Source organism: Balaenoptera physalus (assembly GCF_965194825.1).
Source record: "Balaenoptera physalus genome assembly, chromosome: 11".
Classification (NCBI taxonomy): domain Eukaryota; kingdom Metazoa; phylum Chordata; class Mammalia; order Artiodactyla; family Balaenopteridae; genus Balaenoptera; species Balaenoptera physalus.
In genome coordinates, this window is record NC_138896.1 from 2081598 (window position 1) to 2142545 (window position 60948).

Genomic DNA, 60948 nt, shown 5'->3' on the forward strand with positions numbered 1-60948 from the left:
CAGCAATTTTACAGAAGTTCTCCAGACCCGACTGTGATTACGTGTCAAGTCAGAATGAGAATTTAGGTTGTTCCTGTATCCCGCACCAGCCTGATCCCACAGCAGCCCAGAGACTATGTCCTCCAGCGAGCCGGAAGGAACCCAAATTGGGATCCATGGATGCACTTCAGGGGAGCATGCACACACCCCTGATATTATTGTTATTATTAATTATATTACATATTAATTATATATATCATATTGATCATATATTAATTATATTAATGTTGTACAGATGGCAATGTTCCAGGACACTTTCACCAGATCGTCAAAGAAACCTGAAACAGAAAGACACTAAGGACCACTTCCCTAAAGTATGATCCACTACTTCCTTTGTACATAAGGTCACATAACCTTTCAGAGCAATGAAATATATTCCCCCTAAATAATTCCAGAAGATGTAAGGTCCCGTTTGTGTTGTGTTCTTCTTTCACTATGCATAATCACACACAAAAAATGACCCATTTTTCAAAAAGTTCACTTAGCTGCATTTCAGTTTTAAGTACACTTTTAGCCAAAATTGAAAATAAAACAAGGTTGAAATCCTTGGCCTTTTTGTGAAACAGAATTGTAGTCTTACCTTCCTCATCAGAGATGCAATTTTGCTATATAATACATTGAGGTTCTGGTCCAGAGAACGTAACTTGTGACTTGATTTCTCCTGTGACACTGGGAAATGCCTTTTCCTCCACAGCTCAGTTTTCCACCCAAGGCTGCCCTTTCTTCACCACGGTGCCCCTCCTGCCACCTGCAGGCCCCACTGGCTCTCATGAGCTGGTGTGAAGCTGTGAAAAGATCAGCCCTATGGAATCACAGGAAAAAACGTACCTGGTTCTTCCTGTGTGACGGGCACACACCTCTGGGCCATCTGGGCAGCCGTGTCTCCTTTTGTTCCCAGGAAGGCCACGGCCAGGGCAGAGGAGAGATTCAGGGGCAGGGAAAACAAGTTTCCTGAGTTGTCCTCTCTGCCCAGCATTCTTCAGAAACTGATGGCAAAAGTGCCACTCGCCTGCCACATAGGCAAGTCAGTGATCCCGAGGACCATCAGGGAAGGTCTGGAGCCATGCCTTGCTGTGGTCACCTGGCCATCAGCACCCCTGCCAGTGGACACTGGGTGTGGTCAGCAGAATAAGGGCCCCTCAAAGATGTCCACGTCCTGATCCCCCAAACCTGTGACTGGGTCACCTTACGTGGCAAGAGGGGCTTTGCGGATGTGGTCAAGTCAAGGATCTGGAGAGGGGGAGATGGTCCTGCATTGTCTGGGGGGCTTGATATAGTCACGGAGTCCTTATGAGAGAGAAGCAGGAGGGTCAGAGGCAGAGAAGGAGATGTGAGGACAGAAGGAAAGGTCAGAGTGACGTGAGTAAATCAAGCAGCCGCTAAAAGCCGGCAAAGGCAATGAAATGGGTTCGCCTCCCCTGGAGCCTCCAGAAGGAGGCTGTTGTGAATGTCTGAGCTCCAGGATTGTAAGATAATACACTTCGGTGGTTTTCAGCCAGGAAGTCTGCAGTAATTTGTTACAGGAAACTAATATACCTGTTCATTCACGAGCAGCCAATCCTAGCAGCCTGGGCTCATGACTGGTGACCCTGGGCAACAGGACACCTGTGGACTGGAGACCCCCTTCCCTTTACAGCACTCCTCTGTGCCGGCGCCGTACATGCTCACCTCTTGGACCCCTACTAGCACATACCGGGGGTGGTGCAGGGGTGACCCTGCTTTAGCTACAGGGAGATGTCACTGATGAAGCTGCCGTGTGATTCCAGAGCCCAAACCATGACATAAAACCCACGAGTGGCTGGCTCGCCTTCACTTTGGTGTCTAGATTATCATCATCAACAGTGTTCTACAAATAAAGAGTATAGCTCTCTGCAAATAAAAACTACATTTCGATCCCCATGTCATCAGCTGGGCAGATTTCACCAAACCTGGAGGGTAGGCTTGAGCCAGTCCAACCTAAAATGGGGCTACAAGGAAAAGACAAACTTTACTTTGAATCTGGGGGACCCCGAAGAGACATACGTTTTTTACTCGAGTGGCTGAAACTGGGCTGGGTGGCCTCGGGGGGCGCCTGGCAGGGATGACAAAAGCCAAGCTCGAATCTGCAGCCCTGGGGAGGGCGCTTCCTCTAGAGGTGCTGATTGGGGTCCAGCCGCCTGCACTCTCCTGGCAGCTCTGATGCATGCGCCCAGGTAAGAAGCAGCAGGACCCATCCGTATGTACCCTGGAGAATAGGAAAAGGGGAGAAGGTGCCCCGAAAGAAGCTTTGTTACTAACTCAAAAGTTATTACAGTTTACTCTTGGTTATTATAAGCTTAGCAAATTACATAAGTCCAGCACTAATGTTTACTTCTGTTAAGCCTTACTTAATAAGAGTAAGGTGGTTTTTTGACTGGGCTACAACTCGATAAAATATTGAATTTCATCAATGCACTCCTGTTTCCGTGAGTCACCTTGCTTTTGAGGACGTTTTGGGAAAGGAAGAGACAAACCGTCCATAATCCCATAAACCTACAAGCTATTTTTCTCTATTATTTTATCCTTTTTTATATGCAGATACATATTTTTAGCTCATAGCTTTAAAGCCAGGTAAGAAATATATGTTCCAGTTTGGGAATTTAGAAGATAAGCAAAACAAAGTTACCGGAAACTCCACCCAGAGATAAGGATCATCATACACAGATTCATTTATTTTTTATTTTTTTAGATTGTGGTAAAATACACATAACAAAATTTATCATCTTAACCATCTCAAGTATACAGTTGAGACACTGTAGCATTAAGTACATTCACGCTGTTGTGCAACCATCACCTCCAACCTCTCCAGAACTCTTTCCATCCCGCAAAACTTAAAATCTGTCCCCATTACAAACTAACTCCCGGGACTTCTCTGGTGGTGCAGTGGTTGAGAGTCCGCCTGCCAATGCAGGGGACGTGGGTTCAAGCCCTGGTCAGGGAAGATCCCACATGCCGCAGAGCAACTAAGCCCGTGCGCCACAACTACTGAGCCTGCGCTCTAGAGCCCACGAGCCACTACTACTGAGCCTGCGCACCACAACTACTGAAGCCCACGCGCCTGGAGCCCGTGCTCTGCAACAAGAGAAGCCAGCGCAATGAGAAGCCCGCGCGCTGCAATGAAGAGTAGCCCCCGCTCGCCGCAACTAGAGAAAGCCCGTGCAGAGCAACGAAGACCCAATGCAGCCAAAAATAAATAAATAAATTTATTTTTTAAAAAAACTTACTCCCCATTTCCCTTTCCCCAGCCCCTGGAAACCAGCCTTGACTTTGTGTCTCTGGATTGACTACTCTACATACTAACAGAAGTGGAATCACACAGTATTTGTCCTTTTGTGACCGGCTTATCTCACTGAGCATCATGTCCTCAAGGTTCCTCCACGTTACAGCCGGTGTCAGATTTACCTTCCTTTTCTTAAGGCTGAATGAGCTTCCACTGTATGTGTAGGCTACATTTTGTTTACACATTCATCCTTTGAGGGACACATGGGTTGCTTCCACCTCTTGGCTGTTGCGACTAATGCTGCTATGAACACGGGTGCACAGATATCTCTTTAAGACCCTGCTTTTAATTCTTCTGGGAACATACCCAGAAGTGGAATTGTGGCTCACACGGCACTTCTGTGTTTAGTTTTTGGGGAACTGCCATCCTGTTACAGATTCATTTTCATAAGCAGATGGCTCATCTGATCTTCCTTCTGGTTTCCCAGTGGACAGCACGGCGCTTGGCACTGCAGTTTAGGAGCCGCTCCTTTAAGCCTGGGGAGGGCCTCCTGCATCTCTGGGGGCGGCATGGGAGGAAAGCAGAGCTGGACGGGTACGACTGTTTCCACCAGAGCCTCTCCGCTGTTCAATGTTTTATTTTAAGCTTCCTCCTAAAATAGTTTGAGAGGGAGTGTCTCACATTAGAAAAATAAAGTGTAAAGGCCACTCTCTAAACACATAACAGCAGCCCAAACCAGTGCAAATTGTTTTAAGTTTTACAAAAGTGTGTGTAAATGTCAACCAAGAGAGCACAAGGGCGGCGCTCTCTGCACGGCTGTGCCCGCCAGGAATCGGTCCGTTCCTCGCTGCCCTCGGGTCGCTAAGCCTCTCTGGAGCCCCTGGCTGCTCGGGGTGAGCGGGGACTGTACGGGGGTGGGGAGAGGGTGCTGCAGCAACTGGAAGGCTGGCCTGAGGGCCCTGGGAACTCCCACCCCGCCGTACACTGGAAGACACTTCAGGAAATAAAGGGCTGGGGCCAGAGAGGCAGAGTCAAATTGGAAGCACTGGGCCCACCAGCTGTGCGACATCAACTAAAGAGACCCAAAGCGGGAGAGGATTCAGTAAAATAGAGATGACAGAGACACAAACAGAATGTGCATTGACCTACCTGAGCGTAGGCGCCTTGCCACCTGGATGAGGCAGGCACAGACCTGGGCCGGTGTGTGCGTGCGTGTGCCCGTGTGTGCGCATATGTGCGCGTGCGTGTGAGATCGTCCTGTCCGACAGGTAAAGGGCTGAACTGCACGATCCCGTCCATCTCAGCTTCACGTTTTAACTGCTGTCAGTCCCTCGTGGTTCTCCACGTCTGGTCTCTCCTTGCCTTTCTCTTCCTTCATCTCACGTCCTCGCCTCCATCCTTTCCAGCATCCGGGTGCTGGTCAGTAGCGGGGACGACACACAGGCGTGCACACACGCACACACACACACACACACACACACACACACACACACACACACACACACACACACACACACACACACACGTATGCCTCTGGGGTGCGTCCAGGTCGCACGAATGTCAGCAGGGCTGGAGGAGGTGACAGAATGACCCTCTTCCCCCCCGTCCCATTTGTACAGTAAAGCTTTCGAGAGGGTTGGAAGTGTAAACAACACGAGCTGCCCCAAGAAATCTGAAAAGGCATTCATTTCAACAGAGCAGAAAACAGGACCCACGGGTGGCAGGCCAGAGCGCTGCCGTGTCATAAACACGCTGTGCCACTAAATAGAACTGGCATCATTTGCAGCAACACAGATGGACGCAGAGATGATCACACTAAGTGACGTAACTCTGACAGAGAAGAACGAGTATCATATGCTATCACTTGAGGAACGGAATATTTCCTGCCATAGCAGTAAACAAGCAATGTCACAGTCATCAGCAAATGCAGCCACCCCAGGCGGTGAGCTGGCGGGCCCTGAGGAAACTCCGGATATGAAAACACAGGACCCTGGCCCCAGACAGCTGAGGTGCAGATCAAAGGAATGATTTCAGTGAGCCCAGACGCTTGCATCTTTCCATACGTGGAAAAACGCTACATTCCTTACCTTGGGATAGCTGGTTTTCTTTAATTTACAATAATATTCTGACGTTCAGAGTACCTTCCCTTCGTTGCAAAACGTCTGTATAACCTGACTCCCCCTCCCACCCGCCACTGCCTCCTCCGAGCAGTTCTCCCAGGGTTACTTGAGATGCTGGCTCCCGGGCTTAAGTCCTAAACATTTCCGCCCAATAAAACATAACTCTCAACTGTTAGGTTGTGCGTGTTTTTTCAGTTGACACACTTACATGTGGAATCTAAAAAAGGACACAAACTTAGTTACAAAAGAGAAACAGACTCACAGACGTAGAATACAAACTTATGGGGAAGTTTGAATAAAGGGCACATGTAGAATTCTCCTTACATGTTTAAGGGGAAGAAAATGAAAACTAGAGGCCACAGGTCCTGACCTGGAGCTCAGACCCCAGGTGAGGCCAGGTAGGTGAGTACAAGCTGCCAGGGAGCCAGGACTCTGCGTCTTCGGGAAGAACAAGCCCGGGGTGGCCAGAAGGGAGTCTGCATGGCTTCCTGCAAGGGATGTGCTGACGCCAGCGCGGCCCCTTGATCGGCCACCTGGAAGGCCAGGCAGAGTTTAAACCAAGTTGGAGGTGAGCACTTTGGAGTTCTAGGAAGAGCAGCTGGGAGCCTGTCTGCAGACCAGTGCTGGGGCCTAGGGACCGCGGGCTGCAGGGAGAAGGGTGCAAACAAAGAGCAGAGAGCTTGCTCACCACCAGGTCTACAGGGGTTAAATCATCAGACACTGCACCCCCCGCCGACCCACCAGCGTGCACCCTGAGAGGGGCTCAGGAGGAAAACGGGGTGGGCACTCCGTGCTTTGGAAAACTGGCCCCCTGGATAGACACATACCTCAGGAAGAATTGTAATGACCCCAGACTCCTGCACCTTCCCACACAGAGAAAAGCACTGAAATCACTAACTCGAGATATCTGTTCTTTGTGACTTGCTAATCCTTTACCAAGATGTGTGCTTGCTGCATGCATTCCCTGTAGCCAAACATTGTCTACAAACCATCTCCTCCCCTCCCTCTTCAGAAAAATTCCCTCGAAGCTTCTGAGAGGCGGTCTCCCAAGCTACAGTCCTCAGTAAGGTCCCTGAATGGAACTAAACACTAATAACAAACTATCAGAAAGAGAAAGTAAGAAAACAGTCCCATTTACAATTGCATCAAAAAGAATAAAATACCTAGGAATAAATGTCACCAAAGAGGTGAAAGACCTGTACACTGAAAACTATAACTGATGAAAGAAACTGAAGAAGACACATAAATGAAAACATATTCTACACTCATGGATTGGAAGAATTAATATTGTTAAAATGTCCACACTACCCACAGCAATCTAGAGATTCAGTGCAATCCCTATCAAAATCCCAATGGCATTTTTTCCCAGAAAAAGAAAAAACAATCCTAAATTTGTATGGAACCACAAAAGACACTGAATAGTCAAACAAATCCTGAGAAAGAACAGAGCCGGAGTCATCACACTTTCTGATTTCAAGCTATATTACAAAGCTGTGGTAATCAAAACTGTATAACATTGGCATAAAAGCAGACACATAGATCAATGGACAGAATAGAGAGCCCAGGAATAAACCCACACATATATGGTTCCCTTACAACAAAGGAGCCAAGAATATACAATAGGGAAAGGATAGTCTCTTTAATAAGTGGTGTTGGAGAAACTGGACCACTACCTTACACCATACCCAGAAATTAACTTAAAATGGATTAAAGGCTTGAACCTAAGACCTGAAATTGTAAAACTCCTAGAAGAAAACATACGTGGTAGGCTCCTTGACATTGGTCTTGGCAATGATTTTTTGGAACTGACACCAAAAGCAAAGGCAACAAAAGCCAAAAATAAACAAGTGGGACTACATCAAACTAAAAAGTTTCCATACAGCAAAAGAAACCACCAGCAAAATGAAAAGACAACCTATGGAATGGAAGAAAAATATTTGAAAATCACATATTTCATAAGGGGTTAATATTCAAAATGTATGAAGAACTTACACAACTCAGTTGCAAAAAAGAAAAATAATACAAACAGTCTGATTAAGAAATGGGCAGAGGATCTCAATAGACATTTTTCCAAAGAAGACACGCAGATGGTCAATAGGTACATGGAAAGGTGCTCAGCATCACGACTCATCGGGGAAATGCAAATCAAAACCACAGTGAGATAGCACCTTGCACCTTTAGAACGGCTATTATCAAAAAGATGAGAAATAACAAGTATTGGCAAGGATATAGGGAAAAGGGAATCATTGTGCACTGTTGGTGGGAATGTAAATTGGTGCAGCCACTATAGAAAACAGTATGGAGGTTCCTCAAAAAAATTAAAAATAGAACTACCATACGACCCAGCAATTTCACTTCTGGGTATTTATCTGAAGGAAAGGAAATTACTGCCTCAAAAAGATATCTGCACCCTTATCTTCATTGCAGCATTTTTTATAATAGCCAAGACATGGAAACAAGATGGATGAATGGATAAAGAAAATGTGGTATATATATACAATAGAATATTACTTAGCCATAAAAAGAAGGAAATCCTGCTATTTGTGACAAGACAGACTTTGAGAGCATTATGCTAAGTGAAGTAAATTAGACAGAGAAAGACAAATAATGTATGATCTCACTTACGTGTGGAATCTAAAATAACAAAAAGAAAGAACACCAAGCTCCTGGATACACAGACAGATTGATGGTTACCGGAAGTGGGGAAGGGGTGCAGCAAAGTGGGTGAATGGGGTTTAAAAGTACATCTCTCAATGGCCATCATCAAAAAGTCTATAAGGAATAAATGCTGGAGAGGGTGTGGCGAAAAGGGAACCCTCCTGCCCTGTTGGTGGGAATGTAAATTGGTGTAGCCACTATGGAAAACAGTGTGAAGTTTCCTCAAAAAGTTGTTTAGATTTTTTTGCAGCTTTTCTACTCACCCAGGACCCAAGAGGATTTTGGATCACTGCTCACAACGGTCCCAACAGCCATATCCTCAGTCCTGTCACTGTGGACAGGCCTTTAGAAACCCCAGTGAGGAAGGGAGTCCAGCTGGGCACAGACCCCAGAGCCCCCTGCAGGTGCACCCAAACCCCAGCTCCTGTGCCCACCCTTCCTGGGACTCCCCATCCCCTCCCTGTTCCCCGTCCCCACCTGGCAGGGATGCCCTAGGCAAGTCCTGGGGCCCCGGCCCCGTGCTGCCCACTAGTCAGTGTGAGATTAGGGTCATCTTGTGCACAAGCTCCCCTCCTCCATCCCCTCCCACCCAGGCTCTGGCGTCCAGCCACTGCCTACAGGCCCTGGGCCTCCACGAATCCCCTGCCTGGACCCCTCTGTGACCGTGGTCCTGTGGCCCCTCTGAAAGAAGGCCAGATTTGGAGTTGTCAGTACTGGCCTGAGACCTTGGTTCTACCTCTTTGCCAGCTGCAGGAATTTGTTCAAGTTACTTGACCCCCCACCCCCGGACCTCAGATCCCCCAGGGCTTACTCCTTGCTGAGGATTAAGTAAAATCATCAATGCAAAGCAGGTGCTCAGTAAACATTTGTAAAGGGGTGAGACCAACTCTTTCCCAGACTTAAATCCTGGGAGGATTTTATTTTGTAGGTCCTTACAAGAAACATTGCACAACGTAATGGAACTGTCTTCTAGTGGAATTTCATAAAAGATGTGGGAGCATTATTCACGTGGCTGTGCCTTTTACTAAAATCATATGCTGGGGGATAACTTTTCAAAGGCCATTTGACCGACAGAGAAAGTGGAACAACTCAGTGGGACCCAAGAGCCCCTTCGAGCAGCATCACATGGTTTATGCCACGTGTGTTAGGACTTCACCTGGCAGAGGTCTACCTGTATTTTAGGCCTGCCACAGACGGGACCACTGCGTTCGTTTTCACAACTTCCTGCTGATGGGCCTGAGGGCTCTCATCCAGGGAAAGGAAGGACAGATGCCTCGAAACATGGATGGTCAGAGCACCACGCTACACGCCACAGGTATAAACAGAGCTGTGCGGGGCAAGGAGATGGCGCTGACGACACGGCCCTTCCCCTTCTCACCCACCCCACTCATAATGGCAACGTCTCCTCAGTCTGTCTCTCCCCACAGCTAAGTCGCTGGCTTGGGCTCAACAGGGAAAGCAGACCAGAGGCAGAATGAAAACATGCATCGCATCGTTATGTTAAAGGGAGCCCAGCTCCTAATGACGGCAATTAGGTCAGCGGAGGAGGTCTGGTGGCTGGCCTGGAACACGGCACAGCTCTCCAGCTGACCCTCACATCAGCTGAGAACCGGGCTCACGTCTCCAGCAGGTAACACAAGCGGCTGCAGAAACCTTAGCCTCCTACTTAACTCTAGTACTTGCAGCAGGACAGAAAGTCACCCGGCGTGGTCTTAAACTCTTCCGTTACTGTGAACAGTACCTGTCTGCTCGTCTCTGACCCCTGGTGGCAATTAAACATTTTCAGGGAAAGTGGGTGGTTGTGCATTTGAAGAGGTCAGTGACCGCAGACCCCTCTAAATGCAGACACAGCGGGAAATGGGACTGATTTCTCACGGGGCTGGGTCACTGGCTCTCCCCACCTCTATGCTGGTTTCTGGAGGGCTCACAACACGTTCTGGAACAGAACTCCCGCTGAGGGTCTCTGCGGCCTGCTCCCCGTGGCTGCCGTAGCCTCTGCTTCTCTCTGTTCTCTCACCAACAGGGGCCGCGGAGCAGAGGAGAGAGGAAGCACCTGCTCTCCCTGAGGGCCCGGACGGTGAGGGCGGAGGGGCGCCCCTCAGAGCAGGGGCACTTGCCGAGCGTGACCACCCTCCCCCGAATGGCAACTGCAGGCCCTAGGGGGCTCGGGACATGCGAACACACAGACACACAGGCGTTCTCGATCAGCCCCTTTATTTCTGGACTGTCGCCAAGGCCACTTTGGGTCGCAGGCACATCACGGAGTACCGGGGAAAGCGGGCTAGCAGGACCCAGCGGGGCTGCCTGCGACCGCCGCCTCCTCACGGGGAGCTGAGCCGGCCGCAGAACAGAAGTGCTTGGGTCTTGCTGTGCTGGATAAAGAAGAGGAAAGGGTGGTCGGCACAGAACCTGGGGGTGATCCTGGCGCAGCGCAACATCAGGACTGCGGCGGAGGCGGCGGCCGCCTCCGTGCCCTCCTCGTCAACCTCCACAAAGGCCTTGTGCGCGACCCGGGACAGGCACAGGTCCCCCCGGGACGACATCGCGGAGAAGTCCGCCCTGCCGTTCTCGAAGGCGTCGGTCACACCCAGGGTGCGGAGGACACCCTCCATGTCGTAGCTCTCCCCCAGCTTAAACTTGGGCAGGGACACCTCCACCTCCTCCTCCTCCATCAGGTCCGGCCTCGTCCACTCGACGAATTTCTCATAAGTCAGTTCCTTTTCCACCTAGAAGAGGCGAGTAGAGGAGCTTCGGGTCCAGAGCAACGCTGCCCAGTGGGACCGTCTGCCATGGCCCGCACGCGCCGCGCCGCGCCGTGGGTTCGAGGGGGTGGCCGGGGGAGTCGTGCCGGCTTCAGAAAGGGTTCCCGCTGGGAGGTGGGGAGCCTGCCGGGCGGGGATTCAGACGTGACCCCCCTTCGCCCCACGGCGCGATTACCGCTTAGTTACCGTTTTCAAATCGGTCTTCCCATCAGGAAGCATGATGATCATATTGAGCTCTCCGCCGACGTAGGGAAGCACCAGAATCTGCGTGAATATCTCTCCGATGTAGGTTATTTTAAAGGTGGATTTCTTAAACATCATTTGCACAGGCTTCTCCACATTCTGTAAAGGAAATGGATAAACATGAAGTTGAAACAAGACACTGGACGAGTCAGCAGAGCCGGCCACTCTGGGCCCCAGAAACACTCTGTTGGCTTCCACACACCACACCAGTGCCCTCTCTTTTGCCAGCTCACCTTCACTGCTTCCGCCTCCAAACCCTGGGGCACCCAGGCCTCAGGCCTCATGCTGCTTTTCTGCTGGTGAGCTCAGTCCCGTGACTTTAAATAGAATTCCCACATTTCTATTCCTGGCCGGGACCTCCACCCCATACTCCAGATGCATACATTTTACTGCCTACTCAACACCTGCATTTGGACATAACAGAAACCTCCAGTGTCACCTCTCACACCGGTTCCCCGTGTTCCCCTCCACGGCTGCTCCATCTATAATTGTCCCCATCTCGGTTGATGGCAACACCATTCATCCCAGGGTCAAAAACCCTGGAGTGTCCTCGACCCCTGTCCTTCACACCCCACATGTGACTCATTACAAACCATGCTGGCTCCACTTTTAAGACACAAAGCTTGTGCTTCCCACCCCCACTGCTGTCAGCCCAGCCCCGGTCATCGTGACAACTCCCAAGTGACCTCCCTGGTCCTGCATTTGCACAGGGGCCAGAGGGGTCCCAGGAGATCGGTGCACAGCTCTCTGTGAGAGCTCAGAGGAGGGGTACAGAAACCGGGCTGGGGGCACTGCTAGGGAGGCTTCCAGACACCGCTGGAGAGGAAAGGGGGATATACAGGTACTGACAGAATGAAGACAGAGACATGGGTAGGATCCAGGGCCACGAAGAGCTTCACGTGCCATAGTCTGGAGTTTGAACTTGATCTCAAAAGTTCTGGGAAGCCAGGAAGGACTCTAAGCCTGAGAGCTACACCGTGGGATGTGCGATACAGACAGAACGCCCAGCGGCAGCATGGACCACATTTGATGACACAGCAGAGGAGGGGCAGGGCGAGAAGGCGGCCCCAGGTTTGCTGGGAGACCGGATGCTGGGCTGCCTAAGGCCACACGAAGCGTCAGTTACTTGAGGTCAGCCTTCTCGCACGTTCTATAAACCAGTGTGAACACAGGGACTGTTTCCAAGAACTGCCTCTGTTGTTGCGAAATACCCATATTCACCTTGCTGACTTTGAACGGCCTTTCCTTGGTGTGCTGTTTGTTAAACTGATTCTCCCAGTTTCCTTTGAAGTAGATGGCGTTCACGAGAACCAGACAAGTCATGGAGTCCACTGAATCTGGAGACAGCAGGTCTATAATTTTTCCTGAAAAGAATTAAAGAACCAGTTAGCTAAAGGGCTTCCTGACGGAGGCATCGGGACGAGATTCACTGGGCCGTCTTCTTGAAGGGTCAAGTGCACAGACGAAGGGGCTCGCCGTCCCCCAAACAACCATGTACAGGGAGACTGGCCCCTAAAACAAAGGCAGCGACAAAAACTTCTAAAGCTCTGGTCAGAAAAACACCATCAGTTGAATAAAACATAAAAATGAACAAAGTAATATGTTATGTGCAGGATAATTCACAGTGAGAGAGAAAGGAATGTTTGATGTCTACGCTTCAGGGGATTGTCCTGAAGGTGAGAGGTTGTAGCCTGTGTGGAGAACATTTAAATTAAGAACCGCAGGTGGATGAGGACCTAACCAAGTGTCCTGCGATGACGCTCAGTAACCCGCAGAGCACAAGCGGAGCCGGACAGGCAGGCAGCTGGAGACCAGCACCCAAATTTTTCTTTACCCTATTTGTGAAAAGAAAGATTATATTAACATTAACAACGACAACAAAAAAATTAAAGTGAAGATTGTTCTGGAAGAGGTGCACCAAACATTGATGAGGACAAGGAAAAAGCTAGAGAAAATAATTATACACTGATTGTATTTCAAAAGTAGATTTTTAAAGTTTAGAGTTATTCAGAGAAAAAAATCATTCCTGTTTACATTTGATGGTCTTGTGAAGGAACTGACAATAAGATTCATTAAAATACTATGAAAACACCTCCTGTACAGCACAGGGAACTCTACTGAATACTCTGTAATGACCTATATGGGAAAAGAATCTAAAAAAGAGTGGATCTATGTATAGGTATAACTGATTCGCTTTGCTGTACACCTGAAACTACCACCACACTGTAAATCAACTGTACTCCAATAAAATTAATTAGAAAATACCATGAAAGCAGAAATAACAACGTATCTTCACCTTCTGTCCTTTGGGCTACCCAGGTGTTTATGTGTTTCCTGGATTCCTCCGCAGCGCTGATAAAGTCGAGCTCTTCCATCTCTGCTTCGTAGAATTTGCGGCAGGAATCTTTGAAAGACTAGGAGACACAGAGCAACGTAATTGCATGGCTACAAAAACAGTCAACGCCAAGAGCTTACTTCCTCACCACACCAAGTCAGAACGTCGATAATTTTATGGTTTACATATGTAATGTACAAATGAGTGCGAGGAATTAACCTTAAGTCCTTTCTCAGTTTTCAGCTACATTTAATAACAAACACAAACTAAGAAAAATCATGGTCTGGATGTCAATAAATGCCATGGACTGCTTGGTCCTTCGTGGGAGTCGCCGCACCAGCGAGGTCAGGACGCTGGCAGCAGCTGCAGGGCCACGGCCGTGCCCAGTGGGCTCCTACCACGGTGAGGGCCACTGCTCCCTCGGTGTTTCAGAACCGCCGGCCGTGAACCAGGGCCCGTTGTCCCACGTTAACACGGGAAACCCGCGCCCCACGCCACCGCTTCCTCAGTGCTCGTGGTGAGGCGCTAAATCCACACCGTTCAGAAGGGTGCCACCTGCGGCTACGGGCACTTGAACTGCAGCTGGTGCCACTGGGGGACTGAATACGTCACTTCACCTGCGTTGAATTAACGACACTGGGACATAAGTAGCTGCGTGTCCAGTGGCTGCCATCGCGGACGGCAGTGCATGGGGTCCTGCGTCACCCCACCCGTGTGCGTCTCAGCCCGCAGGCCCTCTGCTGCACCACAAGGCCCCCCTGCCACCTCCCCGCCACCTCGGCCTCTACCTTCTTAGTAAAAGCAGCAAGTATGACTTACTGGGAGGAAATCATAAGTCTTCTCTCCAAAGAGCTTGTTGGCAGTTCTGAGCAAGTACTGTGTGCCGGTCCTGTTAACTTCGGTGAGAAGGTTCTGGAAATCCTGGTGGATGTCTCCACCTCCGCCGCTGCTTCTGCTTAGAGAAAGTGCCTGAAATCAAAAACAGATAAAAACGCACAACTTCAGTGTGCCCTGACTACAGGAAACGGATACAACACCAGAGTCACCTAAGGACCACGCTGGTCCTCACTGCAGCTTAAAACGAGGTTCACCCGGTTAGAGACAAAACGCCTCTCGGAAGCCCCCAGCCTCCCTCCCGCAGGGAGCCCGAGCAGGGACGGCAGGAGCAGAAACGGCCCTTTGCAAGCCCAGCTCCGTGCGCCCACCCCTTGTGGTCCGTCTGCAGACCAGGCTGCCCGCCAGGCCTCCCGTCTCCGCACGCACAGGCCGCGTGCTCGGGTCTGGGCTGGCCCTGGGACGTGTGCTGACCAGCGGAACACAGGAGAGGTGACTGTTCCAGGCCTGGGCCGAAAACGGCCCCGGCAGCTCCATGTTCGCTGTCTCGCCCCCCGGCCCTCACGGTCTAACAAAGTCCCCGCTATCCCGCTGGGGGCCTCGCAGACAGCCCTGGGGAGCCGACACTGCTCGGGGAGAGCTCCTTGTGGGAGGACGGAGGCCCCAGCCAACAGCCAGCACCAAGGCCCTTCCCAGATCACGAGTGAGCCCAGCGGGCACCATGGGGCCAGGCCAGAGGCTGAAAAGCTACCATCGTCATTCCCAGCCACTCAGCTGCGGGGCGGGTTGTTTTGCAGCCATAGAAGGTCCAGGCAGCCGTCCAGGCGTGGTTCTGCTGTAACACAAAGCTAGAACGTGGGCGCTGGCTTTGGACCCAGCAGCTGGCCGAGGCTGGAAGGACAGTGCGGAAACCACTGCCACCTGCAGCGGCAGGAAGGCTGGCCCTCTCCCCGGGGAATCGTGTATCTGGCTAAGGACATGCCCGGGAAGAACGCGGCATCGGTAGCCACCTGGGAGAGGGAGAGCTGAGGGAAGAGAAAGATGAGCTGGAGAGGGAGCTATTGCATTGTCAAGCAGAACTTAAAGGAAATATTTGCAACCCAGGACTTGCTGGGTGGAAAGTGAAAATGTTTCTCACTCCCAGCCTCTCCAGCTGGCAAATTATTCTGAAAGTAAGTGACGGCCTCAGGGCAAAGGTCAAACTCAAAGCACAGGCCTCCAGGGCAGGATCAGGACACTTTGTTAAACCTTGGATATTGAGGCAGGGCCCCGAGACCCTCTCAGCCAGACAAAGGGCTTCAGGACATTGTCCCCCAGCCCAGCGGAGCCCTGCCTCACGAGCCTGTGCCCACGCCCCTGCTCAGGGAAGCAGAATTTAAGCCGCTATTAGAAACCCCCACGGTTCAGAAGCAGCCTCGATCCCAGACCCCCAGCCTGCAGAGCCGTGAGGAAGGAAACTGCTGCTGCTTGGGCCACTCAGCCTGGACTCGTCAGCCCGAGCACACTGACCTCCCCACGGCACAGTGTGACCCCTCCCTGTCTCTCCAGGGTGTGCCAGGAGTGGGGCGGCAGATAATCGGCCTCTTTAGTTCACAGAGCTCTGCACCCGGGAGCCTCAACAGCCCTGTTCCTCCTGGACTTGGAGCCCAAGCCCGGCCCCAGGAAGGGACGAGACCCTGGGGCCTTGGGAGGGCTGTGAATGCGTGGCGGGGCCAGAGGACAGACTACGGCTGCCATCGGTGGCCCCAGGAGCTGGACCTTCGTGCCCTGCGCAGCCCGCCTCGGGCTGGTCCGGGCGTCACTGCAGGGCTGGCCTCGCCAGCTGGGCTTTGGCCAGCACGTCAGAGCAGAGGCTGGAGGAGCACTTGCTCATTCATGTCCTCCTGGAAGCCAGGTGCTGAGCTGTCAGGAAGGCCCGGCCACCTGCCAGAGAGACATGGTGTGGGAGGCCCAGGGGACGGGGCAGCACAGAGGGAGTTATGTGTCAAGAGCAAGGCCTTTGGGATTTGAAACATGGAGGACCAGCTCAACTGAGAAAGTAACAGCATTTACCATCGCCCAGAACTGGTTTCACGTACGTACCTGGGACATCTGGGCCGCGGTGTTTCCCTTTGCCCCCATGAAGACCATGGCCAGAGCAGAGGAGATGCTTATGGGTGAGATAAACACATTTTTCGAATTGTCTTCACCCAGATGTTTCAAAAGGGTCAAGGCAAAGGTGCCGTTTGCTTCCGACAGAGCATCCATGGTGGCGAGTCTGAAACGATGGATTTAAAATCAGCGTCGCATAAATTTAGGCTACACGTTGGCCGCGTCTCACTCTGCTGTTAAAAGTTACCACTGACACTTTGGTTCAGCGAGCAAATAGGTACAGGCGTAAAACTCGATTTCTTTTGCGGGGGCTCTCAGAATTATTTTGTGGGTTTCTAACGTTTAGTGAACACAGTTGAACAGTGACGCTGGTAACACAGAGAGAGAGTGGGAGGACCCACATCCTGGGTACTTGCTGGCGGTGGAATCGGGGAAGGAGCTGTTGGCTTTTGCTTTCATTTCTGTATTGTTTGGTGTGTTTAAGGGCCTATATGTATTATTTTATAATTTAAAAATCATTCAAAATGATAAATCCAACCACACAGTTACACAAGAAAAGACGGTTGAATGTTTTTGTAATGTGGGAGCAAAGCCCTCATTTTGGATAACCTGAAGCCTTAAGGTAAAAGACAAATCAAATCACATACAAAGAGGCATGAAAGCCTTAAAAACAAACACCTCTGACGTCCAGTTCTCTTTCTATGAGACCTCAGCTTGTGCCAAAGCCCAAATCGAAGGCCCTGTCCCCAGGCCCCTGCTGCCCCCAGGCCCAGGCCCTCCTCGAAGGCCCTGTCCCCAGGCCCCTGCTGCCCCCAGGCCCAGGCCCTCCTCGCCCGGTTCTGGACGAGGGCACTTGGGGACCATGCAGGAAGCACAGCCTCCAGCGTCCCCGATGCAGGCAGACGTCAGGACTCAGACCCACCCGCCCCCACCGCACAGGTCATCCTCTGGCCTGGGGACAGGGCCACCAAGACGGCCAGTCCCCCAGGAGAGGCTGCAGCCCCATGGCCCTCCACGAACTGAGTAAGGACAGGGGTGTAGGGCCCTGTGTGTGTTAGGTCTGCTGCAAGGTCACCTGGCCAAGGAGATGTCCCACGAGCCCCCTCCCCACCCATCCAAGATTCTATTTTGCCATCTGCACGCATTTCCCCCTCAGATGTTGAAGGAGTGTTGATTCAAATGGAAATGCCAACCTAAGAGACGCCATTAATAAAAGCACCCTGTCTCTGGTAACGTCCAGCAAATTTGTTTCAGGCTCTGACCTTTCTGTCACTGATCTCAAAAAGCACACCTGCCCTCATCCCCCCCCACCCCCAGGAAAGCACTGGCCTGGCCAGCCCACGGTATCTACTGGGGCCGCAGAGAAATCAGTGTACTTCTGTGTATTGTGTGAAGGGAATTAGAGCTGAAAGATCAATAGTTCAACAGAAAGCAGCTTTGGTCTTAAATACTAAACTGGGAAAAACGAAGCAGGAGACTCAGAGGAAAAGGTGCGGAGACCAGGTTCACAGTCCCAGCTCTGGCACCCTGAGTCAGTTACTTGATTTCTGCTCCCTGCATGAGGAAGGGGGTATACCAGATAATCTGTGCTCTGATGGGGTTCGGGGCAGGCCACCCCAAAATACTGAAACAGGACTGAAACTCTGTTGTGCCTTTTTAAAGCTCATCTTATTTGCCTCATCTGAGCTTATTAACAGATTCGTGATTTTTTACAAACAAGATATTTCAATTAGTGGATGTCTGTTTTCTTCTTGGTGCTCAAATCGTCACAACTAGGGGCTAGTGGGCTTCTCTTTAATCTACTCTATTTTGAGATGTTGATCTCCAACACCCTCCCTTTACAGCAACAACAAGGTCTTACATCCATTGTGAATTTTTTTCCCAGTCCAAAGATACCAAGTTTCAGCACCTCTCTTAGCTTCATGGAAAAGTTGTAAAGCACAAAACCGAATCCTTGACTCCTCAAGGAGCGCGTGAGTCTTGGTGCTGCTGTGGCGAAGCTGGGCAGATGTTTCCTTCCAAGCCCCTCACACACTGCGCTGCGAAGGGGAGACACCACGTCAAGTTTTCATCCGCCACCCCACCCCCGACTTTCCTCAAACACAGCTGAACTCAGAGATGCCCATCCGCGCTGCAGTGGTCCCAGCCTCCTCTTCGCTTATACCGATGTGTGGATCCCACTGTCTGCCAGCCACGCCATCCGCATGGTTCCACTCTGGACTCACTGCTCTTCAGCTTGGGCACTGCTGACCCCCCAGACACTCCTTTGGGCCCAATGTCTTCCTGCTTCATGGTTTACTCCCTTCTTTGATGAAGCGAATCGTCCAATAGCTTTCTAAGACAGAATACACATTTTGACTTCTTGCATGTCTGAAAATGTCTTTATTCTACCATCCCATACGATTGACCGTTTGGCAGCCTCCGGGATGGGCTGCATGTCACTTTACCTCTTGAGGTGCTGGCTGGTCGCTTCCCAGCCTTCAGCTCTCCTGCTGGGAAGTCTGAAGATATTCGGACCCCAGCTCCATCCCTCCTCCCGGCTTCCCGGTCTTTGGAAGCTCTCGTGAAATCTGATCCTTATCCTTGATATTCTGAATGTCACCCATGATGATTTGTCTGTCCTTCAGATGGGCCCCGTTTACTCATTTTGCCGTGCACTTGGTGGGCCCTTTCAATCTAGCAAATCAAGAAAATTTCCCTTTCTCTCTGGGAACTGAACTTTTTTTTTTTTCCCCATTTTTTGACCACACCGTGAGGCATGTGGGATCTCAGTTCCCCAACCAGGGATCGAACCCGGGCCCCCTGCATTGGAAGCACAGAGCCTTAATCACTGGACCGCCAGGGAAGTCCCTCTCTGGGAACTTTTAAGGCACTTGTCCGTTCCCTGCAGACTGACTCTGTTCTCTTTTTCTGGGCCTCCTACCTGCACGAGTGGCAAGCACAGAAGCGGATATCTGTCTTGCACTTGGGACTGCACGGTCTCTGCTCTCTACATGCGGTAGAGAGCTCTGCTCTCATCTGCCCCCCTCTCTTGCATTTTCCATCACAATGACGTTTTGTTCCATTTTCTGGAAGATACTCATGACTTTCTCTTGCAATCTTTCTGATTTTTTCCAGTCTCAGCCATTATAGCCTTAATTCCTAAACACTCCTTGTTCCCTGCTGTTCCTTCTTTACTGCCTCCCCCCGCCCCGCCACCCCCCCCTTCCCCGGTTCCCTGGAGAACGTCAACCACAGTCTGTGGTGTTGTCTTCTGCTCCCTGTATCGTCTCTCTTCTCCTGGGGTCTTCTGTTATTGTGCTGGTGTTTATATTATTTGGGTCTCTTTCATACACAGGCTTTCCACAAATGCTTGACGATCCTGGGATGTCAGTCATATTTAAGAGGGAAAAACAAAACGAGGTTGGAAACCGCTTACATGGCAGGATGTGTGTGATCAAGGGGTCAGTAGCCTTCTTCTACTGAGCAACCACGTCTGGCTGCAGGCAGGGTAGGGCCTGGGGGGTTCCTACGGGATCCGTAATCCCCTCCTCTCAGTCCAATGCCTGGGGGTCCCTGAGTTTGCGCATCAGATCCTGCAGGAGTGAGACCTGATCTCCTACTGGGTTCTGGGTAAGGCAGGGAGGGTGGCTGTTCGCTGCAGAGTAGATGGCCTGTGGGGGTCACATCAGTCTGTGGACACGCTTTCTACCCAGGCCCCGTTTGCAGCCCTGCACTTCACCCCCGCCTTTGCTGGCGCCTGGGCCCCTTCTGGTCTGTTTCCCCTCCTCGGCACTCAGCCCCTCCCCTGGTCACTTCCCTCCTCCAAAACCTCTGACCTCTCTTGTCCACTCGTTGTCTCCTCTCTCCCTTCTCTGTCCTTGTGTTTTTGATGCTTCACAAGGCTCCTTCATTGTCATTTTAGCAGGGTTTTATGAAAGGAAGATGCTAAACACATGGTCACAAATCTACAAATTATTTTTGTGAGCAGAGTAAAACATTAAAAACCATTTCTTCGCCCATTACCCAGTTCCTCTGTTAATTGTGAAATAAACGTCCAAACTCCGAGTACCATTTATTAAGATCCTTCTTGTTTGTCCTGAAATGTGAATTTGATAATAACCTGCCACATAATCATAAACTGATTTTCATTATCACTTTGCAATAATATATAAATCTTTAATATTAATCATAAAAAGATTAAAGAGGTCTTAATCCTAAAAAAGAAAGAAAAATAGGACCAAATTCAAACAGTTTACCACGAAGACATTCCAGATATCAAAGAAAATTATAGACAATCTAGTGGGGTTTTTATATTGAGGGATAGCTCTTCTCCATTCAATGCACATACCAGTAACAAGGATATACATTTCACAGGATCACAGAGCAAACACAACACTTATCAACAGCTTTCCAAGCCCCTACTTTTTTAGCTCCCGTGGATAAGACAGCCAAAAGTGTCCTTCATATACACACATGCACACACACACTTGCAAAATTCATCATATATTTCAAAATTATTTACAGCTTCAATAACAATATGCCTTTTAAAATATATTTAATCATGAACATAAAAACCAGTATTAAGGTTTCGTTAATGAACAATGTCATATGTGTGTGTGTGTGTGTATAAAACAAGTCTAACAAATCTACCTTTGGCACCATTTTTTCCCTGTAGCACCATCAGTAACCTTCCGCAGTTAATGTGCATAATTAGTTTAATTCAACTGATCAAGTCTTAATAATTTTTTAAGATGTCACTATTTAATTGTGCTTCTTGTCTTCTTGGATTAGGATGCCTTAGTTTCCTAGAGGATTTAGTATTAAAGATTGGTTTAATGGAGATCTGGGCTCCTGCTTTGTCCCCACCTGGTCTCTGGGGCAGTGTGTGTGTGTGTGTGTGTGTGTGTGTGTGTGTGTGTGTGTGTGTGTGTGTGTGTGTGTGTGTGTGTGTGTGTGTGTGTGTGTGTGTGTGTGTGTGTGTGTGTGTTGTCTAATACGTAAACGGGGTGTGTGTGTGTGTGTGTGTGTGTGTGTTGTCTAATACGTAAACGGGATGATTCCTTCTACTTTATAGGTTTACTGTGAGGATTAGATAAACTAATGCCTGGCACACAGCGGGTATTCAATAAATGGTGGGTAGAACTACACGTTATTTTCTTTCTGCTGATGTCCAGGCCTGATCTCAGGTCCAGCAAGCTTGGCAGTGTAAGGTGTGTGGCCTTCCCTGGGGTCTAATGACAAACACTTAGTGTGATGTAGGCCACTCTTTGTATAAACAGAAAAGAATGGTGATTCCATTCACTCTACGGTTGCTGGTTGGAGTTACCCGCAATAAGCTGAACTGTAACAAAATGCCTTGGATTGGAACTGGCCTCATATACTGCTTTTAAATACTCAGCTTACATGACCAAGTATGACTAAAACTGTGACCCTTCTCTGGGGTGGCCTGAAGCCGGGGATGCAGGCACTCACGAGCGGTGGGGAAGAGCGGGACACACGCAGAACAGAGAAGCACAGCCCTTCCTGCTAATCCCGGGGCACATCTCTGGGCCGCGGCAACGCCGCCGCAGGACCTCAGTCCAGAGGCTACTTTTCACACTCTCCCTCCCCACTCGGCCATAAGGTACACCAACTGGGCCGGGAGGGACCGTGCCTACACTGACCCAGCTTCCCCCGGCACCCGCGTATTCCTGGCGGCACGTGAGGACTAATTTTCCATACTCTCTCCTTCAAAACTGAGCTTTATGGGGGGGAAAAGGGGAAGAAAGCAACTGAAGAGCCAGCCTCATCCAGCACGCGCAACCCCAGGTAAGACTAAAACCTCTCCCCGTCCTCTTAGCCCTGAAGATGCCGAACCCTGCAACACTGTGCCTGCAACGAGTTTACCGAACAACAGACGTGCCAGGATCTGGAATGGTCCTCACGATTATCTTCGCAGGCCTGAGGCCCCCGAAAGCGCCTGAGCGCCGGCCACCCGGTGGGCGGGAGACCGCTGGGCAGCGGGGCCGCCTGGGCACCCACCTGGGCACCCACCCGGGCTTCCCTCGGACCCCAGCCCCACCCACGCCCGGGCTCCCAACGCCCGGCGCCCTGCGGCGCGCGCCCGCGAGGGTCACCTGTGCGCGCGGGGCCCGGAGCGGCCCCCGGGGAGGCTCGGTGCCGCCCCCATGCGAGCGTGGGCGAGACCGAGGGTCCTCCGCGTCCCGGGCGGCGGCGGCGGCCGCCACACTCACCGCGCCGTCACTTCCGCCGGATCCGAAAGGGAACCCCAGCTGGACGCGCGCCCCCGCCCACCCCTCCGGTCCTCAGCGGTCACGACCTGGCCGCCCGCCCGCCTCCCCGCCTCGCGCGCAGGCCCGACGCCGCGGCCCGAGCGCCCTGGACACTCACCGAGCGCGCGGCCGGAGAGGGAGGCGCGGCAGCGGAGGAGACGGCGGCTGCGGGGGTCCCAAGTACCGCGGCCGGGAGGCGGGCGGGGCGGGGCCGCGCGGGGCGGGGCCGCGCCGGAGGGGAGGGGCGGGGCCGAGCGGGAGGGGAGGGGAGGGGCGGGGCCGGGCGGGAGGGGAGGGGAGGGGAGGGGAGGGGAGGGGAGGGGCCGGGCGGGGCCCCAGGGGCGCCAGGTACGCCGCAGCATCCTTTCCGCTCCCAGGGTGGTGACTGCGTACCCGGGGCCGCCTGGGGCGTGGATGGAACGAAGGCCCGGCTCTCCGGAGGCTTTCAGTGGGCCGACCAGCGTGTCGCTGTGTCTTAGTCCAGAAAAGTGTCCCCCCTGGCACGTGGGCTTGAGTCGCACAGCGCAGAGCAGAGCGCGCTCCTCCTGGGTGTGCAGAAGGCCCAGTTATCCGACCCGTGTGAATCGGACTCCAGGGAACCGACAGATCACACAAATGCTATGGAATCCTGGTCTGCCACCTCGGAGCAGTCTTGGAGAACGGAAAGGGCTCGGGTGACTGCAGTGGGGAAAATGCTAGCCTCGTCTTCAAAATGATAAGTTCAATTTTGTACACCTCAGATAGTTTAGTGCCTCTTCTGCCCTTAGCCTAAGCCAGGGGCTCTCGACCTCGACACTATATTTACCTCTGAGCCGGATAAGTCTTTGTTGCAGGAGGGCTGTACTGGTCCCTCTACCCACTAGATGCCAGCAGCAAACCCTGCCATCCCTCCCCCAGAGTGACTGTTTTAATTTTATTTTTGAAGTAGTAAACATTGACGAAGGTTCGAGATATCTCGCTTCTACCCTTATCTTCTCCAGTCCTTATCACCCCAAGTTTATTAGCTCAGCTTTATCCTTCCAGCTTATCTTCTTGCAGAAATAAGCAACATAAATATATTGTGACATGAGAAATAAAATTGAGTCACTATGTCACCGGGTTTTAAATGGAGCTGGAAGGCTATCATGGAGGTGGACTTACGCACGGCCTCACCAGGTAGAACGACAAACCTTTGAACTGGGCGGAACCACAAAAGCTCCAAGGACTCTGCAAGAACACCTTCAACTTGTCACAGTAAGACCTTCCCCTCCCTCTAGTTATGGCCTTAGGGATCAGTCAGGGTCAGCCAAGACTAGTTACTGCCACCATGGGCAGCTGAAATTCTTAGTACGGCAACCCTGCCTTCCGTGCCTTTAAAAGCCCCTTATTCCTTTTACTACTCCGAGTGGGACTCGGTTTGGGTTCCTACCCGAATCTGTGTGCCCCAAATTGCAATACTTTGATCTCAGATTATCACTTTTGGTTTGGTTCTTGCCTCCAAGGTTTCTTCAGGTTAAAAAAAAAAAAAGTATATGTATATATATTCCACTCCTTTCTTACCGAAAGGGTAGCATTCTATCTCTCCATATGTCCATCCGTTATCTGTCGATAGTTCTGCAACTTGCTTTTTTCACTTAACACTAAATTTTGGAGCTCTCTCTAATTTGGCACATAGAGATCATCCTTATTCTTTTTCAAGGCTGCACTGTATTTCATTGTGTGCCACTGATGGCCATTTGGGTTGTTTCCAGTCTTACGTCATTACAAATAACGCTGCCATATAAAACCTAGTGCTGGGCTTCTCAAACTGTAATGCATGTGCAAACGGTCTGAGGGTGTTGTTAAAATGCAGCTTCCACTATTTACAATAGCCAGGACATGGAAGAAACCTAAGTGTCCATCGCCAGATGAATGGATAAAGATGTGGCACATTTATACAATGGAATATTAACCATAAAAAGAAACAAAATTGAGTTACTTGTAGATAATGATGGTAAGAGACTGTCATACAGAGGGAAGTAAGTCAGAAAGAGAAAAACAAATACTGTATGCTAACACGTATATATGGAATCTAAAAAAAAAAATGGTTCTGAAGAACCTAGGGGCAGGACAGGAATAAAGACGCAGACGTAGAGAATGGACTTGAGGACACGGGGAGGGGGAAGGGTAAGCTGGGATGAAGTGAGAGAGTGGCATGGACGTATATACACTACCAAATGTAAAATGGATAAGCTAGTGGGAAGCAGCCGCATAGCACAGGGAGATCAGCTCGGTGCTTTGTGACCACCTAGAGGGGTGGGATAAGGAGGGAGGGAGGGAGACGCAAGAGGGAGGGGATATGGAGATATATGTATATGTATAGCTGATTCGCTTTGTTATACAGCAGCAACTAACACAACAATGTAAAGCAATTACACTCCAATAAAGATGTTAAAAAAAAATGCAGCTTCCAGCTCACTAGATCCTGAGATGCTGCATTTCTAACACGCTCTCTGCTAGCTGATGCTGCTGGGCCACAGACCACACATTCAGTAGCAAGAACTTGGTGTGAATATTGTTTTGTATGATTCCTAGATTCTTAGAAAGGGGATTGCTAGATCAGAAGTTAAATACAGATATATTTTTATTAGTTATTGTCAAATTGGAATTGTTTCCTCTTACCAGCTATATCCAAGTGCTTCTTCACAGACTTACTAACAATGATGCCTGGGTATCTTTGGATTTTTACCAATTTGATAGGTGAGAAATATTGTCTCAGGTAGTTTAATTAGCATTTCCCTTATTGTGAGTGAGGTTGAACATCATATGCTTTTCATATGTTTAAAAGCCATTGCCTCTTTCTGATTTATTTTTTACCCTGTGACCTGCTCATGACTTCTGTTCGTTTTTAAAAATTGTTTGGTCTTTTTCTTCTTGGTTCTTAAGTGCTCTTTATATATTAGCATAATTAGTCTTTGTGATATGTCACACATATTTTCTCCCAGCTTCTCATCTGTCTTCTGACATTGCTCCTGGTGATTTTAGCATATACCTTTTTTATGTAGTCAAATTTAATGATTTTTCCTTTATGGCCTATAGATTTTTGCATCATAATTAGAAGTCTTTCTCCAGATTATAGAGTTCACCAGTGTTTTCTTGCAGTATTTGTATGGTTTTTTGTTGTTTTTGTATTTTTTTTGTTTTTCTGGTTTTTTTTTTTTTTTTACATTTAGACTGCTGATGCATTTAGAGGCGATCCTGGTGTTTGGGAAACGTAGATCCAATTTTTACTCTTTCAAATGGCTTTCCAGTTGTTCCAACTCCATTTGTTACACAGTCTGTATTTTCACTGGTGATTTGACAGGCCACCTTTATTACACACCAAATAGCTGTGTGCACTGTTTCTGGACCCATATCCTGTTTCTGTGTATGCCTGGTTCTGAACGTTATATCCAGCCACACCTGTCACTCTTTCAACTACAGAGCTTTCATGATACGAGTTACCACCTGGTGCGGGGGCAGTCCTCCTCATCGCTCCTCTCTTTCAGGGTTTTCCTGGCTTTCTCTGCTTCTTTACTTTCCCATATAAACTTGAGAGTCAACTTGTCTAACTCTAAAAAAAAAAAAAAGTGTTGGTATATTTGTTAGAATCGTATTGAATTTACCTGTGGTGAATTAACATTGCTTCCTGATTTAGTTGTCCTCTCTGAAGGGGAGCAGAATATGCCACCCCAAAATGTGCCCCTCTGGCATGTGGATTATTTTGAGCAGAAAGCAACCAAGACCCAGCAGACTCAGGAAAACTTTTACCTCTCCCTTAACTGCCTAAAAGAATGTAGATAGGGGGCCTAGCCCAGAAAGAGAGCTGTGACCAGAGATAACTTTTCACCTGAAAGACTTACCTGCACGGCGGGGCAGACATCTGCTCTCCTTACGGTCCAGTGAATGCCCCCGCCCCACCCCATTCCTTAGCTCAGGATGGCATATAAGCCTCAACTGCCTGATTGGCTTTGGGTCTTATATTTTCATGGGACTCCCATACATGAAACTAAATTTGTCTTTCTTCTGTTAATGTGTCTTATGTCAGTTCAACTATTAGAAGCCAAAGAACCCAGACAGGTAGAAGGAAAATTTTGATGCTCCCCTACATAGCCAGGAACATGCTGGATCTTTCTATTTGCTCAAATATTTTTTTTGTTTTTCAGGACTGTTGAAGTTTTCTTCATAGAAGGCTGGCACATTTATTATTTAGTTTATTCCTAGTTATTTTATCTTTAGTTATTTTATCTTTCTGGTGATATTATAAGTAAGCACGTTTTTTCCATTATGTTTTACAACTGGCTTCTGTTTGAATAGGAGAACATTGTTTTTATGTGTTAACTTTATAACTTGCTGCCTTACTGAATTTTCTTACTATTTGGATTAGTTTTTTTTTTTTTAATTGATTCTTTTGAGTCCTTGAGTCCTACAGCTATATTATATCACCTATAAATAGAGATAGTTGTATTTCTTTTTTTTTTTTTTTAATAAATTTATTTATTTATTTATTTTTGGCTGCATTGGGTCTTTGTGCTGCGCGCGGGCTTCTCCTTGTGGTGGCTTCTCTTGTTGCAGAGCACGGGCTCTAGGAGCGTGGGCTTCAGTAGTTGTGGCTCGCTGGCTTCAGTAGTTGTGGTTCATGGGCTCTAGAGCACAGGCTCAGTAGTTGTGGCATATGGGCTTAGTTGCTCTGCGGCATATGGGATCTTCCCGGTCCAGGGATCGAACCCGTGTCCCCTGCATTGGCAGGCGGATTCTTAACCACTGCGCCACCAGGGAAGCCCGAGATAGTTGTATTTCTTCCTCCAATTTTCATGTCTCTGTTTTCTCTTGTTTGATTGCATTGGCTAATACCTCTGATAGAGTAAATTACTTAACCTACCTACATTTTAGTATGTTAATACCTAGAAAATTTTTAAAAAGCACAGGAAACCAGCATGACTCCACAAAAGAACAAGCCATTCCTAACCTCATTTGCTTTTTCTAAAAATAGGTTTACTTGGCAGGGAGACCTAGGCAGGGGTTCTGTAGACCAGTATTCTCTACCACCCTGTCTGGATTCAAATTAGGTTGGAGAACTGTTTCCAAATTATGTAGGCTAATAATTCTAGGCTCAATATCCTTCTAGAAAGATTTCTCTTAGCATAAAGTTGTCGAATGCATATTTATCACATTTTCATAACAATATCTTAACAGGCTTTTAATGAAAAACAGAATCAAACCCCAAAGTAATCAGATATTTAAAAATAAATGATGTGAGTACACAATAGAAGAACTACTCTGATCACAGGTCGTGTGTGACAAAGGCCTGGGTTTCAATTGTCTCTAACCAGGCGTGAAACACCAGCTTGATGTGGTATCACTGGAAATGCTTACGGGATTTCCACCGCCCCCCCCCCTCCATTAGCCACTGGCCACTGATTTACAGAGGGAAGAGGTTGCTGGCATTCTTTAAACAAGACCCCTGGCAAACAGTCTCCAGAGCCTCACGGCTGAAGATCTAAAGGTTATCACTCCACCGTTCCTCAGAGCTCTTCCGTATTTTCCTCCTCTCTTCCTTATTCCTGTTGTTCAGCCATTAACTTGCCGGTGGAGAGTGTCACAGTGTCTCTGGACCACAGGCCATGAGGAGGATGGAAAGGCAAGGAAATCTGCGTCTCACCCGCATCTTCGTTTTCCTCCAGGCTTTTCCGTGTTTGGACCTTCACTCACAGAATGAGCCATGGCGGTTGTCTTGGAAGCAGAGTTTGGGGGGGTCAGTGGTGAGGAAAGAGCACCCCAGCCTGTTTGCAGAAGGACGCACACAGTTATTGCTGTAGTCCAAGTAGGACTTGGTGATTCACTGGTGTCTAATGTTTACAGAACTCACTTCAAATATAGCAATGATGTCAACAAAAATGACTCCAGAGAATGCCTTTTTCTTTCTGATCCCAGCTAATTGGTCCCTGCTGCCAACACTGACAGAACATCTGGCCTTCACTCAGCAATAAAATGGCATTTTCTTTCCCCAAATGTCCCTGGATGGGGAACTGGTTTGAAGTCCATTTCAAAGGACTTCAGTACTCACTGTAAGATAAAAGTAAACAGAGCCTTTCAGGTGTGGATCAAGCAGTCTGCATTTACAGTCAGTCATTTGGAAACAGATGAACAAAATCTTGATCATGGTTTCTAAACACAGCTCATTTTATTTCTGAATTTGGGATTGTTACAGGTCAATGTTTTCTTTCATTGTGTTTTATTTTTGAAAATAATCCTTCTTTCAAATGCTGGAAATAATTTATTGGACAAAACGCTCAAAAAGCGTGTTGCGACCCATATCCAGGTCATTTAACACAAGTCAGTTTTGACATTAGAGCACACGCAGCAACTCACCCACGACCCGACCACAGAGCAGCCAGTAAACATCTCCCTGAGTCAGTGCATTTGTCCTGCTGACATTTCAGCTCCAACACAAAAGGAGGACAGGGCGGTCCTCTCCTAACTGTGGGCCTCTCACTGTGACTTTTGTGTCATTAACACGATCGCGTTCCATGTGCATTTTTCACTATTGTGTGGATTGACTGACTCGCAAAACGTAAAGAGCGTTTCTACTTTATGTGCGTGGTAGGGATGGATTTGGATTGACTTAGCCATGTCTGTTAGAAATCAGATCACAGTGAATGAGCCAAGAAAGTCCGTCTGTAAATAATCAACTGGGGCCTTAGATAAGCAACAAAAACTTACCCTGATGGGTTAAACCATCCATGATTAGGTCAATTGCTTACTAACCCAAGCTAATTAAATGGATATTTACCACAAATCTATAATGCAAAACTCTGAGACTGGTCCAGGGCTAGCTAGAACCTCTGCTATCCAAATGAGGACATAAAATAAGTTCCAGGCAACTATCTACATCTATCCGGTTTCCGTAGAGACAGTGAACACTGCAGTGTTTCCTACAAACAACAGAAGTCATCCAAATGACATAGAGCATATTCTGTTAGCAACCTACGATACTTAAGAGCTCTTCATATCTTTTTTTTATTTTTGGCTGCGTTGGGTCTTCCTTGCTATGCACAGGTTTTCTCTAGTTGCGGCGAGCGGGGGATACTCTTTGTTGAGGTGCTCAGGCTTCTCACTGCGGTGGCTTCTTTTGTTGCGGAGCACGGGCTCTAGGCGTGCGGGCTTCAGTAGTTGTGGCACATGGGCTCAGTAGTTGTGGCATGTGGGATCTTCCTGGACCAGGGCTCAAACCCGTGTCCCCTGCAGTGGCAGGCGGATTCTTAACCACTGTGCCACCAGGGAAGTGCCCAGTGACTTCCTTTTTTTTTCAAACTGGAAACTACCTTTCACATTCAGATGCTTGGACTCATAGCACCTTCATACCCTTGAAGCCCCACTAGGTAGCAGAGCTGGAAAACCCCAAACTCCATCTGTTAGACATTTATTGCACTGAGTACTGTATCAGGTCACAAAGGAGTTGAGGAATAAAACACGTTCCTTTCCCTTCTCGCCATTCAGATCGATGGGAAAGAGAGATTGTGTCTCAGTGTAGGGTGGCGGCTCTGATGGGCACGTACACAGCGTGATGGGAACAGAAGGACGGAGCCAGCGATGATGTTGTGGGGCTTGGGACAGATTCACGGGGGTGTCAGGGGAGCTGGGTCTTGGGGGAGGGGTGATTGTCCAGGTGGAGAGAGGAGGAGGAACCGACCAGGCAGGGTCACTCCCGGGAGTGTGTGAAAGGGCTCCCGGGAGGTGCTTTCAGGGTGGGGTACAGGGTGTGGGCCGGGGAGTGGCCAAGGTGAGGCCAAGTAGGGTTGAAAGGGTCGGGCTGGGCTGGGCTGGACTGGGAAGAGCCCCGAGGCTGTCCTGACGAACTGGGGTCTTATCTGTCAAGCAATGAGGAACCGTTGTAGGATTCTAGCTGAAGGAGTAACATGACTCATTCTTTTATTCACTCATTCGTTTCCTTCCCTCCCTCCCTTTTCGCCTTTCTGACTCTAGCACTGCCCTTGGGTTGGATTGGATGCAGAGCAAGGAGTGGCAGGGCCAGTTAGGAGCGGCCCTCAGGGACCAGAGCCCAGGCAGGTGGGCCTCAACCCACCGGCGGTAATGCTGGCGAGGCCGGGGCTGATGAGGGGGCAGAAATCGCAGGATCTGATGACCAGGTGGACCGCGGGGAGGGACCAGGGAAAGAGTGGAGTTCCAGGGACCTTTTACTCTTCTAGCTCGGATAATTGGATACAAGGTGATGTAATTACCTGAGAGAATACGAGGGGAGGGGAGGGTCAGATGAAGAATTGGTTTGAGTCAGAAGGGGCTCATGGTGCATGGGAAGCGTTAGATGGAGGTGTCCAGGAGATGGATAGGAACAGACTCGGGTACGGGATGAAGGCGTTGGAAGCTGTGCGCGGGTTGCGCTGGCCCACAGCCAGGAAGATGGAGGGAGAGGACGCGAAGAAGCTAGACTGTGGGAAGCAGGGCCGGTAGGTGGCATCAGCTCCTGGTCCTGGAGGAAGCAGAGAGTGAGGACGGGAAGAGGCCGCTTCTCGCTGCAGGTCAACGGTCCCCTCAGTGACAGTGACACAAACTGCAGAGTGCGTGGGATCCGGGCCGGAGAGGCGTGGGGGTAGCTCTTTGGGAGAGGGAGAGAGTGCTGGCCAGAGCTGCTGGTAAGCTGGGAGGAAGGTGTGTGTTTTAAGGACGGAACAGAGCTGAGCACCTCATTTGCTTTCCGAATAGCGACAATCAGAAACAACCATAAAATACTAGGAACTTAGGAAATTGACATAAAGGAAACTCTAAACTGAAAAATGATTGTTTTGTCAAGAGTACAATAGTCAAGCAAAGCAACTCTGCTTATTTCTAGCTTGATAAGTATTTGTGTTATTTTAGCTCTTCCATCTAATGGCTCAGATGAAATTTGCACTTTCCAACCTGACACCTTAACCCAGCACATGAAGGACAGGTGCCCAGAGGTGAGGCTCTGTAAGGCTTAGAGGGGGCTCATCTATGCTGTGAATGACCTGAAACCTGGAAGATGTTCTTCAGAATCTGGGTTTCAGTCATTTTACTTTATTCAATTATTTTGCAATTATACTGTCACTTAAAATCAGTTAAATTAAGAGAATCTTGTTACTTGAGTTTTTTTAATATTCCTGATCATAAAATTTTAAGATATAGTTAAGTAACTGAATAGAGGTTTCTCTCGCTCGCTCACTCTCTCACTTTTTCTCTCTCTCTTTTTTCTCATCTGGTCGGGAATCACCTGGGCGATCCATTTCTCAATGCAATGCAGAGCGAGATGAACAGAACCTGCCTGGGCGAGGGTATGCGAGGGTGCAGCTGACTCTGGCAGCCTTGCCCTGAGGCCCCAGGTCACTGCTGAAGGGAGCTGGAAGAATCTGCTTGAGGAGTTCAAGAACTGCCTCCTCAAATGCCACATTAGAAGACCTAGTGGCTTGACCAGAGCAGTCCTGATGGGGCCCTGTGGTGACGAAGCTGCTAAAACTAAACAAGCAAACAAACAAAAACTGTGGCGAGCAGGGCTCAGCTGTCCCGAGGCCACTTTCAGCCAGTCTGTGCTGCCTGGGGGGCACCAAGACCCTCCAGCTGCTGCCCCCCTGGCACGGGGGCTGGAATGGGACCTGCTTTACAGAGCAGTGGCCTTGGAGACCCAGGAGGGTGCCTTCTCGGCCAGGCTTAGTGCTCGGGGAGTGGGATGCCCTTGAAGACTCACTGGGTTTCCCACAAAGGGCAGGGGGTTTGATTCCAAAATGCAGGCTTGGGTACGTTGACCTGAAGCAAATAGATGGCCAGGTATTCTCCAGCAAAGATGAGTTTATTCAGGATCAGAAGAGAATTGCAACTCAGGGGCTCAACCACGGCAGCCACGTGCAAGTGCCCACAGGGCAAAGGAAGGAGACACTTTTATAGGCGGGACAAGGGAGGGGGCGGGCTTAGTAAACAGAGCCCCAGCCTTTCATTGGCTGAGTCCTGGCGGGAAAGAATGGGAGTCTTTCTTCTGTTGAGCTGGGCTGTCAGTGCAAGGGTGAGAGCTCCCCCTGCTGGTCTCCCGACTCTGTTTAACAAGTTTCCGTTCATTAATGTTTTACAGCTGTCACAGGACAAACGCCAAAAGGGACATGAGATATGCATTTTCATTATTCCTGCGCGGGGAGGGTGGTCAGAACATTGTCCTTCTTTTTAAACAAAGCAAGTGGTTCCAGTGTATTCTAGACTCCCATCCACCCCGAGGTAGAGAACCTCAGCCCCTCATCAGGAAGGAAGAAGGGCAAGGGTCGAGGGAGGGGCTCCATCATCCCCTCACTCTGCCGCTTTCCCCTCCCCCACCCCAACTCCCTCCAGCACACATGCTTCCTCTCCCTTCCCAGGGCCATCCCACCTCCCAGGCGATGTGAGACCTGCACGAGGACGCTGGGGCGCTCTCCTCCTGTGGGCTGTCTGAGCAACACCACGGCCAAGTCCTGGGGTCATCTACGGTGTTATTCTTGACGAACTTGATGTTTGCGCATCACCTTTAGTAACTTTATTACCTGAACCACCCAGCATTCATGAAATGGCAACCGTGACACACTAGCTGGTGCTGTGACTGTTTCATTCATTCCACAAACTTTTATTGAGCACCTACTCTATAGACCAGGAGTTACACTAGGGTCAGGTGACATCATGGTAGGAGACACGGTCCCTGGCCTCAGGATACCGGATAGATATTGTGAGATAATAGAAGAAATGTGTGTGGGAGTCTGCACCGGCCCCCGGCACGGGGCTCCTGCGCCCTTGTAAGTTCCTAAGTGATGAGAACATTAGGAGCCTCTTTTGTTCTAATATTTGGTCTTTGACCCCAGTTCCTGACACAGAGGTCCTGAAACCCTGGTAATTTCCTGGGTGATAGGAGTGTCTTTTGTTCTAATGAGGTGACTCCGGGTGGGCTCCTGGATGAGGGCTGCTCACTGGAAAGACCTACCCGTGATTAGAAGCTTGGAATCTTCAGCCTCACCACCGCGCCTTCTCTTGAGAAGGGAGAAGATCTGAAAAATGGAATTAATAATGGATCATGCCCACGTGAGGAAGCCTCCGTACGTAAAATCCCACTAGTGTGGGGTTCAGAGAGCTCCCAGGTGGGTGAGCAGAGCCACACGGGGAGGGTGACGCACCCCAACTCCAGGGCGACAGAGGCTCCTGTTCTCGGGACCCTCCCAGACCTCGCCCTGTGCATCTCTTCATCTGGCTGTTCATCTGTGGCCTTTGTCATATCCTTTAATAAACTGGTAAACGTTCGTGTTTCCCTGAATTCTTTGAGACACTCCAACAAATTAACCAAACCTGAGGAGGGGGTCGTGGGAACCTCTGATTTGTAGCCTAATCCTACAGAAGTTGTGGGTAACTTGGGGACTTGTGACCGTCCTCTGTGGGACAGGGAGCAGGCTTGTGGGACTGAGCCCTTAACCTGTGGGATCTGACACTGTCTCCAGGTACACAGTGTTAGAATTGGCTTAAATTGCAGGACACCCGGCTGGTGTCATGAGAATTGCTTGGTGTGGGAAAACCTCCCACACATTTGGTGACCAGAAGGGTCAGAAGTGAGGTGCTTTGTACGAGGAATAAAGAAGAGAAACATGGGAGGGAAGAACTGGGTTATTCCCTATTCGGGAAAAGACTGAACTGAGGTTTTTCCTTATACGGATATGCAAATAAATGACAGTTGATGTGGTATGTGCTGTAATGACGCTAAGCCTGAGGGGCAGGAAAGGGAGAAGCAGCTAGAAGTCTGGCTGGGGAGTTAAGAAGGGGTCCCAGAATCCATGACACTCAGCTGAGCTCTGAAGAATGAGGATGAGCCCAGGTGACACCCAGGAGGAGAGAATTCCAAACTAGGGATGGGGAAACTCACAAAAGTGCTCATGGTTGAGGAGACAGATAACCAACTATTGCTGGACCACTAAATGTGAGGCAGTTCAGGCTGGACACCTATGAAGGGGCCTCATCTGTCAGGCCAATAAATTCGTGTTTTATCTTACAGGCTGCGGAGAGTCCCTGAAGATTTCTGAGCTGCGGGGTCACAGAAGCAGAGTTATGCATCGGGAAGACGGCTCTGCAGCAGCGCAGGCAAATGGGATGCAGAGGTCGGGAGCGTCTGGGCCGCCATGCTTCAGGTGAAAGGTGGCAGGTGGTGAGCAGGGCTGTGGCCTGGGGTGGAGGGCATGGAAGGAAGAGCTGGCTAAGAAGAACTCGGGCAGGTCCTGGGGGTTGTTGGGTGGCGGGGGGGAAGGGGGACCTAGCATGATTTTCAGATTGCTCACTTGGACCAGCAGATGATTGGCCGTGATATTGCTCTGAAATTGTTTTACTTTTTCCTGGAACAAATGAGGTTAGCAGAGCGTGACTATAATCTACTGTTCCTAAGGTCGGGGAAAAACACAGGCAATATACATTTGCGCTGAGGAAGAGCATGTAACATCAGGAAAATCGTCTCCACTTAAAGCCTCTTTATTTAAAAAGCCTGACATGCAGGCTTCCCAACCTGGGGGTCCGGCTACGGGAGGAGGAATTCCTAGAGAATCAGACCTTGAAGCCTAGTGGGAATTGATTGCAGGACTTTGACAGGACTGGGGGAAACAGAGACCCCACTCTTGGAGGGCACACACAAAGTAATGTGTGCATCGGGACCCAGGGGAAGGAGCAGTGACCCTGGGGGAGACTGAACCAGACCTACCTGCTGGTGTTGGGGGGTCTCCTGCAGAGGCGAGTGGTGGCTCTGTTTCACCGTGGGGACAAGGACACTGGCAGCGGAGGTTCTGGGAAGTTCTCCTTGGCGTGAGCCCTCCCAGAGTCTGCCATTAACCCCACCAAAGAGCACGGGTAGGCTCCAGTGTTGGGTTGCCTCAGGCAAAGCAACCAACAGGGAGGGAACCCAGCCCCACCCATCAACAGTCAAGTGGATTAAGGTTTTACTGAGCTCTGACGCCACAGCAACAGGGAGGGAACCCAGCCCCACCCATCAACAATCAAGTGGATTAAGGTTTTACTGAGCTCTGACCACCACAGCAACAGTCAGCTCTACCCACCACCAGAGCCTCCCATCAAGCCTCTTAGATAGCCTCAACCACCAGAGGGCAGACAACAGAAGCAAGAAAAACTACAATCCTGCAGCCTGTGGACCAAAAACCACAGTTACAGAAAGATAGAGAAGATGAAAAGGCAGAGGGCTATGTACCAGATGAAGGAACAAGAAAACCCCCCAGAAAAACAACTAAATGAAGTGGAGATAGGCAACCTTCCAGAGAAAGAATTCAGAATAATGATAGTGAAGATGATCCAGGACCTTGGAATAAGAATGGAGGCAAAGATTGAGAAGATGCAAGAAATGATTAACAAAGACCTAGAAGAATTAAAGAACAAACAAACAGAGATGACCAATACAATAACTGAAATGAAAACTACACTAGAAGGAATCAATAGCAGAATAACTGAGGCAGAAGAACGGATAAGTGACCTGGAAGACAGAATGGTGGAATTCACTGCTGCGGAACAGACTAAAGAAAAAAGAATGAAAAGAAATGAAGACAGCCTAAGAGACCTCTGGGACAACATTAAACGCAACAACATTTGCATTATAGGGGTCCCAGAAGGAGAAGAGAGAAAGGACCAGAGAAAATATTTGAAGAGATTATAGTCGAAAACTTCCCTAACATGGGAAAGGAAATAGCCACCCAAGTCCAGGAAGCGCAGAGAGTCCCATACAGAATAAACCCAAGGAGAAACACGCCGAGACACATAGTAATCAAAGTGGCAAAAATTAAAGACAAAGAAAAATTATTGAAAGCAGCAAGGGAAAAACGACAAATAACATACAAGGGGACTCCCATAAGGTTAACAGCTGATTTCTCAGCAGAAACTCTGCAAGCCAGAAGGGAGTGGCATGATATACTTAAAGTGATGAAAGGGAAGAACCTACAACCAAGATTACTCTACCCGGCAAGGATCTCATTTAGATTTGATGGAGAAATCAAAAGCTTTACAGACAAGCAAAAGCTAAGAGAATTCAGCACCACCAAACCAGCTCTACAACAAATGCTAAAGGAACTTCTCTAAGTGGGAAACACAGAGAAGAAAAGGACCTACAAAAACAAACCCAAAACAATTAAGAAAATGGTCATAGGAACATACATATCGATAATTACCTTAAACGTGAATGGATTAAACGCCCCAACCAAAAGACATAGACTGGCTGAATGGATACAAAAACAAGATCCATATATATGCTGTCTACAAGAGACCCACTTCAGACCTAGGGACACATACAGACTGAAAGTGAGGGGATGGAAAAAGATATTCCATGCAAATGGAAATCAAAAGAAAGCTGGAGTAGCTATACTCATATCAGATAAAATAGACTTTAAAATAAAGAATGTTACAAGAGACAAGGAAGGACACTACATAATGATCCAGGGATCAATCCAAGAAGAAGATAGAACAATTATAAATATATATGCACCCAACATAAAGAATACTATTACACAGCAAAAAAAAAAAAATTAAGTACTTAGCAATAATTCTGACAAAAGCTGTGGAAAACCTGTAACTTAAAACTGTAAACATCACTGAGAGAAATTAACACCAACCTAAATAAGTGGTGAGATCTTATTCACTGATCTGAATAATTAACATCATTAAGATGTCAATTTTCCCCAGAAAGATCAATCAGAAGGTTTTACTTGTAGAATTTGACAAACTGATTCTAAAATTCAAATAGAAATGCAAAAGATCTAGAATAGCCAATCCACTTTGAAAAAGAAGAAAAAGTTGGAGGACTACCACTTTCTGATTTCAAGACAGATAAAGTTACAGTCTCAAAACAGTGGGTTATTTGTGTAACAACAGACAGATCAATAGAAGAGAATAGAAAGATTAGAAATACACCCACACAAATTTGGCAACAGATTTTTGACAAGTGTACAAAGGTAAATCACTGGAGAAAGGATAGTCTTTTTACATAGAGTGCTGGAACAACTGAATGGAACACAAAAGAACTTACTTTCATACCTGGAACCACATACAAAAATTAGTCCAAAATAGACCACAGTCCAACATGTAAAACCGAAAACTATAAAACTTCTAAAAGTAAACAGAGGAGAATTTTTTTTTTTCCTTTTTAGGAGAAATCTTTTAAACCTAGGGCCTAGGGTTAAGCAAAGATTTCTTAGATATGGCAGAGAATGCAAAATCCATAAAAGAACAAATTGATAAGTTGAACTTCATCAAAACTACAAACTTCTCTTTAAAATATTTTATTAAGAGAATGAAGAGACAAGCCACAGATTGGGATAAAATATTTTCAAAACATATATTTGCTAAAGGACTATTCAAAATATATAAAAAACTCAAAACTCAGTAAGAAAAGAAACAACTCCTCAAGAAATGGGCAAAAGATGTGAACATATGCTTTATCCACTCCCAAGTTTTTACCCAAGAGAAAAGAAAGATCAGGTTCATACAAAGATTTATACATGAAGGCTCACAGCAGCTTCATTTGTAATAGCCTCAAACTAGAAACAAACCAAATGTTCATCAACAGGAAAACAGATAAGCAAATAATGGTGAAGGTTTCAGGGGTGTACACATATGTCAAAATTTAGCTTGTTACACAATTTAAGTATGTCCAGTTTATTATAGATTAAATAAACTGCAATAAAGCTGTTTTATTAAAATAAAAAAAAAAAAGCCTGACATGAATTAAAAATGCACACACATGTCTTTGGGATGATTGCTCAATATCACAGCTTATAATTGATAGGGCTTTGCTCTGAACACTTTCCTACTTCAGGTTTAACCAGAAGGAAGTAGGTATGGAAGTGAGAATGAACAAACCAGTTTCCCTGGAACATAGTTCCCACAAGGGCAGGAGAAGCAGTTTCTTTAGAGCTTAGGTGAGAAAGAGTCAAAGGGAAGACTGAGTGGAAGGCTAAAATTTTTTAAATTAATTCTACAAGCAATAGGAAGACATTCAAGCTTTTGAGTATTGTGTGACAAAGAAAAGAAATGATTTAGAAAACATAATTACCCATGACATTTGGAATGGCCAGAATATGGGAAAGTCTATTGCAGGGAAATAAATTAATAAACTGTTACAATATATCATTACGAGGTGGTGTGGGCCTGAATTAAATTATACATAATTCTTAATTCCCCAAATTCCCCTCGCTGACTCCCCACAAACCAAATATCTCAGTTTAATGTTAACTTTTCCAAAAAAAGAAAAAGAAAAAAGAAAACCTCTCAACAAAGAAAAGTCCAGGACCAGGTAGCCCACTGGTGAATTCTAACACTGACGCTTCTCAAATTCTTCTAAAAAATTAAAGAGGAGGGAGGACTTCTGAACTCATACCCTGATATCAAAGCAAGACAAAGACATCACAAGAAAATAAAACTACAGGATAATATTCCTTATGAATACTGATGCAAAAATCCTCAACAAAATACTAGCAAATTGCATGCAACAAGATATTAAAAGGATTATACATCATGACCAAGTGGGATTTAGTCCAGGAATGCAAGGGTGGTTCAACGTAAGAAAATCTATCACTGTCATACGTCATATGAATAGTATAAAGAGAAAAAAAACACATGATCATCTTGTGAAAATGAAAAAAAGAAACCTCGTTTAAAACATTTATAGTCAGTTGATTTTGATAAGGGTGCCAAGTCCGTTCAATGCGGTAAAGAATATTCTCTTCCATGGAAGATGCTGGGACGACTGGATTTCCACACACAAGGATGAAGTTCTACCCTTACTTCACACCACATACAAAAATAATTCAAAATTGATGAACAACCTAAATACAAGGCTAGAACTATACAATTGTTAGAAGAAAACATAGGAGTAAATGTTCATGACCTTGGGCTTGGCAATGAGCTCTTAGATATGACACCAAAAGCTCAAAGCAAAAACAACAAAAGAATAAATAAATTGGATTTCATCAAAATTAAACATTTTTACGTGTCAAAGGACATTATCAAGAAAGTAAACGACATTGGAACATTGCAACATATGGTCCTTGCTGTTGTTTGCTGCTGCCTGCAAAGCTGAACAATTAGAGGATACAAAGAGCTGCTCATCTCAGCATGCCTTCAGTTCTCAGCTCCTTGGGAAATAGACTCCATTTTTATATAGTTTGTGGTTTTGATTTATGTTTTTTTTCTAATCTTATGAAAAATGAATAACCTCCTACTTCCCTACACCTGCTTTTAGCCCTATCACTGGGGATACTTCTCTATCATTCATTATCATAGTTAAAGGTGGGCTCTGGAGCCAGACTGCTTTGCATCTTTATTAGACTCTTTGGACCTCAGTTTTCTCATCTGTAAAATGGAAATAACAGTAGGAACTGCATTATGGTGCTGCTGTTGGGATTAAGTCAGATAATCCATATAAAGAACCTACCATACTGCTAGAACACAGTAAGTACTCTGTAAGTGCTAATGGGCATTACCCCATACCATTCTTATTTCTAATAATTACCTAGAAATATTAAGTGCTCTTTTAGCTTGTCCTTGAGTAGCAGGGAGCACTCAGTTCACATTCCCTCATCCAAGGTTCATTACTGAGTCATAAATAAAGTAGGAAGAAAAGTCATAGAACAGAATTTTGGCTTAATTATATTTGCAATTCCAGTGGTACAATCTTGAAAGTACCCTTTACTTCTAATTTTTAAGCAAACTTTCACCCATCAAACATCAGTGTGTACCATGAGAGCCTAATACCTCTAATCATACAGTTGCCAAAATGCTCTGATTGGTTTGGGGTGGAGAGAGGGAGTTTAAGGTTTGCTTGGGTCCAAGTATTACATGCAAAAGTAATTTTGAAAAGCATGTTAAATTTGCCAGTATTTGGTTGTCAACTAAATCTTAGTTAAAATATGAGAAGTTTTTGTTCTCATTTTTTAAAAATTTATTTATTTATTTATTTATTTTTGGCTTCGTTGGGTCTTCGTTGCTGTGCGCGGGCTTTCTCTAGTTGCGGCGAGCGGGGGCTACTCTTCGTTGCGGTGCGCGGGCGTCTCATTGCGGTGGCTTCTCTTGTTGCGGAGCACGGGCTCCAGGCACGTGGGCTCAGTAGCTGCTGCGCACAGCCTCTAGAGCGCAGGCTCAGTAGTTGTGGCGCACGGGCTTCGTTGCTCCGCGGCATGTGGGATCTTCCTGGACCAGGGCTCGAACCCATGTGCCCTGCATTGGCAGGCGGATTCTTAACCACTGCACCACCAGGGAAGCCCTGTTCTCATTTTTGATGTCAATTATTCATGGCATGACTGGCCATTTAACATCAAAAACCTGTTTAATCACAAAGAGCTTTTTACTTGAATCTAATCTCTAGATTACCATTTTGTTGGGACAATATCCACTTAAGACTTATTAATGCAAAAAGTCAATTCATAATATGTTGTCATTAGAATTCCAGCCACAGCTTTTGAGAAATCAAGATTGATCACTCTTGACAAGCAGCAGACCGTCCCAAAGCACCACAGGAAGTGAAAGTTCTCAGTAAACAAGGGTTTTGTAAGGAAATCAACACAATAGCTCATTTCCTAATGAAACTAGCAGGGGTCAGTGTCTTTTAGTTATGTTTGAGAAAAGCCATAAAATTGCCTCATGAGATTTCAGAGTTTGGATGATCTTCAGTTGGAGACAAAAGACACCTTGAAAACATAAAACCTCTGCTCACCCCGAAATGTCCAAAGAAACCTGAAAATATTCAGACAACCAGCATGTTCCTTGAACAAAGTCTGTGCCTCCAAACCACCTCCAAGGTCTTTTTCTTGGGAACTCAACAGCAAGGTAGAAGTAACAATAGAAAGGAACTAAGAAAAAACTCTGGTCAATTGTTTTTAGAGGAATAGGGCCAAAAAATAGTGAAAGGCAACCTACAGAATGGGAGAAAATATTTGCAAATTATATATCTGATAATATCCAGAATGTATAAAGAACTCTTATCATTCAACAACAAACAGACAAACAACCCAATTAAACTATGGGCAAAGGACTTGCATAGACATTTCACCAAAGAAGGTATACAAATGGCCAATGAGCTCAAGAAAAGATGCTCAACATCATTAGTCATCAGGGAAATGCAAAACAAAACCACAGTGAGATACCACTTCAGACGTTAGGACTGGTATAATAATAACCAAAAAAGCAACGTAACAAATGTTGGTGAGAAACGTGGAGGAATCAGTGGGAATATAAAGCGGTGGAGCCACTATGAAAACCAGTTTGGCAGTTCCTTAAAAAGTTAAACAGTTACCATATGACCCAGCAATTTCACTCCTAGGTATACACCCAAAAGATTTTTTTAAAGGGACTCAGATACTTGTGCACCAATATTTATTGCAGCATTATTCGCAATAGCCAAATGACCCAAGTGTCCATCAACATATGAAAGGATAAACAAAATGTGGTATATTCATAAAATGGAATTGTACTCAGCCATAGAAAGGAATGAAGCTCTGATACATGTTACGATATGGATGAACCTTGAAAACATTTTGCTGAGTGAAGTAAGCCACACACAAAAGGCCACCTATTGTATGATTCCACTTGTACGAAATATCTAGAATAGGCGAATTCATGGAGACAGAAAAAAGATTATATGTTACCAGGACCTGGGTGGAGGGGGGAGTTACTGCTTAATGATTACTGAGTTTCTATTTGGGGTGATGAAGAATTTTTGGAAATACAAATAGTGATGTTGCATAACATTGTGAATGTAATTAATGCCACGGAATTGTGTACTTAAAATGGTTGAAATGGCAAATCTTATGTTATACAGATTTTACTACAATAAAAAAAATAAGTATGTTATTGGGAAGAGTTTGTTTCCAAAAAGAAAGGGGATGCTGTTAGCAGAGGGAAAGAAAAGTCATAAAATAAAACCAAAAGTAACTACTTCTCTAGGAGAAAGTTCAGGCTACTTTGATTAGTCTTAAGGTAGCCCTCGATGTTAACGTTCATCTGAAACACAAACAGGGGGAGTTGGGGAGAAGAGGAAGTATACAGCTGGCTTAACTGCCCCCTTGCCTGGGATGCCTAAGCCTGTGCCTGCATTTGTTCACAGCAAGGGGAGCCCCTAGAGGCGATGCTTATTAAGCTGATGCTAAATCTATTTATCTCGTTTTAAGAGCACCACCTCCTCCTTGGACTCAGGATACAAATGCGGTTCCATCTTATTTGTTTGCAGTAAATGCCAGATTAGCAGGGAGTTCTGTTATTTCCCTTTGCCGGACGGTCTCCTACTGAATCAATCACGGGCGCTTCCACCATCCTGAAGGCCAAGGGAAGGAGGGCCGGGCAGCTGCCCCTGCCCACCGGCAACGCTCCATCCCCACCTGTGATTCCTTGCGCGGCCACAAGATGGTGCTGTCGCGTGGCGGACTTGAACCAAAGCGCGGCCCCAAGTGTTCCCTGCACCTGCTGGTTTTCAGAGGTGATGTCGCATCTTGGTCTCTCTTAGAGCTCAGCGCTTTCATTCCCACACCAAGGACTGGACGGCTCCCGGGCTGGTTCCAGCACCTGCTGCTCCGCAGTTACCGGGTCCTCCCACGGGATCCACACCACCCGGAGGTCTGGCTGTTTTCCTTATAGGTCCTCGTAGCACAAAAGACGCGCACACACCCCTCCCACGGGACAACAGCGTCACTCGCCCTCCCTGTAAGGAAGCCTGCCTTCAGTTATTTCAGAGCGCCTACACCTACCTTTCTTAGTTGCACTCATTTACTTTCTGTGACACAAAGATGATATGAGGAAGTCATCTCAGTGAGTCTCACAAGAAAGGGGGGAGAACAACCAGATTTCATCTTTGAGGACATTCTAATACATTCGGAAATGCCTCTACAACGTTTCCCTCGGATAAAGGTCATTCTAAAATGAAAACGTCCCCCAGGACCTCCTGGGCTCACAGGACAAGGTGGCCTCTCTCCTGCTGGCACGAGAGCATGTCACAGCGAGGCCATGTCCTCACTTCTGAACCCAAGGAAAACATCAGCCGCAGACAGACCCTGACGCTGGTGTGCAAACAGCAGCTGCAGTTATTTTCATTAGGAACATTACACAAGCGGGGAAAACCTCCCTTCTGCTCTATAGGGCCATCCCAGGACACCGGAAATCAAGGCAGAGCGTTTGGGGAGGGTCCTCGGGTGGGTCGCAGTGGCAGGTGGGCTACCAAATGAGGTGTTACAAGCCAGAAAGTGCTGGAAAAAGGGAAAAGGAGAAAATTAGCCCAAACTGCTCACCAGCACCCCTCGCCCACACATCCACAGGCTACGGTTCAGTACCTCTCTGCCTTCTAGGGGATCTCCTTGGCCTTGAACCTTCATCCTATGTGGTCTTTACCCAGCCTCCCCAATAAAAACATCTGGCCAAACCACAGTACAACGTCACCAATAGGATGCGGTCACACACCGAACATTCCCATCACCACAAGCTCCCTCTTATAATCACACCCGCCCCCCAAACCCTGGCAACCACTTATCTGTTCTCCGTTTCTAGAATTTCTCATCTCAAAAATGTTACATAAATGGAATCGTACAGGACGGACCATTTTGGGATTGGCATTTTTCGTTCAGCATAATTCTCTGCAGATTCGCACAGGCTGCTGGGTGCATCGATAGTTCATCCTTTTTATCGTTGAGTGTTATGCCGCGACCTTCAATCGTTACCCTGGACACCCGCCTCGGGGTGGAGGAGACGTGAGGCGCGGGCAGGGGCGCCCCCATCTTCCCAGCACTACAATCCCTCCAGCCGCCACCGCGCGGAGCCACCGGGTCCCGCTCGGACACGAGGGCCCGGGCTGGCGCCGAGCGAAGAGCGCGCGAGGCGGGGCTTAGAGCGGGGCGGGGCGGGGCGCCGAGTGCGGCGAGAGGTTGAGACTGGTCAGGCTCGGGGGCGGGGCGGGGAGGGGCGGGGCCGGGCTGCGCTCTGGGGCGGGACGGGGACGGGGCCGGGTCTAGGGCGAGGCGGGGCGGTGTTCGTGGGCGGGGGAGTGGGCGTGGCCAGGACTGCGCTCGGGGCGGGGCCCCGCTGGCTGACTCCCCGCGTCCGCCCCGCAAAGCGCGTCAGCGCGCCGACGTCTGCGAGTGCGTGGCCCGCGGGGCCAGAACGTGGCGTGGACGTCGGACGTTCTTCTGGAGGGAGTCCGCGTCTTTCTCTCGTTCTGGGCGCGCGCTGGCTGCTGTGAGTGTCCGCGCACGCCGGGGGGCGGGCTTGGGGACCCTTCCCAGGGCGAGGGTGTCCGCGGGTTCCCACTTCCCGCGTGCCCGAGGCTCCTCTTCTGCAAGTACGAGGCTGGGGCACAGGGTGAGTAGGCCCTTCGCTGCCCTCAGCCGCTGCCCTCCGCCCTGGACTCGGGCTGCGCTGACCCCAGCTGCAGACGGGAAGCGGGCAGCCCGGGGTCAGCGAGTGGGCGTCGCGGTGACCCGGCCTGGGCCCGCGGGCCGCCGAGTTCCGGCTCGGCCTCTGCCCCGCGTACCGTCCGGTCTGTACCAGGCCCTGGAACTCAGCTTCTTTAACTTTAGTCCCTGAGATTCTCAGCCAGAGAAATTCGAAAAGAGAGACGTGTACTCGGTGTGTGCTTCCTGCACGGCTATGCATAGTTCTAGGGGGGATGGAAAGAACCCAAGTGTAGGAAGAGAGAAACGGTCGCGGAGATTAGGACGAAGTAATGTACATCAAACTATCAGCCCATTTGATGTGATATATAGAGTTTAACCACCACATGGTTTTTTTTTCCTGTTGACCTGGTAAGTGTATAATTTCCAGGGAAGGGGTAGGTACCCCTGCTGTGCAGGGGCAGTAGGTAGGGGAGGTCAGTGGGGGAAGTGTTGGGCAAGTAGCCGACTTCTTGGGCCTCAGTTTCTTATTCTGTACATCTAGGAGAATTGACCACAGCGGGAGTCAGAAACTCAGTGGCCTCCAGTGGCCTGGCGGGTGATGTAAATAGGTAAACTGGGCCCAGCAAAGCAAGAGGGGAATGCATGCCCTATTGTAGGCATTAAAATTAAATGGTTTTTAAGCAAACCAAAATGTCTTTGGGCCCTGACCCTAGGGATCGCAGGACGAGGTGTCCCTGAGTCTGGAGTGACACTGATGACCTGTCCGAGGTGACCAGGTCCCATCACTCTCCTGCATAACGTGCGCCAACAGCTTTCTGTTAGGCTCAGGATAAAGTCTTTGCCCCTGTCCTGCAGACGCACCCATCTCTTGGACTGAATCTCCCACCATCCAGCGCTCTGTTTTAACCCCAGGTGCATCACGCAGGCGTCCTTGAACACCTGGCCGCTCCCACCGCCTGCCTTACCCTCGCTCTTCCCTCTGCCTGAACCTGTCTGTGGCTGTACCTCGACCTCTCCACCACTCTCCCCCCGTCCCTCAGTGTTTGTTTTCTCTTCTAGATTGTTGGGGTCACCGAGGAGAGTGATTGCTCCTGAGAGCCCAGGGCCCACCACTCCCAGTCCTTCCGTGCCCAGGGTTAACCGCAGACCTTCCTCTTGGCAGCGTCCAGAGAGAAAAATACCCATCTTCCTAGAATATGGCAGGTGACTATTAGCCATGGGGGAGTTAAGCTTTTTTAAAATAAAATTTTAGTTAGAAATTGAATACCTTGTTATGAAAACTCCAGACAGCACTGAAGCGTATAAAACTTGTTTATAATGTGCACTGCTGTCTGGAATTCTCTCATTTTGTGTTTTCTTACTGGTCTTATTGTCCATTTCAGCCTCATCAAAATCTAATGCTTATGCTGTCTTTGCTTTGTCTCCAGCCTCTGGGATGACCACCAGGACATAGTAGGTCCTCAATAAATAGATACTGAGTGAATGAGCCCCAAGAGTTACGATGGTTAAAGATTCAGCACGACTCACACACATCCCATTCTGTGACATCTTTTTTTTTCAACAAAAGATGAAAATCCTTTCATTTCAGAACATAAACATTCACGTTATTTTACACATTGCGTCATCCGTTAGGGTTTCTCAGCCTCGGCACTGCTGACCTTTGGGGCTAGATAGCCCTGTGTTTTGGGACCTGTCTGTACTTGTAGGATGTTTAGCAGCAGCCTTGGGCTCTGTCTCCTGTATGCCAGCCGTGCCTCCCTCTGGAAGTGACAGCCAGAAACGTCTCCAGACCTCGTGAAATATCCCCTGGGAGGCAGCGCTCTCCCCAGTTCATGTGTATCCTTTTTCCTATTAAGCCCCCAAGTAGAGTTCCTTTATAACAAATGAGTCTGAGGGGTTAAAATAAAACTGTTAATCATTAATTTCACTTGTGGGGTTCAACCTTTACACTCAGCTGAATGCCCCAAAGCTGTTTGCTTCCAACTGACGTTTATATTTTCTCCTTAAGGGCCTAAACAGAATAATATAAATCAAGAGTTTAAACATTTTGGTCTCAGATGTTCCCAGGGAAGATTTAAACAAATCCCCACAGCTGCCTTCTGGAAGAAATCGGTACCTAACCTCACAGAATCTTCTGAACGAGGACAGTACTGCTTCAGAGGCTGTTGGTGTTAATGACACAGCCAGGCCCTGTAACGCTGGTCTTCTTAGAGCCTCTTGCCCTCGGCCTCGCCCCCAAAAGCGGGACTTGATGCAGGCCCTGCCTCTCCCGTGGGACTAGGGATCTGATTTTTGATGTCTTAAGTGTCAGTTTTTGGTGGAGGGGAAGGAAGCAGAGCTGCGTGTCAGTGGCTGATGCCTTCCGACAAAGGGTTAGCACAAAAGATTAGTCACGGTAGTTTCTTACAATATTAGGCAACACGGCTAAAACTTACGGAGGATAAAACAGATTGGGCTTTTAAGGAACTCAGTTGTGTTACTCTTGAGGACTTGTAAGTTTACTCGTGTATTTGTGTGTTAGTAAACTCAAGTAATGATGAACTATGACATAATTAGATTTTTTTAAAAATGCTCATTGTTTTAAAACTGTCACCCATAAAAAGGGTTGGTCTTTCTTACTTAGCTTCAACCACGGTGATGCACCTACGTGTTTCATTGTCATTTTAGTCCTTGTTGAATTTTGACAAAGAGGAATTATTCTTCAAGAGAAATGGTTTCTTGTCCGGATTTAGGTAAGAAAGTGCTCATCGTCTACGCGCACCAAGAGCCCAGGTCTTTCAACGGGTCCTTGAAGGACGTGGCGGTGGCTGAACTGAGCCGGCAGGGCTGCACCGTCACCGTTTCTGATCTCTATGCCATGGACTTTGAGCCGAGGGCCACAAGGAAAGATATCACTGGTGAGTCATGGAATAAATGCTCTGGTTTTTTAAACTTTCTTCTTTGTGTGTGTCTTTTTACTGAGGTATAATTGACATAACGTTGTATTCGTTTCAGGTGTATAACATAAGGATGCGATGTTGGTATACATGGCAAAATGATGACAAGTCCAGTTAACATTCGTCACTGCACATAGTTTCACTTTTTTCCCCTCTTGATGAGAACTTTCAAGATCCACTCTTTCAAATACGCGACAGTCTTAACTGTAGTCACCATGCTGTGCGTGACATCCCCGTGACTTAGTCATTTATAACTGAAAGTTTGTTCTTCTGGCCCTCTTTACCTGTATTACCCACCCCCTCCAGCCCCTGCCCCTGCCCCAGGCAGCGACCAATCTGTTTTCTGTATTCATGAGCTCAGTTATTTTTTTGTTTTGTTTTTTAAGATTCCGCATATAAGTGAGATCATACAGTATTTGTCTTTTTCTGCCTGACTTATTTCACTTAGCATGATACCCTCCAAGTCCATCCACGTTGCTGCAGATGGCAAGGTTTCTTTCTTTGTGGCTGAATGATATTCCATTGTGTTTATATATCACCTTTTCTTCATCCACTAATGGGCATTTCGGTTGTTTTCGTATTTTGGCTGTTGTGAATGATGCTTCAGTGAACATAGGGGTGCAGATATCTTTTTGAGTTACTGTGTTCCTTTTCTTTGGGTAAATACCCAGAAGTGGGATTGCTGGGTAGTAGCTCTATTTTTAATTTTGGGGAGGAAACCTCCACACTGTTCTCCATAGTGGCTGCACTTTACATTCCCACCAGCAGTGCATGAGGGTCCCCTCTTCTCCACGTCGTCACCCGCACTTGTTGTCTCTTGTCTTTTTGATGATGGCCATTCTGACCGGTGTGAAGTGATATCTCACTATGGTTTTGATGTGCATCCCTGATGATTAGTGATGTTGACATCTTTTCACATGCCTGTTGGCCATCTGTGTGTTTTCTTCGGAAAGATGTCTGTTCAGATCCTCTGCCCATTTTTAAATCAGATTGTTTGGGGGATTTTGCCTTCTTTGTAATTTTTTTTAAAAGTTTGAAAACAAAAAAAGTTTGAAAACAAAGGTTATCATTGCACATGATGGAGAATTCTCAAGTCAAAAAGGTCTCAGTGCAAGTTCTTTCCCCTGTCCCCAGCCACCCGGTTTCTCTGCCCCCAAGGAAACCGTGTCACCCGTTACCTGTGCATCTTTCTGGAGTGAGTCTGCGCTATCTCTTGATGTACCTAAAGCAATTAAGGGCATAGCCTCCATTTTCTCTCCACTTTTTAAAAAATGGGAACATATTACATATGTTGTTTTGCATGTTGCTTTTTTTCTGCTGCGAAGTCCCCCATTGTATAGAGGAGGCATGGTTTAAGTAGCTGCCACTAATGGGCATTTTTGGTTGTTTCTCACTTTTGCTGTGATAACAGAGCTGCAGTGCACAGTCGTGGCCATATGTGTTTTCCTGTCTGTGCAGGTATATCTAGAATGGAGTTGCTGATCAGAGGGAATGTGCGTTTTGAATTTTCGTAGATAATATCAAACTGCTTTCTGTAGGTGCTGTGCCAGTTTACGCCCAGCAGTGTTTGCAAGTGCTCATTTCCTCATTTTACCAATTTTTTTGATAATTGCCAATCTGACAGGTGGAAAAATGGTCCCTGAGTACACAGTTTTGTATATGAATTGTAAATATATTTTTACCTATTTTTTTTTTAGTCCACATTACTGTGGTGGCTTTTTTCGTGCAGAATGTCATTTACTTGTGCTTAGTTGGCTTTTGACCTGTGTGTTTTGTGTCGTGAAAAGTCTAAGCTTATTTTTTAAAGGTGTTATAGTTTCTTCTGGTATTTGACAGGCTCCACTTTTTAGAGTTAAGTACGTTCTCTATTCAGAGTTTACTTTGGTGTATGATGTGAGGTGTGGGTCGTTTCTCCCAAGTACTTACCCAGCTCTCTCGTCACCATTTGTTACATGATCCAGCTATTTGCCCCAATTTAAAATGCCACCTTCATTGTGATCTGAATTCCCACATATGTTTTATTCTCTTCTAAACTTTGTATTCTGGTTTTGTTTTCCTATCCATGACTCAGTACCACATGGCTTTAATTATTTTGGCAAATAATTTATTTAATATCTGATAGAGTTAGGTCACCCTCGTTTGTCTTATTTTCTATTTTTTTCTGACTAGTTTTACTTTTCCATAAAATCTTTTGGGTTAGCTTTCCAGATTGTCGACTGAAAAAAAAATACACAACGTGAGAGCTGTGAGTTAAGTTTCATTTGGGGCAAAATGAGGACCATAGCCCAGGAGACAGCCTCTCAGAGAGCTCTGAGGAACTGCTCCGAAGAGGTGAGGGGGGAAGTCAGGATATGTGTGATTTTGGTGAAGCGGGTACGTGCAGTTGAGCACACAGTTTGGCAGAAGGTTGCTGCTGGTCACGAGGAGCACATGTCTCCGTTAGTGATGTTAGTGCTTTTCTAGATACGAAGAGGTGCAAGAATTGGGCTCATAAAATCTTCTCCTGGAAAGATCTAAATCTCTGAAGGCCTGTTCTGCCAGTTTTTCCGGGAGCACAGGGCGCCTCATTCCTGATCTCCACCCTGAACTCCTTTCAGGGCGTGTTGAAGGTCAGTGGTCACAGCAGTTTGTGACTTAATCCTTGTAGAGGCAGGTGGCAAGTGCCAGCCTTTGGGTGGCAAGATTCAGAAGGTAACAGATGATCCTTTTATTGAGGTCCCATTAAGTTTACAGATGACTCAGCCTCGTAAAGTTCTTTCTGTTCGAGTGACAGGCGTGGCTCCTCATTTGCTCATGTGCTCTTGCAACCTTCCAGGTCTGTTCACGAGTTTTCTTCATGCAGCTCTCACATAATTCTTACTAACTGGGTTTTGTTCCTCTGTGTCAGCAGTGCCCAGCCTTTATGGCACCAGGGATGGGTTTCGTGGAAGACAGTTTCTCCATGGACTGGGGCGAGGGATGGCTCAGGCGGTAATGCAAGCGATGGGGAGCGGCTGTAAATGCAGAGGAAGCTTCTCTCACTGGCCCGCCGCTCACCTCCTGCTGTGCAGCCCGGTTCCTAACAGGCCGAGGACGGGTACCAGTCTGCGGCCAGGGGGTTGGGGTCCCCTGCTCTATATGGAGAGGACTAATTTGTGTGTGCGTGTATGTGGCTGCTACTAATTTTCCTACTGTTTGTAGTTTTCAGCTGATTCTCTGGGGCTTTCCTGATATACAGTCAGATCACCTGCAAATAATGATAATTTCACCTGTGGTTTTCCAGGAATTTTAATTTTAAATTAATTACCTTTAATTTCCTTCTGTTTGCTATGGGGTTAACAAGATCCCCAGATTTAGTATTCAGTGCTGATGGTAATAGCTGACATCCTTGTCTCTTCTTGTCTTCCCTTCTTTTTTTTTAAATTTATTTATTTTATTGATTTATTTTTTTGGCTGCGTTGGGTCTTTGTTGCTGCGCGTGGGCTTTCTCTAGTTGTGGCAAGCAGGGGCTACTCTTGGTTGCGGTGCGCGGGCTTCTCATTGCGGTGGCTTCTCTTGTTGCGGAGCACGGGCTCTAGGCGCGTGGGCTTCAGTAGTTGTGGCACACGGGCTCAGTAGTTGTGGCTCACGGGCTCTAGAGCGCAGGGTCAGTAGTTGTGGTGCACGGGCTTACTTGCTCCGTGGCATGTGGGATCTTCCCGGACCAGGGCTCGAACCCGTGTTCCCTGCATAGGCAGGCGGATTCTCAACCACTGTGCCACCAGGGGAGCCCTTCCCTTTTTTTAAAAAAACAATATTTATTTATTTATTTATTTTGGCCGCGCGGGGTCTTAGTTGCGGCATGTGGGATCTAATTCCCTGACCAGGGGTCGAACCCAGGCCCCCTGCATTGGGAGCATGGAGTCTTGCCCACTGGACCACCGGGGAGGTCCCTGTCTATTCCCTTTTAATAAACCAAATAATTCTTTTCACTGAGCCAATAGCAAAGCAGGGACTGGGGAGATAGAGAGTATTATGTGGAGGAGCCACTGGTTTTCAGTGAATCAAGTGACACAAGCTCTTTGTATAGAGTATCTTAAATGTGGTGAACAGGTGGGCAGAGGGTGAAAACAGCAAGCCCCTTCACACGCCCTCCTGGTCCTGCATGGTTCCCAGGGACAAGCAGGCCGAACTTTGTGGTGTGGGTCATTGTAGATCTTACTCCAAATATCAGCAAAATGCATATCTGTGTAGAGCTTAGAAACTATAGATACAGATGTAAGTGGGGATTTGCTTTATTCACTAGAGCTTTTGGGAGTCTTTTTAATGACTGCATGGCACTTCATGGTACCTGCTGTAACTTACCAGTTCCCCTGTTGACTTAGGCTTACTTTGTCTCCAGCTTTCGTTTCAAGCTATGAGTCAGTATGTTTCCATGGCTCTGGCTTCCCTGTCTTACTAAGAAAGTCCTCTCCATACCCTCACTTATAAAAATATTCTCGTTTTCCCATGACATTTGGATACCTTTGCTTTGATACTTACTTTTTAATTTTATCTAGAACATACGTGGCCCATGCACATTTTATTGTCCATGTACCATTATCAGAAGCACCCAGTGTCCTCTGTGGGCGCCACACCCGGTGGGCGGCAGCCTGCCTGAGACACAGGCTCTCCTGCTCAGGGTCTCTGGTCGGTACAGAACCTCATGCACAGAAGGGTCCCAACAGGTGCTTTGAATGAAAATGAACCCCGGGGAGGCTGAGGGAGGAAGCAGAGCCCTGGCACGTTCTCAGCTGTGGCTGCTGAAGGGCTGGCCTCTCCTTGGGCTCCTCTGCAGGCCGCGTGCTGCAGGGGCGGCACCTGGGCCTCCCGTCGTCCCCTCTGCTGCCATGTGGGACCCGTGGCCTTGAGCTCGGCCCTCAGCCTCCACCTCCTCTCTAGTCGGTCGGAATTAGCCAGCCTGTCGGGTTGTTACGAACATAGCAAGGTGATGCTGCAGAGTCTGGCGTGGTACGTGGGGATCCTCAGCCATGGGCGACTGTTGTTAACACTGATCAGCGCGGCTGGGTGAAGCATGCTGCTTGAGGAGAACCCGCTGAAGGCCTAGGTCAAAGTGTTGACTTGGCTTTCAGCCTAGTTATCGAGGGTTAGGGTTAGAGGGTTAGGGTTAGGGTCAGGGTCAGGGTCAGGTGCTGCAGGTTCCAGCCCGACCCCTCCCCCCCGCTGCTGCTGCCTGAGCCCCTCCCCTACCAGGCCTTCTCCTGAATCGCTGAGGCCACAGTGAGCTTTTCCAGAGCTGAATTGGAGCATTCACTATATACGTGGGGAGCAGCCCCCTGTGTGCAGGAGAAGCTTAAGCCCCTCGGCCGGGCTCACAAGCCCCGGTCCATTCCTGCAGTCACGCCACCTGCGGGCCTCCCGGCCTCTCACCGCAGGTTCTCGGCTGTGCTCCCAGGGGCCCACTCCTGGGCTGGCCAAGTTTCCCCGTCTGCGTCTTCTGCCCAGAAGGTCCCCCGCTTCTCCAGGCTGCCTGAAACTCCTACTCCGTCATCAGAACCCTGTTCACCGACTCATCCCCAGGGTGCGCTCCTAACCCGCCCCCGCAGAGCTGGCTGCAGCGCTTGTTGCACACGCAGAGTGAGCCCCCCTGCTTCTAGGCTGTGGGGGGTGAGGCCCGTCTGCCGTAACGTTACACCGAGCTGGCTGGGTGGTCGTGTTCCGTGTGTCATCGTGTGGTTACTCATCCACCTCTCCTACTGGACTTGAGTCCCTTAGGGGAAGGTAAGGACGTAGCTTCCTCCCTTTGCGTCCACAGTCTGAGCCCAGGGCCTGGCGCGTGCTCAGGTCTCCGTGACTGCCCGGTGGCCTGCTGGGGGTGGGGAGTGACGTCCAGGCAGCAGTGGCGCCGGTGGGATTGGCGGGATGGGCCGCGGCTGCCCCCTGGGCGAGAACCCCTGTCCTGTTCTTCCAGGCGCCCTCTCCAGCCCCGAGTTCTTCAGCTACGGTGTGGAAGCGTACGAGGCCTGCAAGAAGAGGTCTCTGACCAGCGACATAATCGCGGAGCAGGAAAAGGTTCAGGAGGCCGACCTAGTGATGTTTCAGGTTTGTTTCCCCTCGGATTATGGTAACGAATTTGGTTTGTCCTGTGTACAGAGTCTTTCCCGGTACTGAGTTCACGCTCCTGGCGGTGGTGCTACGATCTGCGCGCTTACTTCTGTCTCGTTGGGTCCGGAGACCCAGGGAGCCCATACCCCCCGTTCAGATCCTGACCCCCACGTAAACAGCAGGGATTTCCCTTTAGCCTGTGGTCCCGAAACGTCCGACCCTGCAGAAGGTTCTGCCTTCGTTCTCTGGTCCCCAGCCCGGGAGGTGCGGGGCTGCATGGAAACCAGGTTTGTCTGCGTGGGTGTTTGTCAGAGTGCTTTGGGCCAGATGCAGCTGCTGCCTTAAGTATCCTGGTCGTCAGGAGGAGGATCATCTCCCCTAAGCCCCGTGGGCGGCCTCACCCCCCTACCCTCGCCTGGTGCTCACTCACCTTTGTCCCAGGCAGGCTTCACTGCACGAGAGCTGCCCAGGACGCCATGTCCACGGCCAGCCAGGCGGGCGTCATGGCCGCAGAGTAAATGTACTTTTGGGGAATCGTTGGGTGGATAGAAATCCAAGTCAGGCCAGGAGAGAAGGGGATTTATCGTAAGGGCCCTGATCACTTGGGTCCCCGGAACCCGAGGACAGGCCGTGGCGGGCTTCAGGGCAGTGGCACGGGGTGTGGGTGTCTGCTCCCTTCCCCATGGCAGCTGCTCCTCTCCGATCTGGCTGCTCTGCCTCTGCCCCACACCACTAGATCCAGCCTCCCAGGAGGGGATCTCCTGGGTCCACATCGTCTCTGTTTTCCAACCTGCTGAGGGGCGGGGCGGGGCGGGGGCGGGAGAACAGGACCACCCTTGCGGTGGGCGCAGAGCCAGTTTCCAGACACAGCGCAGAAACGCCCCATAGACTACACCTGTGCACGCGGAAGCGGCAGCCCTGCGTCTGCCCGCCCCGCTTCCCCGCGACCTTGACTCCGGGTGTGGTCCAAGTGCGGACCTTCTTCCAGCCTCCTTATACCTGAGTGCCCGAGGTTTACCACCGGCACGCTGGTAGTCACGCAGGGCCATGCAGCCGTGTGACGATGGCCCAGCAGTCCGGCCCCTGGTCCGAGCAGAACCCCACGCAGCTCTGTCTCCCCTCCGCTGCGGGCTCCTGGCTGAGCACACGGAGCCCAAGGCTCCCTCCTCCCCCTCCTCCTCCCCTGTAACTGGAAGGTGAACACCAGCCAAGGCCTGTTCCCTCTGTGGGAGTCTTTCTTTATTCCTGCCTCTTTTCACCTGTCTTCTCCCCATCCCCACCCCTTTTCCCCGTACTCTGCCCAGAGCCTCTGCATGTATGTTTATTTTTTTTTTGCTCAACACTAATAAAAATGTCATTCACCACGACCACTGCTACTGTGACCATAGCTCACCACTCACTGAGCATTTACCCTTTTCTGGGCACTGTGATGTGTCATTGACACTCACCACAGTGCTGTGAGTGTTTTGCAAATCAGGCTATGGAGGCCCAGAGAGGTTAAGTAACTTGCCAACGTCACACAGCAGTAGGTTGTGGAGCTGGGATTTCAGTGCCAAGTCCTGAGTTAGATTTATAGTGAAAGCACGTGAAACACGGGCTTCCTTCTAGCTTTGGTAACAGGTTATTGCATGTGTTCATCTCTTTTCATTGACGATATTGTTGGATATGGTGTTAGGGCTTCTGTGGGGACCAGAGTGGACTCCAGGGAGACCGTGCTGCTGGTGTGTGGAATCTGAGGAGCAGACTTCTCAGAACCTACCCCAGCCCGACTCCCAGATGCGTGTCTCACCCCTGGGTGGGGAAACGGGCAGACTCTTTCCCACACCCTCGCTCTGGCCCTGTGGTTGGGGGTCAGCACCGCCCGGCCCACTCGGTCAGGGGCAAGCAGTCGGGGACCGTCACGGGGGCGCAGCGCCAGCTGTGACAGCGACCAGCACGCTGTCGGCCCTGCCCGCCCCGCCGGCCGTCACCGCCACACCGCGCGCCTCAGAGAAGGGGGAGAAGCCTCCCCGTCGTGTTGCGGACACCTGCCTGCCGGGCCCGGGGAGGAGGCTCCCCTGAACGCCAGGCAGAGGAGCGCGGAAGCGACCCCAGCACTCCCTGCCTGCCCCTCCCGCAGTTCCCGCTGTACTGGTTCAGCGTGCCGGCCGTCCTGAAGGGCTGGATGGACAGGGTGCTGTGCCAGGGCTTCGCCTTCGACCTCCCGGGCTTCTACGACGACGGCCTCCTCAAGGTACGGCCCGGAGAGGGGCGGCGTCCGTCGGGGCTGGAGGGGGCGTCTCAGCAAGTCACTCCCAGTTTGCATTTTTTCACCAAACACTGAACGCCAGCTGTGCGCAAGGCCCCGTGTGGTTACATGGGCGAGAAAGCATCGTTCCCGAGGTCGTGGGCTTTTCTTCCAGCAAAGGATACAGAGCGTCCACGCCCGTCTGCGTGGTCAGCCAGGGAGGCCTGGGCTGGCCTGGGGGCGGCTGCCGGGGGGCACCTGCTCCACGATGCGGGCTTATAGCTGGGCACGCGCCAGGGCACCTCTGAGCGTCACGTAACCACCTTGAAAACAGGATAACGTCTCGCCCCCAGGGAAGAGGTTGCGGGGAACCTGGCAGATGCACGGGACGTGGTAGCTATGGATTTCCTACTAAAACAAATGACATTTTAAATTCTGAGATCCTCAGAAAATAAGTGCATATAAAGAAAACACTGAGTCATGAGATCCGTCTTGGACTTTGAAAAGATGCCACCCTTTGCTGAGTGGCCCCAGGAGCCGGGCACCGCGGGCGGTACCATTTGCCCTCCCAGCCGCTCCGAGGTCTGGCCTCGGCCTCGTCCACTCCTCCCCTGCGTCCCTGAAGCCTGCTCTCCAGCAGCGCCGGGGCCTGTCAGCTCTGTGTGCGCCCCGTCCGTTCCTCTGGTTGTCCCCTGCTCTCTCCATTCGATGTAGCTGTCACCTGCAGCTGGGCTGGACGGAGATGGGAATGTGTGTCTTTCCATCAGGGAAGGGTGCAAGGGAGCTGGCCTCGGGTTTTCCCTCCCGGTCATTATAGACCTCTGGGCTGGAGTCACAGTGGCCTTTACTGCCCTGTCCTTTGGGGTCGCACCAGGGCGTGTGCTGTGTCCTCTGCAGGGTAAACTGGCCATCCTGTCCTTAACCACGGGCGGCACAGCCGACATGTACTGGAAAACTGGAGCCAGCGGAGACTTCCGATACTTCCTGTGGCCCCTCCAGGTACGCCACACCCCTCCCTGCCCCGCAGCTCCCCTGGTACAAAGGAGGTGTGACATAGGCCTGAAGGCCAGACCGTTGTGACTTCCCTGGGTACAGAAGTGGCAGCCTCTGCCCTCTTTAATGATTTACTTGGCAACACTGGAAAGGCTGGCCGATGAGGAAAACACGTGTTATCAGGACAGCTTCTGCCGTCGTTTGGGCAGAGGCCAGGCCAAACCTAGTTGGCTGGTGTGCTCTGGGGTACACAGGAGCCCCACGGTGGCCCGTGTGTGTCACGACTCGGGAGGGTAGAGCCATCCACACTCTGGCTCTGCTTCCTGAGGCAGGATCGCCTGGAACCCTGGCAAGAGGCTCCCCGGCCCGCATCCGACAGCCTCGTGAGTGGGCACGTCTCCATGGAGCCAGGGGCTGGGCGCCTCCCCAGAGCCCACCCCCCCTCCAGGAGCCCAGGACTCGGCTCCCGGCCGCACTCCCAGGCGGACGCCGGGCTGCCTCTGCGCCCTGGGCGCGGGGTCGGCGAGGACGGCGGTCAGCGGAAGCGCCCTGGTGAGGGGCAGAGCCGAGGAAGGGAACTGGGGGCCCTGGGTCAGCCCCCGTGTCCCGTAGGGAACTCCTGGGAGACCCAGCGACCTGCATGGAAGCTGCCCATCTAGGCTGTTAGGGATGTGTGTTGAGCTCGGAAGAGACCACGTAGTTCAGGGTTTGTGAGCTTTAAAAACGCAGGCGGTGGTGTGGGTCCCAGCCTCCCACCACCTGATGGGGCAGGCCTGGACAGGGTGGGGGTTTAGGGAAGGAGTGCAGGCGGAGGACAGTGATATTTCTAGAAAAACGATCTCTGAAAGGAGACGGGGTAGTCATCCCGTGCAGTGCTGCTCAGCTGCGGAAGCCCGAACTCCCTGTGCAGAGGCCGTGGGGCCGCCTAGGTGCCGTGAGCCAGGCTTAAATTTCTGCTTTTAAAATATCTTCACCTTTTTTTCAGTTTGCAGAAGTACATATCATAGAAAAAAATGAGATTATAAAATATAAAAATAGTCCCCTTAATTCCTCCCTTAAAAGTAATCACTTTCAATGATTTGATGTATTTCTTTACAGCCCATATATATTTTTAAATATATACTTTTAATGATTAGGCTTATCATGTTTATCTTTTTACATAAACAGTGTGCCACAAATACTGCTTCACGTTTCTTCTTGCTGTTTACATTTAATGCATATCTTGAACAGCCTTCCATGGTGGCACATTGTAGCTAAAATAACCTCATTCTAGAATATTCCATCGCATGACTTGCCATAATTTGCCTAACCAGTCAAAACCGTAAACTTTAGTGTCTGACTCAACAGCAGAGATTAAAGATTAATGTCAGTTATCAGAGTAGAATTTGGAACTTGCCGCTGCCCAGCACTCTTCGCCTCCCTGGTAGCGGCCGTGTCCTGAGGTTCTGAGGCATTTCCGTTGTTTTCGGTTAACTGATAGCATGAAAGGTGTTCTGTCCCCTTTGGTGACTGGATGGATGGCGTGTGCAGGGCGGCTTCTCATCGCTCTCCTTTCTTTGCGGCTGTAGCACGGCACGCTGCACTTCTGTGGATTTAAAGTCCTTGCCCCTCATATCAGTTTTGCTCCTGAATTTGCATCAGAAGAAGAAAGAAGGGGGATGGTGGCCTCCTGGGCGCAGAGGCTGAAGACCATCTGGAAGGAGGAGCCCATCCCCTGCTGGCCCCCCTGGTACTTCGGGCAGTGACCTCGGGGCCGTGCTGGGAGGTGCTGGTGTGTGTAATAAACGACGGCACAACAGAGCAGCAGGTGTGTGGGGTGATGTGACTGTGTCTCCAGGGTCCTGTAGGCCGACTCGCGGCTCCCGTCACCCGCTGCTTGTCCCGGATTCTCTCCTGACACATGTCCGTATTCTCCCAGGCTTTCTTTTCATTTGTAATATTTTTCCATCTCCCTGTCTTCAGCCTTTGCGGGTAGTGGTGTTTTTCTGTAGTTCTCCTGGCTTGGAACTGGATTTGTTAGGTTTGGTTTTGTTTTATGCCATAACTCAACTTGAATTTCTGTTTTCATAGAAAAGTGAAGTCTGTTCACAGCTCGTGTTTGAGTGCTCTGTTTGGACTTACTTCTTCCATCTTTTTTTTTTACTTGCATCCTGACTGTGAAGTTTTAATTGAGCAGCCACTTAACGTATTTTCACAATCCCTGCGTGCCCGTTACAACAAGGTTTCCAAGCAGTAGTGAGAAGGCATCCTGTCAGTTTGTGCGAGCTAGGGGAACGTGACTGACGGTAACGTCAAGGTGTGGGCACGTGTAGGTGGAGTGTCTCCCCCAAAGTGGGTTTGAGGAATTAGATCCCTTCCCCCCACCCCCTCCCCCCATCGTCACGGTCATCGTCACTGCCCAGGACAGAGCAGCTGCCTGGGGTCAGGGCCCTTCTGCTCAGTATCCCAGCCCCGCTCCCATCAGACTGTCCCAGCTTCCCACTGGATCCCCCTCGTCACACACCTTTCACCTTCCTCTCCCCCTCCCCCGCCCCTCCACCCCCAGCATCTTCAGACCCTTTTCCGTCCTCGTTTTCTTTCTCCTCTTTTTCACCTGATGCATCACCAGATAGTATTTCTTTTTGTTTTGTTTTTAATATTTACTTTTGGTTGCACCGGGTCTTAGTTGCAGCTTGCAGCCTCCTTAGTTGTGACCTGCGAACTCTTAGTTGCGGCGTGTGGGATCTAGTTCCCTGACCAGGGATCGAACCTGGGCCCCCTGCTTTGGGAGCATGGAGTCGTGTCCACTGTGCCACCAGGGAAGTCGCCACCAGATAGTATTTCATGTGCTTCTTCTTCCTTTTCATCTGAACCTTCCCTCAGAGCTGTTATCCTCAAATCAGCATCTGATCTTTCAGGGTCATTTCTTTCTGACTCTTTTTTGACGCCATTTTCTTCAAACTTTTTCAGAACAGTCCTCAGATTCTCTTTCTTCCATCTTCCTCAGACCCTTTTTGGGGCCGTCCTCCTCAGATTCCTTCTCAGGGTCACCTCCAGACTTCTTTCATAATCTTTTCTGAGACTCTTCTTTCTGGGTTCCCTCGAGACTGTTCTCTTCAGACTTTTGGAACTGCCTTCTTCAGACTCTCTCTTGGGCCCTGTTCTTTTTCAGAAGCATCTTCTTCAAAATCTCTCCCGTCCTCTGTTCTTTCACATGTGTTTGATGTATAGGTCCTTTAAATGCCATGTTTGTTGCAGCCCCTTGAGCCTTCTTCATCCCATATGTGCTGGGACGCTCAGGAAAGCCCTCACATACTGGACCCTGCTCTTTGAAGCAAAGATGGGATTTGAACACTGAATGCCTCAGGACGCTGGAGAAAGCCTTCCGTTCTCCTGCGGTGTCCTCAGCCTGGTCGTCTGTGGTCCCATCCCTGCTGGGACGGGTAGATGACAGCCACCGAACCTCCTTCTCATCGAGGGTTTGAATCTAACCGTCAGCTTCCTCTGTGCTCCCTGGGACGCAGGTCCCAGCTGGTGTCTGTCCAAGGAAAGCAGCTTCCCAGTTGGCCCCCACTTGAACACGTTCCTCAGAGGTTTTCTCTTCCCCGTTCAGCACCAGCAGACCATCCTCAGAATACACACAATGCAACGTCTTTGATGGCGACTGTTCGCGCGTGGCCTGCTCAGGACGGTCCAGCTGCTTTTGTTGAGAGGCCGCTTCCTGGGGAGCTTGCGCCTCCCCTGAGCCTCGCCCTCCCCTACAGTATCGAAGTTCTAGCTTCTGATTCCATCTT

The 60948-nt window shown here is 49.2% G+C and overlaps 2 protein-coding genes and 1 long non-coding RNA gene across 8 annotated transcripts; 1 reads left to right on the forward strand and 2 right to left on the reverse strand.

The window, feature by feature from the left end:
- Positions 1-10252: 10252 nt before the first annotated feature.
- Positions 10253-22767, reverse strand: SERPINB6 (serpin family B member 6). 2 transcript variants are annotated; one of them, XM_082413223.1, is made up of 7 exons: positions 22693-22767; positions 16312-16486; positions 14215-14364; positions 13357-13474; positions 12282-12424; positions 11004-11159; positions 10253-10781 (listed from the first exon to the last, which is right to left on the reverse strand). In XM_082413223.1, exons 2-7 carry the CDS (start codon positions 16474-16476, stop codon positions 10377-10379), a joined length of 1137 nt encoding a protein of 378 aa, XP_082269349.1. In that variant the 5' UTR covers positions 16477-16486; positions 22693-22767; the 3' UTR covers positions 10253-10376. The 2 variants fall into 2 exon arrangements, with proteins under 2 accessions (XP_082269349.1, XP_082269348.1); XM_082413222.1 differs by lacking the exon at positions 22693-22767 and adding an exon at positions 22419-22563.
- A 9391-nt stretch (positions 22768-32158) lies between these two features.
- Positions 32159-44430, reverse strand: LOC309638297. The gene is made up of 4 exons (XR_014251061.1): positions 44164-44430; positions 38300-43816; positions 32959-35076; positions 32159-32244 (listed from the first exon to the last, which is right to left on the reverse strand). It is a non-coding gene; the product is annotated as an uncharacterized lncRNA (long non-coding RNA).
- Positions 44431-44642: 212 nt separating this feature from the next.
- Positions 44643-58975, forward strand: NQO2 (N-ribosyldihydronicotinamide:quinone dehydrogenase 2). 5 transcript variants are annotated; one of them, XM_082413226.1, is made up of 8 exons: positions 44644-44798; positions 46016-46159; positions 47689-47853; positions 49517-49558; positions 53822-53952; positions 56075-56188; positions 57080-57181; positions 58744-58975. In XM_082413226.1, exons 2-8 carry the CDS (start codon positions 46153-46155, stop codon positions 58918-58920), a joined length of 738 nt encoding a protein of 245 aa, XP_082269352.1. In that variant the 5' UTR covers positions 44644-44798; positions 46016-46152; the 3' UTR covers positions 58921-58975. The 5 variants fall into 5 exon arrangements, with proteins under 5 accessions (XP_082269355.1, XP_082269352.1, XP_082269353.1 ...); XM_082413227.1 differs by lacking the exon at positions 49517-49558; XM_082413230.1 differs by lacking the exon at positions 46016-46159 and having other exon boundaries at positions 44667-44798.
- The last annotated feature ends 1973 nt before the right edge of the window (positions 58976-60948 follow it).

Bases quoted from the DNA above. Each gene is read 5' to 3' on its own strand.
- SERPINB6 (XM_082413222.1), bottom strand. From the start codon at position 22,471: ATGGGGGCGGCACCGAGCCTCCCCGGGGGCCGCTCCGGGCCCCGCGCG. The intron at 14,365-16,311 runs GTACGTACGTGA...TTTTGATTTCAG, and splicing joins CCGCGGCCCAGATGTCCCAG to GCACTTTCTCTAAGCAGAAG. The intron at 13,475-14,214 runs GTAAGTCATACT...TGTGTCTCCTAG, and splicing joins AGACTTATGATTTCCTCCCA to TCTTTCAAAGATTCCTGCCG.
- NQO2 (XM_082413226.1), top strand. The intron at 56,189-57,079 runs GTACGGCCCGGA...TGTCCTCTGCAG, and splicing joins ACGACGACGGCCTCCTCAAG to GGTAAACTGGCCATCCTGTC. The intron at 57,182-58,743 runs GTACGCCACACC...TTGCGGCTGTAG, and splicing joins ACTTCCTGTGGCCCCTCCAG to CACGGCACGCTGCACTTCTG.